The 58,687-nt window shown below is 40.7% G+C and overlaps 1 protein-coding gene across 1 annotated transcript; it reads left to right on the forward strand.

Annotated features, from left to right (window-relative positions):
• Window positions 1–8,639: 8,639 nt before the first annotated feature.
• On the forward strand, window positions 8,640–45,316 carry LOC108796246 (vomeronasal type-2 receptor 26-like). The gene is made up of 4 exons (XM_018567706.1): window positions 8,640–8,777; window positions 11,438–11,674; window positions 40,263–40,386; window positions 44,406–45,316. Exons 1-4 carry the CDS (start codon window positions 8,640–8,642, stop codon window positions 45,314–45,316), a joined length of 1,410 nt encoding a protein of 469 aa, XP_018423208.1.
• The last annotated feature ends 13,371 nt before the right edge of the window (window positions 45,317–58,687 follow it).

Consider the following 58,687-nt stretch of genomic DNA (forward strand, 5'->3'; position numbering starts at 1 on the left):
ACACAAAGTATGGCGATACAGATAGGATGTTGAACAAAACATATCTATGCAGAGAGACTGACGGAGAGTGAACGTGAATATGCATGTTACACCTGTTGGGAAATAAGGGTGTTAAGGCTCAAACCTCCTACTCATGAAAAAGGAACACAGACAAGGCAAGCAGTGCTTTCATAATTATGAGACGGTGAGGAGTGCACAGGGAAGATGATAACCTGGACATATCATAAGACCAAACAAACATTTTTGAACCCAAGTCACATCAGATGAAAACCAACATATGACAATGAATGAGCCACATTTCCTATATGAGAACTCCGTTTCTAGCAGAGTGTCCTGCACACATACATGTCAGTATGCATGAGAAGAAAAATAATTTGTAAGTGTTATGTAGAATGTTTGTATGCACAGAAGAATAGCAATAACATATGTATCATATGTATGATTTGCACATGTATGGCAGTAGTAGAAATATGATTCTAGAACTTGCAATTTTTTATTATAGTGGCGTGCAGCCGATGGCGCATATTACACGACACGCGCGTAAGTAAATACATAAAAACGCGCCATGCCTGCGTGAAACCGCGCGTTGTGATGTGCGTGTTCGCTTGGTAAATGCATTTTTGCGGGTTAAAACGCGCACGCAGCCTGCGCGTGTGCGTGTTGGGCTTCGTAAATCAGCCCCAAAGTGTGGAGATGTTTTCAGGAAGCTATGTACAGCACCCCTGCTCCATTGTCTGCCTGCATTGTACAGAGAAGCAAGGGTGCCCAGCGATGACATCTGTAAATCTATTATAAGGTATGTCATAAAAACACAAACATTTTATTAAAAAATTTAAAAATGAATTAGCGTGTTGATGAAGGGAGGAAGGAGAACCAGGGAAGGTAAAATACAAACCAATTAATCTTCATCTTCAGCTTATTTGAGGATTTCTTTTTCCCCCCTCCAGTTGTATAAATATATAAAAGAAATAAAAAATACATTTGAGAATGTAGATCGGAAGACCTTTTTTGATGAAAATGGTGAATTTCCCCTCCACTACAAAATAGTAAATTGGGTAAGGACTAGCAGCTCTAAAATGCGCAAAACTGATGTTGGTTTGTACACACCATGGGCTACAGAGGAAGACCAACTTCACATTAACTCTTCTATGATAACATGGAATGAAGATGATAATAAGGTGAGGAGAAGCACATATTAGCCATATATCAGCCTTATCAGCTCATCACATGTAAGTATAACACATAAATTAAAAATACAATATTTGTAGGGAATCTTTTCTTCCTCATACCCATGTAATAGAGACTATGGGGTCCTCCATGGAGAACTACTTCCGTCCCCAGGAAAAAAAAATGAAAGTGTACGTAAACCCTAAAAATGAAAAAAATCTGCTACTCATGTCACTAATTCAGAGCTGTCCTGTTTACTCTTCCTTCCTGTGTTGACTAAAGTAGTCTAATTATCCCTCCTAGTTCTTATATTGGACTACGGGTCAATTAGTCTTGGGGAGGATTTATCAAAACTGGAGCAGACAAAATCTGAAGCAATTGTCTATGGCAACCAATCAGCTTCTCTTTTCAGTTTGTTCAGTTAAGCTTTGAAAATGAAAGGTTGATGCTGATTGGTTGCCGTGCACTCACTGCTTGGTTGCTGTGCACAGCTGCTCCAGATTTTGCCTGCTCCAGTTTTGATAAATTCCCCTCTTTATGTTGTAGAGATCTAAAAAGGAAACACGACCTCCTTAAAGGGTGGTATGGCCCCTTAAGGAGTCTCTATAGAAACAAATGACCTCAACAATCACATGATATAAACATATCAAATAACACGTAATTTGTAATAGATCGTATAGAAAAACATATAGAACACTAATTACAAATCCCAACAACCCAAATAAAAACAACGAAATCCTCACCCCAAAGGGAATAAGACATCAAGTAGAGCCTATTGTGGCCAGTAATTATGTGAGATATAGTCCAGTTCTAGACATCAATGTGCAAAAATCAATAAGCATATCAATATTTAGGGAGTTAGCTGGTGGACCATAAGGCTAACGCATTTTGCTCTCAATTGGAGTTTCTTCACAGAAATATGGCATGTTGGCATGATGCCGCATTTCTTTGAAGAATCTTCCTTTGGGAGCAAAATGCTACGGGGCCATGTTATGTGTAGAGCCCGGGGTGTCAAGCATGGCAGATGCAACACATACAAGGTTCAAGATGAAAGATATAGGCTGTATTTGAGACATTGTTTCCGGATACAAGCCGGGCAGCAACAGAGAGCATATTATTTGCCTGGCATTCCCCTGCGACACTGAGAACTGTGAGTTATAGCAGGCATTACTGCTTTTTAATTAATGAGAATGTTTCCAGCGGTCTTGCTTCTGATGTGCTATAGAGACGATGTTTGGAGTGGCTTAATGGCGGGAACACTTGGTAAGAGCAAGTTTGTGGTTTATACATTCATCTATATCTACTTCAGAGGATATTTACAAATGCAGACTTATAGAACAGTGGAGGCAGTGGTACAACTAATCATAGAGGATCTATAATTAAGCCTAGGTGGTGAAACGCATGAGAGGGCGTTGGTGTGGGTGAGATGTCATGGTGATGTATTTGATATAACACATTTGATGTTGGATTTTATTTGGAATGTTACAACAATAAAGTTGGATTTTTATGGACATCGGTTTCTGTGCGGCTGATTGTACAACTATCACCACTAAGTTTTAAAAATTGTTGTGGTGGTAACAACATTAGCGATAAACTGTTTAAAATTAACTCCGTTACAAAAACTAGAGGCCATCACCTAAAATTGATGGAAAAAAAATTCCAGCACAAGGGGCGAAGGGGGTTCTTCACAGTAAGATCAGTTAGGGTCTGGAACTCACTGCCACAGGCGGTGATTTCAGCAAATAATGTGGAATTGTTCAAGAAACTTTTGGACGATTTCTTAAGGGACCGTAATATACAGGGGTACAGGTAATATACAGGGGTACAGGTAATATACAGGGGTACAGGTACTCCTAGAATGAGATCCTAATAGGTTGGACTTGATGGACTAATGTCTTTATTCAACCTCAAATACTATGTAACTATGTAACTATGTTGTATGTTGTCAGCCTTGTCAGCCCACAATAGGGATTAGGAGCTGAGTGCATTTCTGGTAGATCAACAGGTATTTTTGCTACCTGCTGGTTCTTTGAAGGGATAAAACATGGAAAAATTTGCATTTCATTGCCACAATGGACTGTATATAGCTATTTTTTTTGTAATGCCATACGTTAACGTTAGTGAACATCCAGACTTTTTCTCTCACAACGTTTGGCATAATGTCTAACTGTATTTAGGTTTCTTAAGCATTTAATTAATTTAAGAGGTCATTTGCAAAGTCTCTCTCTTGGACATCCTGCCAGTAACAGCATTTCCTGTTCAAGGCTGGCAATGTCAAGCCCATTGCACAAACGTAGGCGCATTGCCAGCCTTCCATGTGCACTGCTTAAGTCGGCAGTTGGGTTGTCTATCAGGTCTATCGGATAGAAGGACCAACCGTTATCTGAAGGATCTCAAACAGCAGGGTGACAATGTTGGTATTAATTGCACACAAAACAATAATTGTCTTAAAATTGCACACAATCATACACGACGGCAGTCATAGTGAAATGGATTCAGGGCTTCAAAACACTCCAACCACCTCTAAAATCACACCACCGGTAACATATTTGATCTGCTGTACTAAAGATGTCAAACAATACATCAGACATGGATAATAATTGTTCAGGGCTATTTAATTAGTCAGATACGGCAGAACATCAATAAATATTTTTATAAAATATTACTGTACCAAAAGAGTAGTGGATGTTTCAACAGACTTCAAGCAGATATAGCGATTTATTTAATAATAAGTAAATTTAGTACATGCTTTGGTTAAAAAGCATGACAAAAAATTAAAAGCGGCCAGAGTCGGTGAACCATTTGGTTGTTTCTCCATCAGATTTCCATCTTTATATCCAGATCCTTCGATACTTCCTGCCTTTCAATTGAGAAAGTCATGTCAGAAATTGTTTTTGACCAGTCCAGCTCACAGTTACTTTTCGGGCACTTGCTTTATTGCTCAAGCAGTTTTTCTTACCTAAGAGCAAGTTTTGGGACACTCACAGCAGTTAAATTCCTTTATGAAATGGGGAGCAGCGCTTTATGTCCCCAAAGCCAATGACCATTTTTCTATGTTTGTTCAATAATGTTTTTTCACTGCAAGGACCAGAATTAAATGTCATCCGTGCCACCTGAAAGCTAGAGGCACAGATGGTTTGACGTCTCCCAATGCAGTGGCTGTTGTGTTTTTCTTACTTTTTTTGTAAATGACTTGCAAACAAATTTTGCTGTAAAGCAAAGGTACAGGAGATGCAAAACCAGTTGGCCACACACTCTTACTGTACTTCCAATGCTATTTTACATGAGTAAAATAATTTTTTGATATGCCAATTCTTTTTTATTTGATGTATTTTTAGCTGCTGGAATCTCGGTGCTCAGAGGTTTGTTTGCCTGGAAAAAGAAAAAAGCCAGGATCTTCAATCCACTCTTACTGCTATCAATGTGTCTCATGTTCAGAAGGGGAGATATCCAATCAGACCGGTATACCGTAACCCTTTTATGTACAGTTATATTTGATAAACTTTTTATTCAACCAAAATTCACAGATGTGAGAAAGTTGCAACTTAAATAACAACACTTTAGAATTTTCATATAAAGCATATTCTAGTTGGGGTAGGGAATCACATGTGGTAAAGTTTCATAGTGATATTGGTAGACTGGAGTAAATAAACAAATAAACACTCTTGCATACAGAAATACAGTTCAAACTAACCACAGACAGTTCACTGGGCTCCTATCAGGGGAAGATCCTAGAACTGAACTTTTAGAAATATCCATTCACTACATGTAAGACATCATTTAAATGTAGTTTCGACCCCAAAGTGCTCCCAGAGCCCCAAAGATGTAGACTTTAGGTAGATCTGATGGTGTCACCTCCTCCTTCTTCAGTGGCAGTTGTGGGTGGTCACTTAAATCGAGAATCACTCACATCGTTCAGTCCCGGATTATTATGATCCTAGGCTGCCTTATGACATCCCCCGGGAAGGTTTCCATTATCCATAGTTTAGTGAACTAAGCAGAAGGTGAGGGAATAGGTAAAACCCTGAAGAGCTATAGAATTTGGTGGAGGATCTTCATTTTAAAGGAGGCTAATCATCCAGAGCAGGAGCGATCATATCTCACTAAGAAGGGAAGATAATTCAATTGAAATAAGTGGGCACTGAAACTAGAAAGCATAAAACCGAGATAGCTAATCCCTGACTTACTTCAAGTATAGGGTAAATTTGGATTGCAACATGTGTTGTAACTGTGGTTTAATCCCCGAATTGAGGATATGAGACTTAGAATCTTTCACTTTATAATAAGATACATCAACAAAGAGACAGCAAATACGTTGGACCTCCACCAGAGAATGAGCCAGTTCAGTTAGCATTAAATTAACATTGTCTGCAAAAAGATTTATTTTATGTTAGCTTTGATTGAACATGAAGCCTGATGTTGCAGAGTTCATTCTAATACTATAGATAAGGATTTCATAAGAGGATAGAAGATGAAAATGCCATGTTCCATTAGAAATTGTAAAGGGTTTAGGTGAAATGCCTGAAGTGAAGACCCGAGCCAAAGGGGCCAAATAAAGGGCAATTATAGCTGAGAAAATGGTGTCATGGAAGCTGATTTTTTGTAAAACCTGGGCTACATTGCCCCAATGCATTCTACTGAATGCCTTCTCTGCATCTAGGGTTAAGAGCAGAGAAGAAAATAAATGTTGCTAGTATTTTAGAGTATCTCTTGAGTTTAGTATTAAGTAGCAAAATAGGGTGAACATTTTGGGCAGACACTGGCTCCTGCCATAGCTTAGGGATGGTGATAACAAGAGCATTAAACACTTCAGGGGGGAAGGAGGCAGAGGCAGCAGCGGAGTTATAAACTGATTGTAAAAATGGGCTTAAAGCAGTTTTGAAAAGTTTATAATATTGTCCTGAAAATCCATCAGGCCCCGGAGATTTGTTAATAGAAGGTGGAAAATAGTTTTTTGGGATTTCAGCTACAGCAAAAGGGTGGTCAAGCTGTTGAAGTTGGGTTGCAGAAATACAAGGGACATCTAGAGTTGAGAGAAAATATTCAATAGCTTCACAGAAAGGTTGAGGAGTGTGGCCATCATCCTTTAGATTATAACGGGAGCTATAATAATTACTAATAGACACGTGAATTTAATTTCCTTCCGAATGGATATTAAGAAGAATTTCGTTAAAATCGAACAATCGGATGCTTATTTATTTCCGAATTGAAAAGTGTCCGATTGCGAACTAATCCAAACGGATCCGAATGTTTCTTTAATGAAAATTCAGATCCCATCCGAATTTAGTTCAAAAGGAAACTAAATTGTACTTGTTCTCTTGCCAATCAGATTTTTTTGGCTTTTGGGAGTTGCATTACAGGCACGGTCATGTGACTTCCTGCTGTGGATCATTTCAAAACTATAATTTGGACAGATATGAAATCCAAATAACGAACTGAATCAAATTCCTCATCCAAAATCCGAAAAAACCAAAGACATAAAAATAATGACTACATTTGTTTACTATATCTTGAGGGTTTAGTATCCTGCTCCCATCAGAAGAGCGAATAAGATATGATATTTTTTTTCTTGCCAGGAGAGCACCTGCCTTACCAGCACTGAAATAGTAGTTTAATTTCAACCTACGAGTATATTCATCAAGTTGGTCTAGAAGTAGAACTAAGTCATTAGACAACTCCGAGTTAGGGTGTTGCTTATTTTGGATTACTAAGGATTGGACGTCCACAAAAAAGGAATCTATGTGCTGCTTCCTCTGTCTCCTATCCTAACAATTTAGTTTTATATGGATTCCCCGCATACATGCTATGTGGGAATCCCATAGTACAAGAGGATCCAACACCGAGGAGGAGTCAACTGAAAAAAAGTCATCTAATTGCTTTTGAAGGGAAAAAAAGCATTCTGACATATTATTTATCCGAGTCGAGTTGTTCCTCCATAGATAAGCAGGTCTTGTTGGAAAGACATCAGAAATAGTGACGGAAGTAGGCGCATGGTCTGACCAGGTTAAATTGTGATTGGTAGAGTCTAAAACGGATTCTAGAAGTAATTTATGAACTAAAATAACAGCAATCCTGGAATAGGCATTATATACATGTGAGAAAAACAGTGTAGTCTTTTTCAGATGGATAATGGCAATGCCAGACATCGTATAGATCCTCATTATGTGTGAGATGCTGTAAGGTAGGTGAGAAATGAGAAGGGTCAGGAACCATGTTAAAGGCCACACATATATTTACATCTGGAGTACGCGGTCCAGTTTTGGTCGCCGGTACTGAGTAGGGATGTCCTTGAACTGGAGAGAGTCCAGCGGAGGGCAACAAAACTAATTAGGGGAATGGAGGACCAGAGCTATGAGACAAGGCTTCTGACCTTAAACGTGTTTACGCTGGAATTAAGGAGATTAAGGGGGGATATGATTTTCATGTACAAGATGTTCAATGGTGACAGCAACATTGGCAACAAACTGTTTGAGATTAACTCCATTACAAAGACTAGAGGCCACCACCTAAAGTTGGTGGAGAAAAAATTCCAGCACAATGGGCGAAGAGGGTTCTTTACAGTAAGAGCGGTTAAGGTCTGGAACTCACTGCCACTGGCAGTGATTTCAGCCAAGAGTGTAGATTTGTTCAAGAAACGTTTGGACAATTTCTTGAGGGACCGTAATATCCAGGGATACCAGTAACCCTAAGAATGAGATGATGCGTGGACCTATATGGGTTGGACTTGATGGACGTATGTCTTTATTCAATCCCAAATACTATGTATGTAACTATATAACAAGAGAGCCTTGCTTCACAGTAGAGACTTTTGAAAATAGTTTATGGAAAATCGAAGCTGATGGGTATTTGGAGCATATAGATTAACCAGAGGGTATAGCTTATTGTCTATAAGAGCTATCAGTATTAAGAAGCAACCTAATGGGTCAGAAGAAAGTTAATGAAAGGTAAAGGACACACTGTGTTTCACTGCAATCATGATTTTCCACTTCTTAACAGACTCACTGGTGAAAATGTACTTTGTGAGTAGCTAAAAGGCAGTAGCTAAAAGGTTGAAATGGATCTCCTGAATACAGCTTAAGTTGCATTTAGATAAGCAGGCTTCTTTATATAGTGAGGAGCATTTTGCAGGATGTTTTAAGCTTTGGCATTAATGGAAAGTATTTTAAGTCCCATTGCAATGATAAATTAAGGAGGATGAAAAAAGTAGGTAACTTACATATAGTTGGAGTGCTAAGGCCTTAAGAGCAGTGGAAGACCCAAGGACTAAAGTTGCAGAATACAGATCACATAACAGTACAAGATGACATGGTCTGTGCCTTTAACTAGAAAAATAGTAACAAGAACAAAAACAAGGTCGAACAAGAATAACATAAAACAGGAAGGGTAAAAGAGGACATTTGAATGCAGATCCATATGCAGAATAATGCTGTGCAGCAGTATGGGGAAGATAAAAAGGTGGTTAGCGTTCCACTATGGAGGAAGACGAGGCCTCCATTCAGGAGATATTTTGTTCGGTGCAGAATCTGGATGCTGTTATGATAGTTTCAGGAACAATGTTCCAGGAACGCAGAAGTTCCAGACCATCTTCAAAGGAAGATATGAAGTGCATGGTTCCATTCCTGGAAAGACTAATGTTTCTGGGGTAGCCCCACCTGCAGTCTTGATGATGCTGCCTAAGGGCTTTATGGGATAGGTAAAAGTTTTTCTTCCTGAGAGCACCCTGTATGTTGTGACAAATCAGCAAAGAACTGAACATTAGCACGTTTCAGGCAGTTGGTCTGGTTTCTGCACAACCTCTATAATCCTTTCCTTCACATGAAAGAAGTGAACACACAGTAACACACTTTGTGGAAGCTTATTTGGAAGAAAAACAGGGTTAGGGGGATCGTTAATGATTTTAGTTGTGGTCCTCTGAGGCAAGACAGAGCGTATGCTATTTTGCATACACTGCAAAAGGTCAGATTGTTGTATAGATTCTGGCACCTTCAAGTTACTTCTTCATCTGTCTTCCAAATCAGCCAATGTAGATGTAACCCATTATAGGTCATCTGTTACTGAATTGTGAGAGTCTATGAGGTCATTCACTGTAGATGCAAATTCTCCCATCTTTTTTTCAATATGATTAACCCTGTCTTCAATCCCCTGTCTCCAATCCCCTCTACCTCCACCCGAAATTGTAGCATTAAAGACATCATATCTGTATGAAAGGAGCTGCACAGAGAGCTCAGTATGTCTTTGACCGTAGTGTCCATGACTGGATGATTAAGAGTAGGGAATGTGTTAATAGATTCATGAAATTCCCTAGTATTGTCCTTAGAGAAACAATGCATGCTCACCTCTGTTTGGCCTAGTTGTTTCTCAGCCATCCGAGGTTTGCTGGGTTCCTGATGAGGTGTGGAGGATTCTAGAGTCAAGGGTGTAGAATCATAGTTCTGGGCTGACGGGGAGTCACACAGGAGGGTTTATCTCCACCATTGGCAATGCAGACATTTAGATTGGGGAGGAGGATCTGCCACCATCTTACCCATACTGTTGAACGGGCCATGAAAAGAATTCAGTCAGCTTTTGTGGTCGCAGACTCTTCTTTCTCTTACGAGTCATCCCAGTGGATACTAGGGTAGATGACCAACAGGAGCCTGATGATAGATAGTGTGTTTATCTGAGGCTATTATGATAGATCCGAGCCGAATGAGCGGTGCTCCTGGGTTAAACAATCATGCAGCTCATTTGCTAGCCATGCCTCTCAGAAAAACAGATTTTAGCTGGAGTTAGGGTTTTAAGCATATGTTAAGGCAAAACAACAACAAAAATGTAGCACATCTCTACAATACATCATTTAGGATTATTAATTTTACAATTAACAAAAACATTCCAAGACTAATCTCTGGAATTTGAAGGATATTGTAAATCAAACTTGAAATAAATGCAATTTTTGTAACACATTTAAGTGACCTCTCTTCACTCTACTACATCAGCATTAGTGAGAGTAAATCTGATAATTGTATACCCCAACAGGGTTATTCACAAAAGGGTGAAGAGTTTGAAGAAGGCAGGATAATTGAACAATTTAGGACAACATCGCTGAACTGGAAAGTGAGCTGAATTGGAGAATCTTTACAAATCAGCTATGTTGTCCGAGATTGTTCACTTCTACCTTCTCCAAACTCTTCACCCTTATGTGAATAGCCCTGTAAATATGTATAAGACATCTAAACTTCAGGCAAATGGCTAAATGCATATATGAGAGCTTACAGGTCTCCATCCAACCACCATCCTGTGACTGGACAGTGAAAGGAGAATCAGCATGCTCCTTGTATTGAGTGGATAGACAGAACTACTAATCCTTTGACAGGTAAAACAACTCTCATATATGTATTTTATCTGTGTATTTATTTATTTGTCTGGAGGTTAGATTTAAATAATGATAATTCTATAGGTCTCCAACTGTACCATATGCAGCGTTATGCCTAGAGAGTACTGAAGAAGACTAGTAAATACACGTCCAAATTACATTCCTACCAAAATAAGGGCAAAAACAAAGATTATAGGAAATTAAAGCATTTGCTCCTCTACAAATAAATGTCTAATTAATTAGAACAAAAATTGGTGCCTGTAGAAGTGTACATAGAACCTGACACATTGAGCAGTTTGGGAGCATTTTCTAATAAGTACAATAAGATGATCTAGACATCTAATACAATAAAAATGTATGTGTGTTGTATCTATTGCTCTTGGCAGACAAGGAGAGCTGTATGAAGTGCAGAGATGATGAATGGCCTAATGAGAAGAAGGATCGGTGTATTCCAAAAGTGCTGGAATTTCTCTCCTACACTGATGGCATTTCTAAAGTAGTCCTAACAGCTTCTGCTTCACTCTGTATTGTGACTGTTTTAGTAATGGGGATTTTTATATCTCATCTGAACACCCCCATTGTCAAAGCCAATAACAGAAACTTGAGTTTCGTTATCCTTGTCTCCATCTTGTTGAGCTTCCTCTGTGTGTTCTTGTTCCTTGGTCAGCCACTGGATATAACCTGTATACTCCGTGTCATGACATTTGGAATCATCTTCTCCATATCCGTCTCCTCTCTTCTCGCTAAGACAATCATGGTTTACATTGCTTTCAAAGCCACCAAACCTGGCAGCTACTGGAGGAAATGGCTTGGAAGTAAACTGTCCAATTCTATAGTATCATTGTGCTCGTCTGTTCAAGTCTTGTTTGGTTGCCCTCTTCTCGCCTTTTTATGGAAATGGACATTCATTCTTATCAGGACAAGATCGTCATTCAGTGTAATGAAGGGTCAGTCATCGGGTTCTACTCTGTGTTGGGTTATATGGGGTTTCTGGCAAATGTTAGTTTTGTTCTGGCCTTCATGGTGAGGACATTACCGGACAGTTTTAATGAGGCCAAGTACATCACCTTCAGTATTCTGGTGTTCTTCAGTGTCTGGATTGCCATGATCCCGGCCTATCAAAGCACCAAAGGGAAATTTATGGTAGCTGTGGAGGTATTTGCCATATTGGCCTCAAGTGCTGGACTTCTAAGCTGTATATTTTTCCCCAAATGCTTCATTATCCTATTCAAACCTGAAAAGAATTATGTTTGCTTGATAAGAAGAATAGATATGGGGAACCTCTCTTAGGGTTCAGTTTATTAATGTTTTCACCCAAGATTCTCACATTTTCCTAATTGAATTCAGTAAAGAAATGTGTGTAATGTTTAGATATATTCTTTTGGATAGAAAGCATAGCTAAAAATATGTTGATAATTGGTTAAAATGACAATAATTATTTTAAATATAGCTAAAATTATTGCTAAGTTTGGTTTAGTAAGAATCCAGTAGTTTGATAAATTACTATTCCAAATTATATATACACTTTATTAGGTTGAATATTCGTTCTGAACGCATAAGAATGCATATGTAATCCTATAAGAGGGGCCCATTAATAAACTAATATATAGGTGTTTAATTATTGGTTATTTTAGTCTTATTATTTATTATTTCTCTCAACTCTACTACTACTACTATTCATATTAACACATACATGTTATAGCTTCAAGCCAATATTTACATGTGTGGTGGTGCAACTATCAATTTAATTAATCTAAGCAATACAGGGTAAGGTGGGGATGAGTGAGCGAAAATTTGCAGAATAATAAGAAGCGTAAAGTGTCAGTATGCTTATGATCAGATTGAGCCGCACGTTCATCTCATGCTACATTAGCACAATCTTTGCACCAATCATTAGATACTAAGCCATATGGTTCCTAAGGACCTTGATTGGCGATCTGCGTAATCGTGCCTTAGGCTCCCTGACACTCCTTGAATGGTACCATACGAGTAGGTGGCTGACCAATCACTTCATGACAAGTCATGAGAAAATCTCCTCTGATTGTCCAAATTTTGATCCTAAACCGAGCACACTGCAAAACATGCTATGGTCCTGATGAAGGGAGCGTGCCCCTGAAACGCTTTAACCAGGTTCACAGCAGCCGGTGGATTGTGTGATGAAATTGGAGGCTGCTGTTGTATCCAGTCGGGATGGATGACTCCCTTCTAAATCATTATTGTGGCTTTGAGAAGCACATTGGAATTTCAAACATTGTGAGTACCTTCACCTATTTCTATTTAACTAAATAAAAGTTTTTACACATGGAGGCGGAGCTCTTTTTCCTATGTTTTCTATGTCTATGATGGGAGTCCCTGAGCCCTTGGATGAGCTGCCCCCCAGGTGTGAGAATAGTGTGGAAAGTTGAGACTGCGGGAGGACTATTGACTGCCATCGTTTAGCAGGAAGAGACACAACAACCTCATATTCTTTTGGATGAATGGGCAAAACTTTCCCATAGAGTGGAGTCTGTTATAGACAGGGGGAGGGGGGTCAAGCCCATATTAATGCCCCTGTCCTACAAGCTTATAGTGTGATGGTTAAGTGTGATGGTCAGTTGCCCAGCAAATTTTTGCCATTTATTTTATCAGGTTTTCATAACCTCAATAATTGAAAATTAAAACTGATGAAGATGCATAAACAGCGATGTGCTGTGCAAGATTTGTGAGAAAAAATAACTACATTGAAAGGTATATATAAGTTATTTCAATAATAGTTATAAATGTATAAAACACTTATAAACAAAAGAAAGTAGGTTCAAAATTGACTAGAGAAAGGACAGTTTTGCATCCCTAGGAACAGGCCCAAATGCAGAGGCACAAGGCATAGGCAGATGCTTTCCCACAAAAAATTAGAACATCAGCTCTCAGATATTTGTGTGTAAAAAAGACAGGAAAATTTTGTAGCAGCAAGAACAGGTCTAAATATAAAGACAGAAAGAACCGACAAGTGTATTACAACAAAAAGGAAGATCATGATCCCTCAGATACAGCTGTGTAAAAAATTGATGAGCAGCAGGGCAATTGTCTATCAGTGCTAACAGGCTCAAAGGCCAAAACAAAAGGAACAGGGAGGAGTTTTCCTTCAAAAATAAAGAGCATCAGTCTTCAGATGTTTCTGTGTAAAATTTGAGCACTTTGCCGGCAGTGAGAGCACCCCCAATTGTTGAGACGCAATGCAAAGTAAGGTATTTTCCTACAAAAGTTAAAACATCAGCCCTGAGATATTTGTATGTAAATTTTGAGCTGTGGCAAGATATTTTGGCAACAGCAAGGACAGGTTTACATGTTTAGATAGAAAGCACAGACAGGTGTCTTCCAAAAAAAGTGCCAGTCACTGTCCAAAAGAGTGTCAGCCATTAAATCCAGGTGTGTAAGAGGGAGAGAGAACAGCCCAAAATGTTGGCATAGAGGACATGGTGAGGTTACATAGTATTTGAGGTTGAATAAAGACATTAGTCCATCAAGTCCAACCTATTAGGATCTCATTCTAGGAGTACCCGTACCCCTGTATAGTACCTGTACCCCTGTATATTACCTGTACCCCTGTATATTACCTGTACCCCTGTATATTACGGTCCCTTAAGAAATCGTCCAAAAGTTTCTTGAACAATTCCACATTATTTGCTGAAATCACCGCCTGTGGCAGTGAGTTCCAGACCCTAACTGATCTTACTGTGAAGAACCCCCTTCGCCCCTTGTGCTGGAATTTTTTTTCCATCAATTTTAGGTGATGGCCTCTAGTTTTTGTAACGGAGTTAATTTTAAACAGTTTATCGCTAATGTTGCTACCACCATTAAACATTTTGTAGATGGAAATCATATCCCCCCTTAATCTCCTCACCTCTAATGTGAACATGTTTAAATTTAGTAGCCTTGTCTCGTAGCTCTGGTCCTCCATACCAGGTGTCTTCAACAAAGTTATAGCATTATGACCTGTGTGGTTGCAATTCCCAAACTCGGTGAATTAATATGAGAACTTGTCATAGTAACCATAATGCACTGTCCGGCCTTAAAACCTAGGAGGGCCAATAAGTGGGCTTTTCGATAAGCCAATCCCCTCACTATAAAAGTTCCCGACAGATGTATTGACCATGTTTTCTATCTGTGATAAGGAAAGCATAAATATTGCTGCTGATAAAGTGCATTGAGAGTTCAAAGTTCATAGTTCAGCAGTTCAAGGGTCTGGCAAGGGATTTTATGGGGGACCCCACCCTAAAGGGTCTGGTATGAATTGGAAAAGGAGTTTGCACGCCTTTTTTGTGTGTTTTTTTAACGTTTAACAACACAAGTTGATTAAGAATGACATTCCAGAAAAAATTCAGATGAATCCCAAATTTTGTTAGTGGAAAATGTGGATAAGTCAGATGTGTTATATCTTTCATTTGGAAATTTGGATGCATCCGAATGTCTGAATTTCTGAAAATGTGTACGGATTTCAATTTGGAATAAAATGAATCGCACTATGTCTAGTCCTAATATTGGACTTACCAAGTAGAAAAGTAGTGATCAGAATAAGCAAGTAAAAGCATGACAATGTTAGTCCACATGTAACAAACTATCATTACCTATCATTACCACAATGCATGAACTCTCCCCACTCTACCTTAAACCCTTCCCAAAGAAAGCTGACCACACCTGGGTAGTATTAAATTACATTACCAGCCTCTCATTTCAAAACACTTAGGGGGTTATGCATTACTCTGCCAAAGGCAGCCGAGTGAATAACCAAGCCAAAGTGAAATGAGCTGAATGCCGTTCGGCTATTCACTTCGGCCCTGTAAAGTTGATTTCAGCCGTACATTGTCTAAAAATCAGCTGTACATCGTTTGGCTTCGAATAACCCTCTAAAAAGCCTAATAAGGGTTATTCATGAAGGAGCCAAAGGATTAAGCCGAAGCAGCCGAAGGCAGCCAAGCGGCTCAGACGAGCTGAACTCATATGCTTCTGGTCGACTAAGCCGAAGTCACAGCCGAAGCGGGGCGAACCATCTGCCAGAGCAGATTGTTTTCTCTGCAAATGTAAACAACTGGGTGGAGCCAGCCATAATGACATGACTCCCTCCGCCCAGTTATTCTCATTAATTGACAGCCCAGCATCCTCAGGTTGTTTAAGGACACTGGGCTGTCATTAAATGACAACAACTGGCCATGACATCACGGCTGGCTCTGCTCAGTTGTTTTGATTTGGCTGGCACCTTTGGGAAGTGTCTGACAGGTGCTGGACAAATGTAAACAATTGGGTGGAGCTAGCAGTGAAGTTACCGCTAGCTCTGCCCAATTGTTTACATTTTGCCGGCATCTGTCAGAATGTAATTTTGCGGAAGGGAGGGGGGTGCTCACTCAGCCCCTCACTTTCATGCTCTGCCAAGCCTGTGCTTGGATTAAGGGTCTGGTAAGTGTCGCCGAGCGGCATTTGGCTCAGTAAGTCTGCTCGGTACCTCTGAGGTAGCGAGCAGAATATAAAATGACAAGTAAATATATATTTTTTAAAACGTTGTGGGGTCCCCCTTTGATCTATACCAAACCCTTTAGGTCTAGTAGGAATTTTAGTAGGGACCCCAAGGAAAATAAAGCATAGGTTTTCCCCCTCAAAGTCATACCAGGCCCTTTAGATCTGGTTAGAAATTTAAGGAGGAACCCCACCCCCAAAAATGGGGAAATAAAAATGTGGGGTCCCCCCTAAAATTCCCAACCAGACCCTTGATTCCAGCACAGACCAGGCAGGGCCGGAAAGGGGGGGGGGGGCAAGCGAGCAACCCCTCCTTGCCATACCAGGCCACATACCCTCAGCACCGGGAGGGTGCTTTCCCAGGACCCTCCATGGAAAAGTACCTTGTCCCTATGCCGATGGGAACAAGGGCCTCTTCCCCACAAGCCCTAGGGTGTTGGTTGTTGAGGTCTGCAGGCAGGGGTCTTATTTGCACTGGGGTGCCCCTTTATTAAAGGGGCACCCAGATGCTACCCCTGGTTGTGAATGAGTAAGGGGTACTTGTACCTCTACCCATTCACTAAACATTTAACTAAAGACAACAGACTTTTGTTAAAAAGCCTTTAATTTAAAAAAAAACAACTGAAATGTCTGACAATTCCTTTAGTCAAATAAAAATTCCCAAAAATTGACCCACCGAAGTAATCCAGAATCAGCCAATGAGGACTCGTCGAAATAAAAATTCCTGCCAACCGGACCGCACTCGACAAGCTCCCGCAAATTGAGATTCTGACAGGCAAAGACATCAGCGCTAGCTCCGACCAACTGTTTGCATTTGTCAGAAACCTGTCACTGTCTTCCTGCAGGTCTCAGAGAAATCAAAACAAATGGGTGAAGTTGGCCGACTCCTCCCAATTGTTGTCATTTAATGACAGCCCAGTGTCCTCAAATAACCTAAGGATGCTGGGCTGTCACTGAATGACAACAACTGGGAGGAGGTAGCTGGTACATAATGGCTAGCTCCGCCCAGTTGTTTACATTTGCTGGGAGAACAGTCTGCTTCAGCTTGGCTGCTGTTACTTGTGAATAGCCAGTACAGCAGCCCTTTGATTCAGCTGAACCCGGAAGACTCTGGTGGCTGAAGTGAGCCGAAGGATTAGCCAATGCTCCTTTGTAAATACCCCTCTTATAAACAAAGTATAAACAGTTACAAAACTATGCAATATTTAAGTGAATACGGACGCAGATCATTGAAGGCACTATGGAAAGAGAACACAAATTGACTGTAGACAACTACTGATCCATAACTACATGGTCACTACAATTTTGGCTTTACTGATTTGAAGAATTGAAGATGCCATACCATTTATTTTGTCCAAACCAATTGTATTGTTCTATTGTGTAGATACTGATATACTTGCATCTTCCTCTGTGTTCTTTCTTCGATTGTGTCACGGTTGCTTTACCTGAAAATGCTCTTTTGTTTCTGTGTTTAACTATATTCTACAAAAACAATATATTAAAAGATTGTAAAAGAAGATGCCATACCAAAGATGGGTCTGTGTCCATTCTACATTGCGATCAATTAGCCCACCTTAAAAGACCTCAAAGTGCTACAATAATGTAAACATAACCCCGAAACGTCACTGCTCTTTGAATCCCATTCTACAGCCCTATAAATCACACATCAGTTCCAAATGCACCAATACACACCATCACCCTAAGGTAATGCCTCGAGTTAACCTCCGATTCTCCATGCCTGATGACCAGGCCACCATTTTTAATAATACATTTATCAATCTTCTAATTCACTTTAATGCAAGGCATATTGATCTTCATAACGAAGAAATGGTCATACCTCTGGGGTGTTTCCTTGCTTGTGGAGCCACTGGTGGGTTCTTATTATGTACTGACCTTTGTTCTATCCACCAACATTGTATGGGGCTCTGACCCCTCCTACTGGTCAACTGCAGGAAATTACCTAACCTTCCACCTTTAAATACTATCCTTCCCTTCCTGTCTGTGCCCAAGTATAGGATTTGATGTATGCATCCTGGGTGTTCATGTCTTTGCTATAGTGGATTCCTGGTTTATGATCTTCTGCTTTGTCCCCGACCTACCTTCGGATTACCCTTTTCTACCGTGCTTCTGTTTTTTGCTGACAGGGCTGGGACTTTGACTCTGTTTCTTCTGGAATACCCTTTGGACTTGTTGCCTTCAGTTGGTTGCTGACCTGGTTTGGATTCTGATGCTGAGTTCCCCATTCTCTTTGGTACTGCGCAATTCTAGTTACTGCCTACTGACCCTGGCTGACACCATATTGTGATTAGTTCCTTCATTGTTATTGTATTGCTGGTCCTGCTCTGCCTACTTTTTGGTCATTGGGTCCCTGCATATCCTGGCTGCGAGATTCCTATCTGTCTCTCCACCTGACAGCGGGATAACTAGACTATTAGGTCAGGAAATTGGATTGATGGGTGGGGCTTCTTGGCAGGCCTAACAGTACCCCAAAAAAAATCAAATTTGATATTCCGATTTACCTTCCACTTAGTGTAGGCCCAAGTCATTCCCACCCACATGTAACAACAAACCGTCCGGTTACCTATGCAGACCTAAGACACCATCCAAATTCACAACATGCCAGTCAAATTTCACCAACAGCAATACAAACATGAACATACTGTCAGCAACATTCCCGTCCCATGGATGCGCCAAGTCCTGCTAGGAGGACGCTCACACGCATGCGCATAGCTCCAACTTCCTACAGAGATGGCGAAGCGGAAGTGACGTGCATAATGCGCGATTCTCAAGAGAAAGCTGTGCCAAACGGCGCACAGGAAGTGACGCAGCTGATTGGCTCACTTTCCTATTTAAACCCAGCCTGCACGGCTAGTAGTTGCTGGATTGTCCTTTCAGCCCCTAATTGTGCTTCGGAATCCCGTTTATGCCTAGTCCTGTCTACTGCTTGTTGTCTGGATTTGACCCGGTTCTGCTCAACGACCTTCTTTGCTAGCTGCCTGCCTTTGACCTCGGACTGATTGTTGGAACCCGTCTCTGCCTGATCCCTCAGTACTGCATCTGCTCTCCTGGTTTGACCTCGGCTTGCCTTGACCTTGATTTCTGGATCACCCTTGGCTAATCCCCTGACGCAACCTTCTGCTTGCACGGCTTCAACAACACTGGCACTCGTGCCACTCGTTGTCTGCCTGGCCTCTGTCTCCAACTTCAAAGGCCACAGGATACGAGGTGCAAGAGAAGCCTCCTCACAAATTCAGTCTCCCTACCAGGTATGTGATACATACACAAATGTATTGACAGGTACAAAGCCAATTTCAACACAAAAGAAAGGGTGAAGACAAATACAAAAGCTGCCACAATAAAACCACAAAGAACACAATTAATGAGGGTGTGGATACACTCTTTATCTTTTTAACTCCCTCATTCGTGTATGTTTTACTACCATTTCATCCAGGCCCCACCAGGCAGCCTCAGTGGTTGCACCAATTTGGAAGAAATGGGAGGAGTTTTCCTTGCTTTTGTAACCAGCCACATTTAGGCTTTCTTTAAAAAAGATACAAAGTTAAAGCCTGATGTCGCTGAGCCCACAAGGAAGGGGCCTACCAAGAAACTATTTTTAAAAATGAATATGCTGCTCACGTCAGGCATGCCCGCAAATCTTGTCCTTGGAACAACTCCACTAGTTTTCCTCTGCCATCATATTTGTCCATCTTGGATCACTGGTTCCGCAGCCCAACTAAAAATGAATTGCAAAACACCTTATCCACTGAATAACTCCCTTTATCTCAGGGGTTTACCACTTCGTTTATAAGCAAAGCTCCAAATAATTGCACCAGAAAAATGGCCCTGAATAAACTAACTTCAAAAAGGGATGAATTAAAAAATTATAACTGCTCAAGAATAATACATAGAAGAGTGAAATAACCACATATCTAGACAACTGTGACCCTTCCTGTAGCCCCTTAATGTATGATGCACTAGAAATCCAGAATGCTTCGATGAGCTTAAACATAAAGGCCAAACTGACCAACTTACAAATGACAGAAAAGTTGTGACCAACAAAATATAAAACCAAGGACTCTTTACCTACCACCCTTTAGATTGGTAAATGCAGACCACATTGCAACACTCAATGACCTTCAACTTAGGATGGATGGGTATTCCCATGTGGCTCTACTCCCAGTACCAGCAATTGGAATTATTCCCACTAAAACCAAGATAAGGCATTAGCCAATGAGTTATGGGACCCTGGCATGTGGATTGCACAGGTAAATCTGTTTAATTACAAACAGAGTTCATCCAAATGATGGAGTAGCCTAATTACCAGTAAAATAACAATTGTAGAATTGTTATTTATGAGCTAACATCACACCTATATTTTCACTGGAAGCCAGAGTGCACTTTGCTGGTGAGCCTAGGGGGTCCCTGCCGGGGATCCTTTTGCAGGGCCAAGCCTGGAGTTTGGATTGAAGGTTGAAGCACTTCAGGGACCTGGACCTTTGAGCTTGGGTAGTGACAAGACCATGCAGAGGGATATCATGTTGAACCCCATGAAGCAGAGACACACAACCACCAGGCAGTTATATTAGCTTTAGCAGCTGCCTAGAGCTTTTCTAGAAGTTGGCCCAACTCACTCAAGGTGTCTTCTCTATTTCTAGGGAGCTAGAAGAAAGATTTCCCTAAGCTCTCTTGTCATCTGCAGATTTTCAAATCCACTCGCCTTTTGAGGCCTTTGACCACCTTTTGAGGCCTTCCTAGCCAGCTGTATCCAACCAGTCGGGTAAGTGACCTCTCTGTAACCTACTTCTTTACTAGTTAACTTTTTGATTACAATATTCCTCTTCTAAGCTAGTCATGTAGGCCCTGAACTTGTTTGATCCTTTCCTTTTTGGTTCACTTTAAGATAATAAAACAGTCATATAGAATTGGTATGTGAACTGTTATTGTAAGTGAAAAAAATCAATTTGATATCATCTGGTACTACCTGTGTGTATTTTGAATCTCCACTTTATTTGGCATAGAACATATTTAGTCTTTATCCTTGTTGACTAGAGTTTCTTTTACAAGAAAGATTATCCTGGCTTAGAACTGTAAAAATAATATCAATAATGGAAGTCCATACTTATCCACTCACCAATAAACCACCTGCACACACAGCTAAAAGTAGATAGAAGATAATGTCACTATATTCAGAACAATGAGAGATGTATGACACGGAACTGTATAAAAGGAGGGGGAGAGGAGTCAGCTCATTGTACTGTCACTGGGATACACACACTGCAGAGGTCTGTGTCACAATGGAGGATTGAAGACTTTGCTAGAATTGAAGAATAATTCAATGATCAGAGATATGATGGTATCATATGCCTACATCATCCTGCCCTATGTAATCCTCCTATGTATGACACTTTTCAGATCAGGAATACAAGTTCCAGCCTGTACTCTAAACTTTACTGATGTATTTAATGAATTTCAATATTTTCAGGATGGAGATGTGATTATTGGAGGGGTGTTCACTGTAAAGTCATGCGAAAACGATGCAGCTACACCAGAAGAGAAGACTTACTCGTAGGTAGCTTACTTGTGAAGAAGTGAAAAAAGTGATTGGGTTGACAAATAATAACAAATATGACTATACAAAAAGACAGGCAAAAGTTATGTGATTTGTGAACATAAAGTGATGGAAATATTTTAGAAGAATGTACAGTATATAATATTTCCCCCAATTTTTCATGCAAACCAAGCTGTCAAGAAATAGTGACAGGAGTTGGGTGGCAGTGACAGGAGTTGTGACAAACTATAACACTGTCGGGGTGTTGGAGAAATTGCAGCAGAGGCTTTTTTTAAGGATGCTCTAAACCAGGTAAATGAAATATGACCATTGTAAGCAGAGAGATGTATGACACTGAACTGTATGAAGGGAGGGGGAGAGGAGTCAGCTTATTGTACTGTCACTGGGATACACACACTGCAGAGGTATGTGTCACATATGGAAGATTAAAGACTTCACTGTAAGAAGAATCCAGTGATCAGAGCTATGGCCCTATCATACGCCTGTTTTAAGGATGCTATAAACCAAGTAAATGTAATGTGACCATTGTAAGCACTCTATGGCTGTCTTATAGTTTTTTCCCATCCTCTGTCACTGTCAGTTTTCCTGAACAGCTTGATCTGCATGTAAACTAATTGTTATTGTAAACTATTGTTAGCAAATGCTTTATAGTAACTGCTGCTACTTATAACTGCTTTCCTACCAGAGTGCATTCTATAGTGGGGAATGTTATTTTTCCCCACTGCAGTTTAAATAAGGTCCCTTAAAATTTAAGGGATGCCATTCCGCCTCGTATCGCTGTGAGTCGTCATTGGATGGCTTGGTACACAGAGACAGTGTACCATGTGATCACAGAGATGGCCAATCACTGAATGCACAAGCTCATGTTTGATCCTTCCCTTTCCTCTTGTAACAGAAGACGGAGAGGGGTGATACAGGGTTATTCACAAAAGGGTCAAGAGTTTGGAGAAGGCCGGAGAAGTGAACAATCAAAGCCAACATAGCTGATTTGGAAAAAGTCTCCAAATCAGCTCACTTTCCAGTTCATCTCTGTTGTTCTAGATTGTTCACTTTTCCTTCCTTCTCCAAAGTCTTCACCATTTAGTGAATATCCCTGACACATTAATAAATGGGAAGCAGCAGCAGAAGATGATCCATTCATTCAGTTCCGCTGGCTGGGAGGCTTTTTCAGCACTTTCACTACACTTCTCTCTTACACCCTGAACTGGTTCTGTATTGTGATCTGTATATTAACCACTCACTTCCCTTATCCTGCACATCTGCCCATTAACCCCTTCATCTCCATCCTGCCACAGTATGTGACCTGTTCATGAATCTGTTCACTTCCTGCTCCCTCTGTTCATGACCTTTCCTATAATGTATCGTGGTGCAGCCTTACCAAGCTCCATGTTTTATCCCCCTCCCAAATACCAGCATGTTGCCTCATTCACAAAAAAGACTGTGGGAAAAAATGAGATCACTTTGGGTTGTCTACTTTCCAAAAAGTAGATCATTTTGGGTATGTTCACACTGTCCTGACACTTTTCTTTTAAAAAAGGAGAACATTTTTGTAATTTTTTATAAGTACAGTGGATTAAATATCACCAAAAGAAAGCTCCAGCTGTCTCAAATAAATTATAGAAAATCCATTTGGTTACAGTGTTGAATGACAATTGTCAAACTATCACAGCACTGATAACTGACAAATGGCCTTATAATAAAGAGGCATTACGAGCTGTTACACAAATGGTTAGAGATCCATCTTAATCATTTTATTTGTGAAAGAGGCCTAAGTGTTAAAAGTTTCCTTTTTCATCCATGTGTCTTTTATGAGGTTTTAATTGACTCATTGACAAACTTTCCCCTAAGCCCTATCCCTATAAAAACCAAATAGGGAAATACATTCAGTAATCGGCAGGAAAGAACATTGTTCATGGATCTTCACATCAGAATCTATTAGCAAGATTGATTTGTAAGTATTCCGATTACATGGATCTTTACCTGGTTTTCAAAATGATGATTATTTCATGGAGAATTTCTTGGGCTAGAGAGCCTGCGACAAGAAGGGGAGCAAGTCTGTCTTTAAATGGCTTATAATATTCCTTAGAAAAACCACCAATGCCAGGATTTTTTTTGGGATAGGGAGAGATTCAATAGTGTCACATGCTTCTTGGACAATTAATGGATGTGAAAGATATGTGCCTGAGTTGGATGTGGCCAACCAACCCCATTTGGCTATGCAAACCACCACTGTTTCTGAACCCAGTTCAAGCATTTTGAGGTCGTAAGCTCCTGAATTTTTACCTCACACCTGTCAGGATAACTGTGTACCTTCTGAAATGAAAGATCCCTTGCCTAATTTACCAGTATCAGAGGAAACCCCCATCCAACCAGGAGAAGAGAAAAATTAGATCTCTCAGATTACATCTCTCATGTTCCTGTTGAAGGTTCTTTGTGGCTCTAAAGGTGCCCATACACTGTACGATTATCGTACGAGAATCGCGGGAAATCCCGCGATCGTACGATAATCCCAAAGTGTATGGAAGGCAGACATGCGACCGTTTGTACTGTACGGTCACACGTCTTCCGTCGAACAAGCAGGCTGGAAAACCTCAGGGGGGTGGGCTTGCGATGATCACAAGTACGATCTGCCTGTCCAAGATGGGCAGATTGTACGAGCTTTTAATTAGCTACAACCATCGCAAGACAAAAGGTGGTTGTAAGGTGTATGGGCACCTTTAGAGACAAGATATAAAAGACTGGTGTGACCACCTCCCTTGACTCCGTATGATACCCTTGGTCACAATACTGAAGAGGCTGTTACTACGAAACATAGATCCCCTGAAGCGTCTGCTCTGGCTGCAGAATTAAAAACAAATTTAAGCCCAACAAGGCAATTAACACACCATGGTGGAGGTTCCCTCTACCAACCTCTTTTGCTCTTTTGTCAATCGATGTTGCAGATTGGATGTATCTGTACCTAGTTAAAAATGTTTAGGTGGGTGTTCCAAGGGTGATTTATGCTCACTAGCGTGGCTTCTGTATTTACCAATTTGATATTGCAAATTACCATTTGGAGGAACCCAAAGGTCTCAGTGGGGGAGAGTGTAGCCCCCTAGAGTGTAGCCCCCTACACGAGTTGCTACAGGATTGAATACATGTCTGCTTGTAAATAGTTAATCGCTACTGTATAGCCTGTGATGCAATTCCCAGAGAGAAGCAGGAGGAGTGAGCTGAGCCGGAATTTCCTATGCGCACTCAGTCCAGGGAGAGCCGCCAGACTGCATAGATCAGTGTGCTTCTGGCGTTTACACAGGGGAGCTACAGACCCTGTGTGGACCTACCCAGTACAGTGTGACCTGTTTAAAGCAGACCCGGAGAGAGGTTTACCCAGTCTGCTGTATCCAGTACTGTTTGAACTGCCATTTCCAGAGGGACACAGTGAGACCCATTACAGTGGGGAATTGCGGCCAACTGAAGAACAATCCCAGGATCTGGTGAGAGGCCTTTGGCCATTTGTATTCATCACAACATACTACTTCAGTGACACAGTATGGGCCCCAACGATGGCTAGCCTAAACCATTGCTACAGGCCAGTAGAATAGAGAACTAGGGAATTTTTGGGACTGAGTCATTAGCAACCCATAACTAAAGTGAGAGACAACTATTTAGATAGCTCAGTACTGCATATTGTAGTAACTAGATAGCCATGGCTGCAGGGTGCTAGAATACTTGAGGTCTATTATTGAATGCTGTTTCTCTTTGATATTGTATGTCATTCACTTTGTTGGTCAATTATAGAACATAATTTACTGTATCTAGTAAAGCTTCACAAGGTGTGCTGTGGATCCTGTTCCCAAGCGGTAGATCCTAGCTTGGGAACAAAAGAGCCTGTTTTATCCAGCAGCTCCTTTGGGGTTGAGCTCTACACAACAATAAGAATATTTCCATTTGTCAAACATGTCTCTCCAAGAAGAGTAAAACACTTTGGGTTGAGTTATGTTTGCACAGCATGAAACAGGAAATGAAGGGAAATCACAAAATATACATTTGTCATCAGAACAAGAGGTAAGAGGAAATCTTCCTGTGAGGAAATGTGTTTTGGTGAGGGGACCTACCTCACTTTGGGGAGATTTCCTCTCACTTTTTGTTACTTCTGCAGAACAGGACATAAAGGCAAATCTCTTCAACAGGACACAGACAGTAAAAAATAAAATGACAGATGTTTTGAACCTATCCGACTCTAAACAAGAAAAGTGGTGTCTGTGTATAGACAACCCACCTGCCCTGTGCAAAATGTACTGAAACAGTTCACAAGTAGGTGTCTTAGATCTACAAAGACTGTGGCCGACTGAAAGACTGAAAAAGACTCCTCTAAGTATCCAGTGGTGGGACATTTGCTTGCAGACCTGCTGTGTAAAACATACAAGGTTATTTACAAAAGGGTGAAGAGTTTGGAGAAGGCCGGAGAAGTGAACAATCTAGGCTAAAAAAGCTGATTTGGAAACATTCTCCAATGCAGCTCACTTTCCAGGTCAGTTATGTTGCACTAGATTGTTCCCTTCTCCTGTTTTCTCTAAACTCTTCACTATTAACTCATTCCTATTCCCAAGGGAAGCATTTCACAGAAGTCTTTCTAACTGTACTTTATGTTACGCTGATCGCATGTGCAAATATTTTAAAAATGTTTTATATAGAGAGAGAGAGAAATTGTTAACTTGCTTCACAATGAAAAACTATTTTTTTGTAGAACGTCCCATCGGACTTTCATAAGCCTCCTAGCTTTCCTTTGTGCAATTGATCATATTAATCAGGATCCAGACATCTTACCGAACATCACTCTAGGCTTCCATCTATATGATTCATGGCTGGAACCCCGGAAGGCTGTGGGGAGTGTTCTAACGATCTTATCTGAACAGAGGAAGACAATTCCTAATTATTCCTGTACAGGACATGGCAAGCTGGCTGGTGTTATTGGAGATCACTATTCATCCACAACAATCCCAATAGCCCAAATCCTCGGACTGTACAGATACACACAGGTCAGTGTATACAACAATCCCATTAGCCCAAATCCTCGGACTGTACAGATACACACAGGTCCGTTTATACAACAATCCCATTAGCTCAAATCCTCAGACTGTACAGATACATGCAGGTTAGTATATACAACAATCCCATTAGCCCAAATCCGCGGACTGTACAGATACACACAGGTCATTAAACACAACAATCCCCAAATCCTCAGACTGTACAAATGCACGCAGGTCATTAAACACAATAATCCCCCAAATCCTCAGACTGTACAGATACACACAGGCCAGTATATACAACAATCCCAATACCCCAAATCCTCGGACTGTACAGATACACACAGGTCATTAAACACAACAATCCCCCAAATCATCAGACTGTACAGATACACGCAGGTCATTAAACACAACAATCCCCCAAATTCTCAGACTGTACAGATACACACAGGTCAGTATATACAACAATCCCAATACCCCAAATCCTTGGACTGTACAGATAAACACAGGTCAGTAAACACAACAATCACATTAGCCCAAATCCTCGGACTGTACAGATACACACAGGTCAGTAAACACAACAATCCCAATACCCCAAATCCTCGAGCTGTACAGGTACACACAGGTCAGTATATACAACAATCCCAATAAACCAAAATCCTCGGGCTGTACAGGTACACACAGGTCAGTATATACAACAATCCCAATAAACCAAAATCCTCGGACTGTATAGATACACACAGGTCAGTAAACACAATAATCCCATTAGCCCAAATCCTCGGACTGATACACACAGGTCAGTATATACAACAATCCCAATAAACCAAAATCCTCGGACTGTATAGATACACACAGGCCAGTGAAAACCTTTATTTGTAATACTATTGTGAATTAACAGAGAGAGCAAGACACATTTGACAAACACACGGCACACAGTCTTTGAAAGTTAAAGCATGTGTAAATCCTAACAATTAACTTATCTTATTTGATCTTTTAGATAGTTTGATCTTTTAGTTAACAGTTATCTCTATGGACTACAGGAAGATAAGTAGAGGACAAGCAATGAATATTTTCTGAAAGCAGAGGCCCTATAGAATGACAAAATGCTAGTTGTAATTTTTTATGCCGCTTGGTATTTGCGCAAATGTTTGTCAAACCAGTATTTTTAGGAAAAAATACACTAAAATGAAATTTAGTGGACAAAACCAGAATGTAACACCAATTTTTTAGTAAAATATATAGGACGGGGTCACGTCAGGTAAATTGATACCAAACATGTCAAGCCTTACAATTGCGTTCGCCCGTTAAACTGAAGAAAAAAAAACAGTACCCAAAATTTCCCATAGGTGATGTTTTAAAAGCTTTTACTGCTCATTAGTTTAGTATTAACAGTGATTGATGGCCCGAGAATTATTGCTCTCACTCCGATGTTCATGGTGATATGTAACATGTGTGGCGCAAATTTCGTTTTTGTGCGTAGGTGCACTTGATGTGTGTTTGTGTGTTATCTAGTCTCTAGTCTATTCTTGGAGCATGAAAAGTATCTGTACTTGTACTTGTACCGAGTACAGTACTTGGTATCTGAACATCCCTAGTGGCAACCGTAACCAACGCTGGGGGGGAGAGAGGGAGACCGACCGTTGTTGGGGAGGGACCGTTTGCATACAATATGATCAGATGCATGACCAATATGGCAGAGACACTGTGGATCTTTACTTTTTACATTAAAGGGGGGACCGACACTGGGGGGGGCATTTACAGACAATGTCATGGCAGCGGTTCCTCCACAGTGTCACTAAAGTCCTTAGTTTTCCTGACAGGTTACACTCTCTGGTCTGCTGTGAGTTTGGGCGAGGGGGGATGCACTGTTATGCCAGATCTGTCAGTGTGACCTGTGCGTTGTCATCCTAGCAGTATCAGTGTTACCTGTGCATTGTCACCCCAGAGGTGTCAGTGTTACCTGGACGTTGTCACCCCAAGCTGAGTCAGTGTTACCTGTGCATTGTCACCCCAGCACCGTCAGTGTCACCCCAGCGGTGTCAGTGTTAACTATGCGGTGTCACCCCAGCGGTGTCAGCGTTACCTGTGCGGTGTCACCCCAGTAGTGTCAGTGTTACCCGTGCGGTGTCATTCCAGCGGTGTCAATGTCACCAGTGCTGTGTCAACCCAGCAAAGTCCGTGTCACCTGTGTGTTGTCACTCCAACAGAGTCAGTGTCACCTGTGCATTGTCACCCCATCAGAGTCAGTGTCACCTGTGCATTGTCACCCCAGCAAAGTCAGTGTCACCTGTGTGTTGTCACCGCAGCAGTGTCAGTGTTATCTGTGCATTGTCACCCCAGCGGTTTTGGTGTTACCTGTGCGCTGTCACCCCAGCTGAGTCAGTTTTACCTGTGCGGTGTCACTCCAGTATTGTCAATGTCACCTGTGCTGTGTCAACCCAGCAGAGCCAGTGCTACCTGTGCGATGTCACACAAGAAGGCTGGGTTAGGAAACCTCTTGATTTATATCTTGATAGTGAGGTTATATGTGGCTAATAAAGCAATCTCATATTTAGTTTATCTGGCAAACAACCAATGTTTTGTGAAAACTCAATAAAGGATTTCAGTGACAGCACGTAGGGCATGGAGTGTCAGGTCATGTCCCAGAAAAATGTCAGCAACTTTCTCCAAAAGGAGAGCCCAGGTTGCCACTGCTCTTGTACAGCCAAGAGGAATATTTTATGACTAAATTGAGGTAACATAGGCAACAAACCTTTGTTTGCTTCTGTACAAGTATTCTGGAGGCTTGGCCCTGTTGCCTCATGGAAAAAGAGATGGATTGGCTTCTGATAATTAAGCAGAGCCAAAGCAGATGAAATAGCCAGTTGTAGCTGCCACATCGCCTCTAAGCGTTTCACATCAAGTCGAAAAGGAATGAGTCCATGCTGTGAGCTCATCTTCCGTGGCCATTGGACCAGAAGAATTAGTAATGTGGCCATACTCGCGAAAGACAAAAAGATATGCATGTCCAAGATAATTTGGAATAAAACATTTGATTAATGGCCTAAAAGACGCCTGATGTCTCTATAAAGAGGACCTGTCACATGTACTATCACATAGTAAGCTTATATTTTGTATTTTTTCCCCTAAAAATATAACATTCCTTAAGCAATTGTGCAAATTTCAACTAGCATTTTTATTTTATTTTACAGGGACCTCTGCCTTTAGAAAATGTGTAATCTTTTGAGGGTTTTAAGCAGTTTTCAGAAAAAAGTTTAACATGTGTGTGCAAAAATGTAAAAATTATTCCAGTCCCCAAATGGTTAAAATATTTGCACAATGCTGCCTTTAATGATAATTTAAAAGGCAGCTGGATCTGAATGTAATCTGAAAATATAATAACATTATAGTTAATAGTTCTTCTTTTTCTTTCCAGATCAGCTATGGAAGCACCGATAACTTATTGAGTGACAGACGGCTTTACCCGCATGTTTTCAGGACCGTTCAGAGTGATCATGTCCATTATTTAGCAATCACCAAACTAGTGAAACATTTTGGATGGAACTGGGTTGGAATACTTTTTTCGGACAATGATACTGGAGAGAATGAGGCAGAAATTCTGAAGAAACTTTTGACTTCCCTGGAGATTTGTGTGGCTTTTGGAAAAAGAATGACTGGGAATTCTGCTGCAATTGATCAGTGGGCAGATACAATTAATAATGTACCTTGTAATGTTTTAATATTTTGTGGTTCCGTCACAGGAAATTCCATGAGTTACCTACTTGAATACTCAAAGTACAAAGATAACATTATGATTATCCTTCCCCCAGTCTGGCCTTCAAATGGTGTCTTTAAAACAATGTTTTTCTTTAGTTTTGTTACAATATTAATTTTAGAACTTGTTAATCCTCCGATTCCGAGAGATGAAAGTCTGTTTGATAACCAACTATTGTCAAGACATTCACAAACAAAGACACTGATAGATTCTGCGGTCATTACATTATACAATATAACATCAACTCAAAATGGGAAAAATGTTCAATTCCAAAATGTTACTATTATTGGTAAATATTTATCAGTAACAAACTTAGTTCCAGTAATGATGAAATATATGCTTCACAGAGAATCTCTACGAGCATATCTTGCAGTGGAAGCTATGGCTGAAGCGATACATTTTTTCAACAAGTTTAATCACAGCTTTAATAATAACAGATTCCAGCAGGTAAAACAATATAGTCCATCAGTTGGTCAAATTTGATTAGCTGAATTTCTGTATAGAAACATAAAGTTTAATCTTCTTATAAGTACTGGTGATCTGAGATTATGACCAGGCTATAAACATTTGAAGATTTATATATTTTTAACAAGCAGCAAATACACTTTAAATCAAGCTGGAAAGTTGAGAGGACAAAGTCCAAAGGTGTAGCGCTCACCCAGAGGACTGACAGGGAAAGGGGCAAGGAATGCTGAGTAAGTGAGCGGCTTCTGAAACATGCAGACCGAGGTGTCAGTCTTAAAAGTGTGAACAGAGAAGGGTGAGAGAAGCTCTACAACTAAGTTCAGGTGGAGTGGATGGGAGGAAAGTAGGGATGCACAGATACTTTTCGAGTACCAGTGCAGATACTCGGCATTTTCATGAGAACTACCAGGGTTGCAGTGGTTGCAGCTGGGACCTGGCTCTGGCGCTCCACCACTGTCCTGAAATCATTAGTCTGTATTGTTTTAGAAAAACTGTCACATGATAATAAACAAAAATGTATCAGTACTCGTACTTGTAAGTACTCGGCAAGTACCAGTACTCGTACTCGCAAAACTGGAATCTGTGCATCCCTTTATTTATATTTATAGAAACAAAATCGTACATTAACATAAAGATGTACAAATCCCAGGAGCTCCGTGTGCTCCTTACAAATGACAGCGACCTCCTAATTTTTGAATTTTTCTCTAGTGTAGTCTTGGAGCTCAAAAGTATCGGTACATGTACTCGTACTTGTATCCAGTACTGTACTTGGTATCTGTGCAACCCTAGAGGAAAGGATCAGTGCGTTAGGTTCGGAGTAAAGTGGAATCAACGACGAGAGGCAAGGTCCGACGGACATTCCACAGAGAAACTTCCCTCCTTCCTTCCTCGCCACAAGCATCGGGACAAGCGGACCTTGCCGCTCATCGTTGACTCCACTTCACTCCAAACCTAACGAACTGATCCTTTCCTCCCATCCACCCCACCTGAACTTAGCTGTAGCACTTCAAATCAAGCCTCCACTGTCCTCTGTAGTTACAGCCATTGGAGCAATTCATCATCAAAATTTACAAAAGAAGTAGTGAAGTCATTCAAGTCAGGTCTCGGCATGTTTCTCTATTCCCTCTTCTTTGGCACCTGACCTGTGTCTACATTATAGATTACAAGGCTGGAAAATTTGAATGTCTATAGCCAGGCCATGGTTCTATTTTAAAGCCATTTATGAAGACTGATGCAATGCTATGGTGCATTTATTTTTAAAAGAATATTTTAGGGGAAATCTGTTGCAAAAAAAAACAAAAAAAAAACAATGGCTGTGTAGTAGATGACTTTAGTCACCATCACTACTCTTGCCAATTGCCCATCTGCTGCAATTCAGTCCCTGCATATAATGCAACAGCAAAAAGTTTCTCAGCCAGCATGCAAAAGAAACCTGTCTCACCACTAAGGTTAAAAACAGAGCTTTAGATACACGTCTTCTGCAGAAAATGTGAAAGCCGCACAGCCGCGCCAAGGCACCTCTATATAGTGCGGTCCTAACTCTAAACTATGAGAGTCTGCATCTTGGAGCACATGTGGCAAAAGATCAAATCGGGTGAAGGTTTGTCAGGATGAAGCCCATCCTCCCTTAAAGGCACAGGGACGCACATCACAACGGCAGCTGAGGCCCCCCATGCATCACTGCACCAAATCAGTCAAGCAAAACAAATGGCAAACGCACTCATCAATTTGTTACCAGCTATACAGCAAGGTGCACATGGAAGGGCTTAATACAGTACAACAGCAAACAACAGTTTGCTGTTGTACTACTCCCTGTTTTTTGCTGTTGTACTGTATTAAGCCCTTCCATGTGCACCATGCTGTATAGCTGGTAACAAATTGATGAGTGCGTTTGCCATTTGTTTTGCCTGCGTATAATGGGTGGCTGCTCAAGCTCAAAACACTACATTGTTGGAGAACAGGGGACTCTCTGTGAATCCTCCAGTCCAGAAGAGTTAATGTCAGATGCATTGCATAGATGGGGACTTCACAATCCTCACTAGTCACAGCTCTCCCTTGCTTTCTCTGTGCAGCAAGCAGAATTTTCAGCTCCTATAAAGGCTGTTGGATGTCTTAACAGTACAGATACATCCTTTATTTATATTTTCTGGTTTCATCTTCCTTTGCAGCTTTAGGCATTGACTAGACATGTGCCATTCGTTTTGTTCCGAATTGAAATTCGCACCAATTTCTGTAAATTCGGACATTCGGATTCATCCAAATTTTTTAATGACAGAAAAAAATTATCTGAACTAATCTGAATGTTTGATAACGAAATTCAGATACACCTGAATTTCATTCAGAACGAAACACAACAAGTGGCAGAGCTGTCATTTACCGCTCCCTGGCTTCTCTGCACTTGTATCTCAAATGAAAACAAAGTAACAGAATATTGTTAAAAATGTAAAGAAAGAAAGAAGCTGAGAGATCTGTGTTATTCTGTAACAGCTTCTGCTTCTTTGAGGACACTTCCACCCCAATGTAAAGAATCTGACAGCTGTCACAGAATACACAAAAGTGTTTAACTGTTCACAGAAATAATAATAATTACAAATTTTAAAAAAAAAACAGTGTGGGGTCCCCCCCAATTCATACCAGACCCTTTAGTTCTGATAGTAATGATAGGTTGGGACCCCATATGTAAAAAAAACCCAGCCTGCGGTTACCATGACAATTGATACCAGACCCTTAAGGTCTGGCAGGAATTTTAAGGGGAACCCCAAAGCCAAAAAAAATAAAAGTGGTGTCCCCCTAAAATTCCATACCAGAATCATAATCCGGGAAGCAGCCTGGCCATTTGGGAAATGGGGGGGATGAGCGAGTTTTTTTTTTTCCATTTATCATTTGACGCTGGAAAGACTTCAAGGGACATTTAATTTTTTTTAAATAAAGGAATTATGAAAAACTCACATTGTGTGTTTTGTTCAATTAAAGGAATGTTTTCACATTTTCAATAACCCTTTAGCGAATGACTAGGGCTACAAGTACCCCTTACTCAATCACAAGGGGTTGCATCTGGGTGCCCTCTTTATGAAAGTGGGTACCCAGATGGGGAAAAGGCCCTTGCCTTCATCGGCATGGGTACAAGGTGCTTTTTCAGGGTCCCCCCTGGAAAAACATCTTCCCAAAGCTGAGGAAATGTGGCCTGGTATGGTGCAGGGAGGGGTGCTCACTTTCCCCCCTCTTTCCTGTCCTGCCAGTCTACTACCCTGATTAAGAAGGGATTTTAGAGGGGACCTCACATATTTGTAAAAAAAAATTGGCGTTGGGGGGGGGATCCTTAAAATTCATACAAGACCTAAAGTGTCTGATATGAATTGCCGGGGAACCACAGGCTTTTTTTTTTACATTGGGGTCCCTCTTAAAATTCCTACGAGACCTCAAGTAACTGGTATGAATTGTTGGGGGGCCCAACACTGTTTTTTTTCTTGTTTCTGTGGACTGTCAAAAGTTAAAAAGAAACAAAGTAAACATTTAATGTCACTTTTCTGCAATCATTTCTCGTTCATAATTAACATTTAACTCCTCTGTAATGAACGAAAATTTGGATTCATCCGAATCCAAATGCTGAAATGAATTGACTTTCAGACCCGAATCCCAAAAAATAAAATAAACAAAACATCTGAAACTAAATGAAACTAAATTAATTTGCTGGCTTACATGTCTAGCATTGACTACATCTTAGGGTTGCCAGAGGTTGTGATCACAGGTCTGAACTGGGAATAGGTAGCTGTATAATTTCCAGCATGTGTCACAGGAGGTCCCGCTCTAACCAATGCCTGAATAGTAAAGTATCTCCACTAAGAGACACCACCTAAACATATATTTTTGGTACTAACCCAAAATCCCTGCCCCTCAGCTCAGTCCTTCCCTGATTTAGGCCTCTTATAGCTTTCCTCTGATTTAGGCCTTCCCTGATTATAGGCCTCTGTTAAAAAATAACATTTTAACCTTCCTTGGTCGGTAATCCCGAGTGTGGCTTGAGGTTAATTTTCGGTACAAAAAGCGGTAACCCCGAGCCACACTCGGGATTACACTGTAGTGTCACTTACCTTGTCCATAGGAGCCCAGCTGTGTCCTCCGGCGAATGCCGGCATCCGTCTTCAGGGTTCTGTCCCTTGCCAGCGCCCCGCGTCGCAGGGGGTCGGAACCAGTGGGAAATTCAGAAGTAAAAAATAGAAGAAAAAAAATAACGAAAAAAAAATACTAAGATAATAAGACCGCCAGGGAGGTTAAAGGGAAGCTCCATGTCCTGAAAATATTGAATCTTACTGGTATGTATCTGCTGCCACTGTTTGCTACTGCACCCATGTTGGGCCTTATAAGGCAAAACACAGTGTCTGCTCACAGTGCAAGTTTTTAACAATTAAAGAGAAAAGAATAGAAACAAAAGGAAAAAAGATTAGAAGATAAAGTGGTGAGGAGATCCAAGATGGCAGCAATTTCTGGAATGTGATCTGGTCTAAAATTGTATTTATTTATTACAGGTATTTACATAGCGCTGACAATTTATGTAGCACTTTACAGTGCACATTCACATCAGTCCCTGCCCTCAAGGAGCTTAAAATCTAAGGGGAAAGCCTGAGCTCCAATTCTTGCTGCAACATAAGACTCCCCTCAAACATTAAGATTTTACACATTAACGCATACACCTAAGAATTTTAATGAGGAGCGCATCTTTGCACATTGCAAAGATATTATTTCTGTTACCTCATACCTCCTTATCAGCTTGATATACCTCTAGACTCCTAAATACCTATTTGTAGAACATGGAGATTATGAGTTTATTTTCATCTAAAGGTTATCCACGAAGGAGCCGAAGGATATAGCTGTAGCTTCGGCTAATACTTCGGTTCACTCCAGCCGCTGGAGCCCTTCAGTTCAGCCAAACCGAAGAGGTATATGATTCATAGAGGTCTATGATTATGACCTCTATGATTAAGCCTAGGTGGTGAGTTGTGTGAGAGGCGCTGGTGTGGGAAAGATACCATGGTGATGTGTTTGCTGTACTACGTTTGATTTTGGCTTTTTATCTGGAAATTATTACAATGAAGCCGTTTTTATGGATACCGGTCTTTGTGCAGCTGATTGTACAAATAATTGTTAAAGGAGTGGGAACACACTGTAGCCTGCACCCGGCACATTAACCGACAGTCAGAGGTGGAATTGGAACAGTGAGTTATATTATATTATAATTATTACAATATATATGCAGGGTCCTGCCGTATATATTGTTATAGGTGTGTGTAAAAGAGAAACGTTCTGAAACTCCATCTTGCTAGAGATTCTATAAAACATGGAAATCTAGACCAACATCTGTCCAGTACGATGCTTTATTATCTTTATACAATATTACCCAGTTTACCTTCTCAGCCACTGATATAAAAGCTATTTAGCAACATTTTACAAGAATAAGATACGTAATAAATAACTGTGATAATTATGCAAACAAGAAATCTGACCTTTGGCCTTCCCTTCGGTCTTGCACAGTTACATAGTTACATAATATTTGAGGTTGAATAAAGACATTAGTCCATCAAGTCCAACCTATTAGGATCTCATTCTAGGAGTACCTGTACCCCTGTATATTACGGTCCCTTAAGAAATCGTCCAAAAGTTTCTTGAACAATTCCACATTCTTAGCTGAAATCACTGTCTGTGGCAGTGAGTTCCAGACCCTAACTGATCTTACTGTGAAGAACCCCCTTCGCCCCTTGTGCTGGAATTTTTTTTCCACCAATTTTAGGTGGTGGCCTCTAGTTTTTGTAATGGAGTTAATTTTAAACAGTTTATCGCTAATGTTGCTACCACCATTGAACATTTTGTACATGGAGATCATATCCCCCCTTAATCTCCTCACCTCCAATGTGAACATGTTTAAATTTAGTAGCCTTGTCTCGTAGCTCTGGTCCTCCATACCCCTAATTAGTTTGGTTGCCCTCCGCTGGACTTTTTCCAACTCAAGGACATCTTTTCTTAGTACTGGTGACCAGAACTGGACCGCGTACTCCAGATGAGGTCGAACCAATGATCTATAAAGTGGCAAAATTATAGACTTGTCCCTGCAATACATCCCCTTTTTAATACAGGACAAGACCCTGCTAGCTTTGTTTACAGCAGCCTGGCACTGCAAACTACCTTTCAGTTTGTGGTCTACAATGACCCCCAAATCCTTCTCCATTTCTGACTTCCCTAGCGGCATACCCATAATTGTATAACCCATTTGTTTATTTTTAATTCCAAAGTGCATTACTTTGCATTTATCGACATTAAACCTCATCTGCCACATTAATGCCCCTCCCCCTATTTTATCCAGGTCCTCCTGTAATGTTATAATGTCTAAGTCCGTGTCTATTACCCTCCCAATTTTGGTGTCATCCGCAAACACAGTTGTATCGGCTCCTCTCCTGGACTTAAAATGCTTACTCTGATTTCACACTGTGAGCTTCGTATAATGTACATTACAACCTTCAGATAGAGCCCGCCCCTTTTCTGGACTGGGGGGATGTCCAGAATCATCCAGCGCTTTCCTTCCCAGCCTGACTGTCCCTGACCTCACCTGTCATTCACTGTATTTCCATTTTTTTCAACCATGGAGGCTTAGGATCACATGTTGATGCTACCCAGGGTAGCCTGCATGCAAACACTACCTACTCAGAAACTCACGATCCTCCAGACATCCACCCATCAAGGCATTGGGATATTTGCATAATTTCTCCCAAGTGTCAGCCCAATGCTTGCATCAAGATTGAGGGCTCTTAAGAACAGTACTGAGTCAGGGTGTTGTGATGCTTTCAGGAAGCTACATATAGCACCCTTGCACCTTCAATGATTGGCCTGCAGAGAAGCACAGCGGTGATGACATCAATAAGTCTATTATAAGGCAAGTAATAAAAATGCAAACATTTTATTAAAAAATAGATTACTGTGTTGATGAACTGAGGAAAGAAATATTAGGGAAGGTAAAAGATAAACCAATTAAACTTCATCTATAACTTGTTTTCTTTTTTTGTCCTCAGTTGAATAAATGTATTAAAGAAATAAAAAATCCATTTGAGAATGTAGATCGGAAGACCTTTTTTGATGAAAATGGAGAATTTCCCTTTCACTACAAAATAATAAATTGGGTAAAGACTAGCAGCTTTAAAATGAGCAAAACTGATGTTGGTTTGTACACACCATGGGCTACAGAGGAAGACCAACTTCACATTAACTCTACTAAAATAACATGGAATGAAGATGATAATAAGGTGAGGAAAACAACACTTGGCTTCCACTTTTAATGACACTGGCTATCCATTAAAAAACTTCCACTACAGATGTATAAAAGTTATAAGCAAGCAAAAACATTTCTTCAGGTCACCCATAAAGTATATATTTCTTCAAATATTATATTAGCCTCATCATCCCATCACACGTAAGTATATTTCTTCCTTTTACTCATGTAATGGAGACTATGGGGTACTTCTGCCCCCCAGGAAAAAAAAAAACATTTAAAGTGTATGTAAACCTTAACATGAAAAAAAACTGCTGCTCACGTCAAATTCACGTCCTTCCCTGTGTTTTGTCTACTCTTCCTGTGTTATCTCAAAGAGTCTTATTAGCACCTCCTATTTCTTACACTGACTACAGGTCAATTACTCTTTATGTTGTACAAATATGAGAGTTGGAGGGTTTGAATAGTTAACTTAGATTAAGCAAAAAATGAGCAAGACTGATACCACTAAGTTTTCCAAAATGTTCAAAATTGTTCTGTGCTGTCAGCCATGTCAGCGCACAGCAGGGATTAGGAGAGCATTTCTGGTAGATAAACAGTTATTTCTTTGGTATCCACAGGGTCTTTAAAGGAATAAAATAGGTGAAAATGAGCATTTCATTGCTGCAATGGAATGCATTTTTTGATGTAATGACATATACCATAAAGTTCATGTACACCAGGGCTTTTTCTTTCAGTATGTTTGGCGTAATGTCTAACTGTATTCAGTTTTCTTAGGCAATTAGTAGAACATCGATAAAAATCTTTTCTGAAGAACAAGAAAGTATTATTTAGTAGTGGGTGTTTGTACAGACTTCAAGCAGAGGCAGTGCGTCAATCAATAATATGTACAGTAAATGTAGTACATGCTTGGGTTAAACATAGGTCTATCTCCAGACAAAAATGGAAAAAAAGGCCAGACTTGGTGGACCACTTGGTCTTTTCTCCATCAGATTTCCATGTTTATATCCAGATCCTTAGATCTTTAAATAGTTTCTGCCTTTCACTTGAGAAAGCCATGTCAGAAATTGTTTTTGACCAATGCATCTCACAGTTACTATTTGACCCCATTAGGGGGTTATTCACAATGCTGCCGAATGAATAACCGAGCCGAAGTGAATTGAGCCGAAAGGCGTTTGGCTATTCACTTCAGCTCAGTACGGCTGATACATGCTCTGCATGTTCGGCTAAGCCGAAGTGCAGAAAAGGTTCGACTCAGCCGTTCCAAAAACTGGATCGGCTGAGCCAAAGCTCCGGCAGTTCACTCTCTGCCGTTTGCCCCTATTCTCATAAGCCCAGGTGGTTAAACGCATGAGAGGTGCTGGTGTGGGAGAGATACCATGGTGATGTGTTTGCTGTATTACGTTTACGTTTGCTGTATTACGTTACGTTTATATTTGGATTTGGAAATTATACAATAAAGCTGGACTTTTATGGATACCGGTCTTTATGTGGCTGACTGTACAGATGATAATTATAATGCTATGGTTTATTATATATGCTATGCATTATTATATATGCTGTGCATTATTATATATGCAGGGCCGTGCAGTATATTTGTTATATTTTTCAGATGGTTTTAGATGGTTTTAATTCTTTCCTAATTTTGATATTAGGAAGTGCAGAAGCAGTTCAACTCAGGCGATCCAACATCTGGATTGGTTGAGCCAAAGCTCTGGCAGTTCATTCTCTGCCATTCACCCCTAATCTCATAGGGGCTAAACGGCAGTGAGTGAATAGCTGAATGCCGCCGAGCTATTCTGCTCGCCACCTCACTATTGCTCAATAATGTTTTTTCACTGCAAAGACTAGAATTATATTTCAACTGTGCCACCTGATAGCTAGAGCATGCAGATGGAATGACTTTTCCTAATGTAGTGGCTGATGTGTGAGAGTCTGTTTAACTTCTCCCTATAAGTTCAGTTAGCTATGAGTCATCTACGTGTATGTGCCAACACTCCTATTATTTGGAGATTTTTGTTCGTATTATAATTGTTAAGATTTTTTTGTGTGAATGACCTGCACACAAATTGTGCTCTATAGCAAAGGTAGAGGAGATTCAGTAACAGTTGGCACACACTCTTACTGTACTCCCAATGCTATTTTACATGAGTAAAATTATAATTTTTAAATTGCCAATTTTTTTCTTTTTTACTTCTTTTTAGCAGCTGGAATCTCGGTGCTCAGAGGTTTGTTTGCCTGGAAGCAGAAAAAAGCCAGGATCTTCAATCCACTCTTGCTGCTATGACTGTGTACCATGTTCAGAAGGGGAGATATCCAATCAGACCGGTATACCATAACCCTTTTATTTACAGTTTTATTCAATAAACTTTGTATTCAACCAAAATTCACAGATGTGAGACAGTTGCAACTTAAATAACAACACTTTAGAAGTTTCGTATAAAGCATATTCCAGTGGGGTAGGAAATCACATGTGCTAAAGCTTTATAGTGATATTTGTAGGCTTCAGGTTTTTGGACTATAGAAAAAAACCCATCTTGCACACAGAGATGCAGTTCAAACTAACTCAGACAGTTCACTTGGCTCCTATCAGGTTAAGATCCTAGCAATGAGAATTAGAACTTGTAGAAATGTCCATTCACTGCATGTAAGACATCATGAAAATGTAGCTTCCCTCAAAAAAACAAAACAATGTCCTCCCACAGCATCAAATATGTTTTTAATACTCTGTCACTGTAGACTTCAGGTAGATGTGATGGTATCACCTCCTCCTCCTTCTTCATTGGCAGTTGTGGGCGGTCCTTTCACCTAAATCAAGAATCCCTCACATTACTCAGCCCAAGATTATTATGATCCCAGGCTGCCTTATGACATTCCCCCAGAGGGGGTTCCATGGCAGCCTAAGATCACAGGAATTGAGTTGAATGTTGGCCATTATTTACCTTGAAAGACTGGTTGCATGTAGTGGGGAAGTTGAAGTACTGCTACCGTGTTTCCCCGAAAATAAGACACTGTCTTATATTCTTTTAGCCCCCCAAAACCACACTAGGTCTTATTTTCAGGGATGTCTTATTTTTTTTTTTTTAAGTGCACCAAAATGTACAACAATCTAAAGTTATCTGGTATCACTCCGCCTGTCACAGTAACTGGCGCTATAGAGGAAGTATCGGCTAATGCGGCTCTGCTCCCTCCGCCGCTGCAGCCTTGCTATTTACAGCGCCGGCTTCCTTTGCCACCAGGGACAGTGGTAGCAGTGGGGACATCAGACAGTGGACAGCGCGGTAAAGTACGGTACCGTTTACCGGTACACATTACAGTACAGTACCATTACATTAAGCAGTGCCTTCAGGGGGACAGCAGTTGGTGAAGTATTGTACTGGAGTGCTCGCTGTCACTGCACTGGCCAGAGGGAGACCCCTGTCATCCTCTTAATACAGTATGTCCTTGCAGGCTGATACCATCTCTCCTGCTCTTCAAGTTCCCCCTCACATGCTACCACCAAACTAGGTCTTATTTTCGGGGTAGGTCTTATATTACAGGAATCTTGAAAAATAGTGCTAGGTCTTACTTTCAGGGGGAGGTCTTATTTTCGGGGAAACAGGGTAGGTACAGCTTTGGATTGATGGCAAGCATGGCAGCAAATGCAACTTTTTTATCTCTACAGTTTAAAGGTAGTTTCAACGCTGGCGTTTCACCTATACTGAACATGTATAAAAACAATTAGAACTCATAATCTAAATTGAAGGTTTGGATCAGCTGATGGCCTTTCTTTTTTGACATTCAATCAAATTCAGAAATTGTAGTTTGTGACAAGGTATACGGTCTGGGTTTTCCACATTATAATTGCTGTGGCTGTGCTGTGGCTGTGCTGTGGCTGTGCTGTGGCTGTGCAGGCTCCTTGCCATGCTGATACCACCACTATTGCAGTCTTTGAAGATTGAGAGGCCAAAAACAGGACTAAGTCTCACCCTAAAAGAAGATGTTCAGCAAATGATATCAGGCAACAAACTGTTCTACACATTCATGCCTTGTCCCACTGCTATTCTGATGCCACACATTGGAAGATTGAAGATTGAGAGGCCAAAAAAAGATGAGGTCTTATCTTAAAAATAACATGTCCAGCTTCCTATAACTGGCACCAAACATCTCAAAACCCCCATACCTTGTCCAAGCCACTTGCTATGCTTATACCACCCCTATCGCAGCCTATGACTCTTGAGAGGCCAAAAAAGGACTAAGCTACATCTTAAGAGAACAAGTTTGGTTTCTTTTAACAGGCACCAAATGTTTCTAACCCCCCTGCTATGCTAATATCAACACTGTGGCCATCTTTGAAGAGGCTAAAATGAGTATGAGTTAGCTTTGTAAATAAGAAACGCAGCAGAGAAAAACCTTTTTATGAATTAAAAAAAATCTTACAAATAAAAAATGAAACCCCTTAACTGGATTTAAGTAACTCCAGTAGCCTTTGCATACCTGGGAACTTGCTGAATCCTCATTATATTACTGGATACATACAGTATAATGGATGCACACTGCCCTCAGCAAAGCCACTGCGTTTGAAAAAGTCTATGTGATGAAACACGTTAAGGCAGGGCTTGCTGATGCCATTACGCATGCGGGACGGGAGATGACTTAAATATATGCCGGATTTTTAGAACTGAATGTGACTAGATTGTTTTTTAATAAGAGATACTTGTTTTAAACTTAATGTACTTATGAGTGGTTTGTTCTATTACATGATAATGATGAATCACTAACAGTAGGGATGCACCGATATATCAGCCACCAAAAAATATGGTCCGAAAATGGCACTTTTGGCATAATGCCGAAAAGTGCCATTTTCTAGCCAATACAGCGGTGCATTCTCTTCTCCCCGCTGGTCGCTGCTCTGTGTCCCAGCGGGGAGGAAAGAAACTGTCACAGGTGGCCGAGCGCTGCAGGAGGAGAGCGCTGTGAGCAGCCGGCGTCTCTCCTCCCTGCACCGCTCAGCCTCCTGTCACAGATCAGAGGAGAGCAGTGAGGGCAGAGATAACCAGCGCTGTCACAGGAGGCTGAGGCCTGCGCGCTCGGCCTCCTGTGACAGCGGTCAGGAAGGAGAGCGGTACAAACACCCAGCGATCAGTGATCACTGAGTGTTTGTAGATAATTGACGACAGAGTATGGTTACTATATCCTCAATTATGGATAAATGGGAAGTGATCTACTTCACCTCCTGTTCATTTATGATTGTAGTTATAGTAAACATACTCTGTCCTCATGTTATCAATGAACAGGAGCACTCAGTATAGAGGATTCCTGCTCATTTATAACTAGGGATACCGAAAAATAGATTGAGGACTCTGTGTCCTCAATCTCTTTTTCTATTTTAAAAGGGAAATATCAGGGGTCTGTTTGGACCACTAATATTTCCCAAAAGCCCATAGACTGTTCACTTCTCCCGCCTTCTCCAAACTCTTCACCCTTTTATGAATAACCCTGTAAATGATTGATTGGGGAGCGAGGATGAATATAGGTAGAGTGGAAGAGTACCGATAAAAGTGGATTATTTATGCTGGAGTGTACTGAGACAACGAAAAATAAGCATTTATGGACTCTCAGTTGTTAGAGTGTCATGGGAATCTGGTGAGTTTTCTATGAGAGGATCAGGTGTACACACAGCACTGGGTATCTTGTGGATGATTTTTGGAGTGATATTAATCACAAAAAGACTATCATCGTTTGATTGATAAGATGGACACTATTATATGTGTTTAAATCTGTATAACATGAAGGGTGTAGGAAAAATTATCATAATTTGATAAGAGATATCACATTATGTTGTGAAAATATTACATGTTTTTTTATTTCACGTATATCACTGGGCTAAGTGAAAAATCACATATTAAGTTTATTATTTTCACAAAGTTTGTTTAAATATTTGTTTTGGATCGATTCATGGTATAGTGTGGTGCACTACATGTTTACATATGTTTTTATTTTATTTTATGTACTGTAAAGGCACATTATTGACATGTTTTGGTTTGCTCAATGCATGTTTTTAAAAGTTGGTGAAATATATTGCACATTCACCATTGTGCACGCTGGGATTTTGTAAACTATAGATGTCAGATAAAGACAAGTCAGATGGACTGCATGTATATTTTTAAAAAGGAATCTACAATTCTACCCATTGTAAGCTGTACCATAAGCACTGTGACAGTGTGGTGCCTGTAGAAATCTACTTATAAATTGACACATTGAGCACTTTGGAGGCATTTTCTAATAGGTACAGTAGGCTGATCGAGACATATAAACAATACAATAAAAAAATAATGTGTGTTATATTATGTTATTGCTTTTGGCAGACAGTGAGAGCTGTATGAAGTGCAGAGATGATGAATGGTCCAATGAGAAGAAGGATCAGTGTGTTCCAAAAGTGTTGGAATTTCTCTCCTACACTGATGTCATTTCTAAAGTATTCATCACAGCTTCTGCTTTACTCTGTATTGTGACTGTTTTAGTAATGGGGATTTTTTTTTCCTATCTGAACACCCCCATTGTCAAAGCTAACAACAGAAACCTGAGTTTTGTTCTCCTTGTCTCCATCTTGTTGAGCTTCCTCTGTGTGTTCTTGTTCCTTGGTCAGCCATTGGATATAACCTGTATACTCCGTGTTACGACATTTGGAGTCATCTTCTCCATAGCCGTCTCCTCTCTTCTGGCTAAGACAATCATGGTTTACATTGCTTTCAAAGCCACCAAACCTGGCAGCCACTGGAGGAAATGGATTGGAAGCAAACTGTCCAACGCTATAGTATCATTGTGTTCATCTGTTCAAGTGATAATATGTCTTATTTGGTTGTTCTCTTCTCGCCCATTTAAAGAAATGGACACTCAGTCTTATCAGGACAAGGTCATCATTCAGTGTAATGAAGGGTCAGTTATCGGATTCTACTCTGTGTTGGGTTATATGGGGTTTCTGGCAGCAGTGAGTTTTGTTCTGGCATTCATGGTGAGGACATTACCGGACAGTTTTAATGAAGCCACATACATCACATTCAGCATGCTTGTGTTCTGTAGCGTTTGGATTGCCATGATCCCGGCCTATCTGAGCACCAAAGGCAAATATATGGTAGCTGTGGAGGTTTTTGCCATATTGGTCTCAAGTGCTGGACTTCTAAGCTGTATATTTTTCCCAAAATGTTTCATTATCCTATTTAAATCAACAATAAATACACAATCATATTTACTTGATAGGAAGAAAATATATGAGTAACCTCTCTTAGGCCCCTTGTTTATTTTTTTTAATTTTTACAGCTACTTATTTATTCTGATTCTTTTAGTGAAACCAAGTAAACTGACCCAATAGTAGTATTAACGTGCTTTATACAACAATGCTGTATATACAAACTACTTAATTACAGAAGAAAACAACACAAAACATTTAGACTGCTACAATTATGCATACATACACACACATGCATATGCTACCTCCTTTCCTAGCACATGCAATAGTATGTAAATATATAATAAGATATACTAAAAGTCACTTAGCTTCCATTATTGCTGGTCCACAATTGTCTTATTGAACAGGACGTCAAGCCTTGCGTGTTCTCAGCAAAATGGCAGCATGTATTGTGTAAAGAAGAAGCAAGAGCAAGTTGTGCAGTATCTGGTGGTTCCTCAGTCGCGTGCAAGGATGATGTTTGGTATAGCCCATTATCATGTATTATCTGGTCTTTAGGGGATAAAAAATAAAAGTGCAGATTGAGCAGTGTGGTTTTTTTTTTGACCTGGTATTTACAAAGCATTTCATAAGGATATAAAATTTTGCAGTCAAATAAAATACTCCAAACACATTTTCGAACTTTGCTTTTTGAGAGGGTTGCAATGCGTCTGGTTGTGCCACTGATCAAAGTTCACCTGGGGGCACTAGTACATATTGATATTCCTTGACTATGCCACCTGGCATCCAGAAGCAATCTCTCAGAAACACATCCTCTATGGTTAGCCTTTAGATGTTTTTGTGTAAAATTTGAGTAGCAGATCCTTTAAGGTTATAGCCAAAGAACTGCTCCACATGTTTTTCCAGACTGATATTTCAAAGGAAATTTTGAGAGATAAAGGACAACCTTTCATGTCAAAGACAACCAAAGTTGTTGAAAATTGTTAACCTACACACTTTAGTATACAACCCCAACATGATGGGCTGGTAGAACCGTACAACAGAACCCTGAAAGATGTGCTAAAGAGTGGTTGATAAAGATGTAAATGACTGGTACTTCTTGTTATCATGCTTCATGTTTTCAATAAGGAAAGTACCACAATCCTCCACAGTTTTGTACGGATGTTTCTCCTGCACTCCTTACAGCATCTGGACCAATAGTCAATGTGGTGCTGGCAGTGATAAACACGGATGGCGCTGTGTATCTTCAAGTTCGGAAAGAAGGAAAATCACCAGCACTCGGAAATTGTCGTTTTTAGATCTTGCTGATCATTTATTGATGTCACATGTATCAGAAAAGCCAACGTTTCGGGGCCACACAGGGTCCCTCATCAGCTCACTATGTCACCGTTACGAAGGGACCCTGCGAGGCCCCTAAACATTGGCTAACAAACGACAATTTCCGAGTGCTGGTGATTTTCCTTTTTTCCGAATAATCCTCCACAGGGTTTCCCTGTTTGGTCTTCTGTGCAGTAGATATCCATGGGGAGTCCTAGATATAGCCCAGGAAACATGGGGGCAAGAGGGCAAACCTCACAAAAGTGTAACTGAACACATTGCTTAGATGCAGGAAAGGATAATGGCAGTCATGTCCACTGATCATGAATATGTGCAGCAAGCCCAACAGGTGCAGGCAATAGCTTATTATAACCAATCTACTAGATCCCTGGACCCTAGAGGCAGAATGTCAAAATTAAGATTTGGGTTTTAAAACACTATGAAACAGTGCCGTGTCCTCTTCATATACTTCAGTGCAATTATTCTGTTTTAAAAATGTAAAATAAAAAATGAATTTCACTATGAGGCTCTCCTTCTCTTTTGAGAATAATATCTGGATTATATGACCTTGATTGTGGATACAGTCGACCGTGCTTTCCCTCTATTAACAGGAACATAAAGAGGAGCCATTAGATAGCATGTCCATTTAGAGAAAACCTTGCAGGAGAACCCTAGAAAGAAAGATGGTGTGCCTGCCTGTTAAGCCAGTGGTTCAATGGGGAGACAACAAATGAATTTCACTATGAGACTCTCCTTCTTCTCTTTTGAGAATAATATCTGGATTATATAACCTTGATTGTGGATACAGTCGACCGTGCTGATTTGGAAAAAATATTGCCTAAGAAGTTGATCTAAGAACTTATTAAATCACCAGAAATTCAAAAGAAGGGAGGTTCATATACATAGTTGGAGTAAATTAAATTTTTTCTTAATTAATTTCTTCATGGGCATTTGCTGTACCCCCAGCACCTAGTTAAACATCTATACACAAAACGTTCTACCACTCTACAAGCACATGTACCTGCACTGAAGAAGTCTGTGGTCTCTGCTTCCATCAATTCCCTTCCTGACATGCTCTAGGGAAACTTTAAAGTGTGAATTTGAGAGTCTGCTTTCCCTCTATTAACAGGAACATAAAGAGGAGCCATTAGATAGCATGTCCATTTAGAGAAAACCTTGCAGGAGAACCCTAGAAAGAAAGATGGTGTGCCTGCCTGTTAAGCCAGTGGTTCAATGGGGAGACAGCAACATAAATTCTGATTTCCATTTTACTGGCACAATCAGTTTCTTGCCTGCCAACAGTGATAGGTATTGCTTAACATCTCCCTGCAGCGGGCTATTGCATAGTTGTCTTCCCAAAGAGAACTGGATGCTTGGTGGTTTGAAAAGACTTCTCTGTTGCCTTTGAATCAGACAATGTAGAAGTTTAAAGGTGATTGGTTACTACATGCTACCATTTTATTAAACTAAAAACTAAGAAGGATCATTGGCATTCTTAAGTTTCAGTAGCAAAGTGTTATCATTTTACCTGTAATATATAAAATATACAAACTATTGTTTAGTTCTAAATGAGAACTGGATTTTCTTAGTCAGTTGGGGGTGCATTGCCTTAGCCTGTAACTCATTTATAAGTATGAACCACTCATCACACATAGATAATGTTGTGTCTTTCTCGTATATCTTTTAAATATACATTTGTACATATAAACTCCAGAATGATGGATAAAAATAAAATAAAAACAAAGATAGGCTTTGTTTCGCAAAGAGACACTGCCATCATTTTCTGGCTACAAAATGTGTGTCCTGTCCAACATGTTCTCTCTGCATATGGGACATTGAATTATACATATGAAATACAGTGCATATATGTGGGCCGTTTTGCCTGCCAGAGGATTTGTACTTCTGTCTATCCACTTCTGAGATTTACATAGCTCTGCCCCATAGTACCTTCCTGCTTGGTAGGGAAGGGGACCTGATCTTCCTCTGCTGCAGTTTCAGTTTCACTCACAGATTCCCTCCCAGCTCTCACCCTGTGACTAGACAAGGAAAGGAGAAGCAGCAGACTGCTGAGCTCTTACTCTGTTACTCTACTCTTCTCTTCTATTAGCATGGTTCTTGAACCGCAACACACCTGATTGGTTAATTTTGCTGCTTCTCCTTCCCTCTCTATGAGCTATGCTGCACTAGGACTAAAAGAGGCTGATATCAAGTCAATTTCATCTACTTACAACTCATGCATTAACAAACTACATTTAAGAACAATTTAAAGATTGCAGAACTGCAATAATTTGTGTCTTTTACACCTGCCTGGAGTATAGCTTTAAGATTGGAAAAGGTCATATAGAAATCTTATCAGCATTTTCTTTAGGAGGATGAATCATTCTGGCCTGGTTATTATGTTTCTGTATGCAAAGGTTAAACCTCTTTTCCTCCAGATGCAAAGAGTGCCCCCTTGTCCTTTGCAGTGACCTTAACGTGAATAATTTGGCACCAAGCTCTTTATATGGACCATTCATGTATTTATACATGGTGATCATGTCTCCCCTTAATCGCCTCTTCTCCAGAGAGAACAAATTCAGGTCAGCTAATCTTTCCTCATAGCTGAGCTCCTCCATGCCTCTTATGAGTTTAGTCGCCCTTCGCTGCACTTTCTCCAGTTCCACAACATCCTTTTTGTGAACTGGTGGCCAAAACTGAACTGTATATTCCAGATGAGTTCTTACTAATGCTTTGTCCAGGGGCAGGATGATGTCTCTATCTCTGGAGTCTAGAGACCCCAAATAATACAAGAAAGTATTGTGCTTGCTTTAGAATCTGCGGCCTGACATTGCATGCTATTATTGAGTCTATGATCTACCAGAACACCCAGATCTTTCTCCATCATTGACTCCCACAAACATACTCTCCCTAGAGTATAGGCCGCATGCAGGTTTTTAGTCCTCATGTGCAGAACTTTAGATTGATCAACATTAAACCTCATTTTCCAAATAGATGCCAATCACACAGAGCATTCAGATCTGCTTGTAAGATGGAGACATCCTGTAAGGACTGCATTCCACTATATAACTTGGTGTCGTCTGCAAACACAGAAATAGTACTTTTAATCCCCAATTCTATGTCATTCATAAATAGGTTAAACAGTAAGGGACCCAACACTGAACCTTGGGGGACACCACTAACAACACTGAACCTTGGGGGACACCACTAACAACAATGAACCTTGGGGGACACCACTAACAACACTGAACCTTGGTGGACACCACCAACAACACTGAACCTTGGGGGACACCACTAACAACACTGAACCTTGGGGGACACCACTAACAACACTGAACCCTGGGGGGACACCACTAACAACACTGAACCTTGGGGGACACCACTAACAACACTGAACCTTGGGGGACACCACTAACAACACTGAACCCTGGGGGGACACCACTAACAACACTGAACCTTGGGGACACCACTAACAACACTGAACCTTGGGGGACACCACTAACAACCTCAGACCATTCAGAGTATGAATAATTGATCACCACTCTCTGAATACGGTCTTTAAGCCAGTTTTCTACCCAATTACAGATGGAATGCTCTATACCTACTGACCTTAACTTATACATACGTTTTTTCATTGTGCAAGTGGTAAAAATATAGAATTCACTTCCACAGTTGTATCAGCAGAAAACATACACAACTTCAAAGCACTTGGATGGGTTCTTCAACTTACATAATATGCAGCGTTATGTGAAATGTGAGCAGGATACACACCTTATATAAGTTGAACCTGATGGACCTGTGTCTTTATTCATACTCACCTGCTATGTTACATTTAATTATGTATTAATGAATACAAGACTACGTTAATCTACGTTTTCTAAATGCCTAGAGTTCAGCTTTCAATCTTTCAATGTAATTGCCTTTGTATCCCTAGGATATTTCCTCAAAGTTACTTTTCTCTAATGTGTGTTGTTCTGCAAAAGGCCTATCAAATACAGGAGACATATGTTCAAAACACATCATCTATAAACACAGTAAAATGTAGTGAACCCACTACTACTACGGTACCAGCCATTTCCTGTAAAGTCAACAATAAAATCCTTTTTTTTCACCTATATAGCTAGGTGTGTATGTTTACATATTTGATATATTTTTTTTTATTTCTCTGTGTTCACTAAAGTGTGACACTTTGCAACTGCCCTAAGAAAATACACAGTTATAAGGAGTAATATGTTCTGAGCACATTAAAAAGCAAACAATTTAGTACAGAAAAGAAAAAAACAATAGAACTATTTATTTGTTGAATTCTTGTTTCACTGACTTGTGAGTATGGAAAAGTGGAAACGAGAACTAAGCTTTGCTATGTTGCCACTGGTGCTGAGATCTCCGTGTTTACTGCTGTTTCTTCAAACTAAAGTTTTTTTTTAATTATTTTAAGCCACTCCCCTTTATAAGCCAGAAGGAGAATTAACCACTTGAAGTCCGCGGTGTGAACCCCCCCTTCCTGGCCAGGCCATTTTTCATTTTTCAGCACTGCAGGACTTTGACTGACATTTATTCCGTCATGCAACGCTGTATTGAAATTAATTTTATACCATTTTTTGGGGACAGATAGTGCTTTCTTTTGTTGGTATTTAATCACCACTGGGGTTTTATTTTTTACTATATTAAGGAAAAATTACCGAAAAAATAAATAAAAAAAACTGTTTCCCCTATATTAAATGATAAAACATGTATTATTACCAAATTGTTTGCTAAAATATAAGAGACGGGGATCACATCGGGTAAAAAGACACCGAACATGTCAAGCCTTAAAATTGTGCGTGATAAGAAACCTAAAAAACTACAATACCCAAAATTGGCCATAGGCAATGATTTAAAAGCTTTTACCGCTCATTAGTTTAGTGTTATCAGTGATTAATGGCCCTACAATTATTGCTCTCACTCCGATGTTCGCGACGATATGTAACATGTGTAGTGCAACTGTCGTTGGCGCATTGAACGTGTATTTACGTTTATATGTGCGTAAATGTGGGGGTGGGGGACTTAACAATATGGGGTTTTTTTTTACTTTTTTATATGTGACTTATTTTTTTTTACTTTTTTAATGTTTTTTTACACTTCTTGTTATTGCTATTACATAGGGGGATAACAATCCCCCTATATACAGTAATAGCAAAGTCACACTGACAGGTTCATTAGGAGACATTAGGGGTCTCCAAGACCCCTAATGAGCACAAACTGGCCTAATTCTGACCTCGAAAAACACAACAATGGCCCATTATGTGACTTTTTATGATAAATATTCTTATCTACGCCAATTAAACCACGTGAACTACTGGCATGTGAAATTGCACACAGCACACTCTTCCCTCCAAAAACATGGCAATCGATGAGTGGCTGATTTCTAAAATCTGCATATTATTAATAATGATGACAAAGAAATTACTACATTTGGTAATTTTTTGTATCATCACATTTAATCACAACATCATGTACAATTTTGTACACAACATGTACAATTTTCATATATTACAACTTAATTTTTTTTATTCAATATTAAAGGAGAACTATGGGGTCAGGGCTTTTCCCCATAGTTCTCCTTAGGGTAATGGGAGGACACAAACTAGCGTCCTCCCGTCACCCTAGGCTCACTATACCGCGAGCTACAGCTCACGGTATACTGAGACGCCGCAGCCGGAGCGGATCCCGACATCGATGTCGAGATCCGCCCAGCTGCGTGAGTGAGAGCTGGCTCTGCCTATCTAGAGGCAGAGCCAGCTGTACCCGCCCCCTCCCCCGTCCGTCCCCAAGGTCAGCGCTGGCAGAGCGGGGAGGGGGGAATCCATCCCCTCCCCTGTCATGGCAGAGAGCCGTGACAGGATCGAGAAGTGAGCAAACACCGGCATGTGTTCGCTCACTTCCCGATCTACTGAGCCGACCTGTGACAGTCTCATTGTCACAGGTCGACAAGAACTATGAGGTGAGTGAAAAGCACTCACCTCATAGTTCTCCTTTAAACTTTTTACATTGTTTTCTTGTGTTAGGGTTACTGGACCCTAACACACATATATGTCATCTTATGTGTTAACATGTGTGAACTTGTTTATGTAAGTAATAAAAAGAAAACTGTTATATTGATTTTGTGGTGCGGGCTGTATTAACAATAGTACTTTTTGACAGTATATGGATGTATTAAACCCTGGGTGCTTTCCAATGTTAGCAAAAAGAAAAAAAACTGTTATTGAATTTGTGCATGCATGATGCGTGGTGATTTGGGGCCAAAATTTGTCTTTGTCGTCAGCTATGTATATTAGAGAAAAGGAAAAGAAGCAAATCACCAGCACTCGATAATAAAGATAAATATGTCCCTTTTATTAGACAAAAGCGTCACATACATCCAAATAAGCCGACGTTTCGGTGGCCGCGCAGGGTCCCTTCCTCAAGGCAGAAAGACGTGACTCCATTTACCTACAGCTATGTATATTAGACATGTGCATGCCCAAAAAAAAATAATTTTCCATTCGTTTCATTAAAGAGAACAAATGTTTCTGCTGTTTTGGATTCGGACGCAACCAGCCTCCGAATCCTAAACTGCACACTGAAAATGCAGGGTATCTTGGTATACACCAAGATGGCGGTGCCCGAACATACGGGCACCCCCATCTTGGTGTATACCAAGATACACTTAATGAAGGCATTGTGCCTGTGCAGAGCACGCCGGTGGCCGATATGGCCACCGCCCGTTCAGCGTTTGACGTGACACTGAAAATGCAGAACTCGACCGCCGCCGCATTCTGCGCTTGTGCACCACCATCTTTGAGTGTGTCTTGGTATACACCAAGATGGTGGAGCCCATATGTTCGGGCGCCGCTGTCTTTGTGTATACCAAGATATACTCAAAGATGGCGGTGCACCTAAGCAGAACGTGCCGGTTGCCAAAATGGCCTCCGCTCGCTCTGCAAACAAATTTATGTATGCCCGAATATAGTTTTGCAGTATATTCAGGCATATAATAAGTTCAATATTTCGGATTCGGACGAACTGCCAAATCAACTGATTTTCGTTGATTTGCAGGTTCGTCCGAATCCGAATGCACATGTCTAATGTGTGTATATAAGGTAGATAGGTAGTGTATGAGCTTTGGAAACAGTACTCTAAAGTAACTTAGCAATAATGTAACATTGTACTATATCATATCTTCCTCTTATGTTCTGATGTGACTTTTTTCCAATGTCTTTTCTCATACAGCAATGTTTTTGTTTATTATGTTTGGAGATTGCCATCTCATAATTTCATAATTGTTAAACCATTCCATATCTTTTCCATGTTCCTTTCTTATAACAAAGTGTTAGTTATTATTTTGCATATTTAGCATTGTGAATTATTGGTGTTGTTTTTGCAGCGGAGTTGTGGTCAGGATGTTGTTATAATTTGGGATTCAATGCCCGCTGATATTTTAACTTGTTTATTTCATCCAACAAGTTGGCCTCACCTGCTGTCGATTGGTGTTCCATTGTGAAACCCACAATCTGGTGCTGGTAAGCTACGGACATGTGTGCATGTCCATAAAATGTATGAATTTACATGAAACAGTTGCTGTGTTTATGATGCTTCCCTTCCTAATGTAAAAGTATTTTGTGAGTTGTTATTGGTTTCATTAGTAGTAGGTTTATTGCCTAAACTTTTTTTCTTAAATGCCATGTCTGTATAGTTATCTGTCTTGTTCTCTATATTGGGGGAATGTCCTCTCTTTTCTCCAGCTCTCCTCTATATCTACTGTGATTATTGAATCCCTTTTAAATTAGTTCTGCTTTGTATCTATGATCTCTTGATCTAGTTCAGTGGTTCTCAACCTGTGTAACCTCAGGGCCCACATTTGTCCTTGGTCATTAAGTCGCGAACCAAGTCTGCAAGGTCTGCACTGCAATGAAACACTTGACATTAGGGTACTGCGTGTTTCGGTGCGGGCGTATGAACTGTGGGTGGGAAGTGTGTTTGGGGTACTATTCAAATGAATGCAACACCCTGGGCAGTATATTTTGAATGGCTGCTTGGCACAAGAACTGACAGTGCTGCGCTAGGGAGAGGCTGAGGAGCCCCTCACTTAGAAAAGTGGAAGGCATGCAGCGGACCCACTGAACATGGGGTTGCGACCCACTTTTGGGTCACGACCCACCAGTTGAGAACCAAGGCTCTAGTTTGTTTATTCTATGTCTTATTATCTCAAAAAGTTTATATTCCTCTTTATCTCTATAAGGTTCCAATGTATTATTTAAGATAGTTATACTTTCACCAGTATCTATTATTTGTGCTTTCCTTGTATCTATTATAAACCGAATAACTTTTTTAAAAATTCCCATTTTTCCTGAAGTTCTTCACCTTCCAGATCAAAAGAGAGCGTCTTGTTTATTGTAAGTCCCTTAGGGATAACATTACACTACAAATCCCTTTCTACTGCGATTTCCCACAAGTTTTTGGTTTCCTGAATCAAACGTCACTATTATTTTCTTTAATTACTGGTAACCTCCTCCTGTTTTTGTTCAACATTCTGTGGAGCATTATTGTAAAACGATCTTTCAACTCTCAGAATGCACTTGGCTCTGTATTCCTGTAGATTGGTGATTTCTGAAATCTCTACTATACTCATGGCTGCTACACACCGCTTACCATGTGTTGGGAGTATGAGGCAACTTTTAGAAAATATTTCAGATAGTGTAGAGCCTAGATGCAGCTGCAAAATCAAATCTGTGTAGGTACAGTAGCTGTAGTATTCTCAGGATAGGTACCACCAATAATCTATTGAAACAAAGTACATCTAAAGAAAAAAAACTCCTAGTGCTCAACCAGACAAATGAACGTGAGAATGGTAACAAGCATAGACGCAAAAACACTGAAGATACAGTGTAGGTGTATCGCTCACCCCCGAAGGAGCCGCTGAATATTGAAATAGGTTCTCTTACCTGTTGGTTCCAGCTGCCAGTCCCCTTTGATCAGCAACAGCACACCGACACTCACGGACAGAACGGCTCGAGTCTTAGGGTCTTTTTAGGGTATTTATTTGCAACATCAATAGGAGAGAGAGGGTTTAGGATCTGTAGGATGCCATTGGAATCTTCTGAGGACAGCTTTCTCCCCTAGCAACCGCTAAGGCTGAAATCACTGCGATCTGGTCCCAGAGACCAATAGTAGTAGTAGTACTGTGAACAGATACCTGGAATAGGGTGTGGGATCTCCCTTGTGGGTCCCAGACGGACGCTCGCACCAGCTCCTCTGCGGTACCCCTCAACAAGCGGACTCCTCCCCGACCCAGCTTCCATCAGGTATTTTCCTCTTTAGGATCTGGAACTTCTGTGCCCTCAGCATCTGCAACTGCCAAGGAGCACTCCAGTTAAATGAGAGTATCTTCTTAGAACAAGGCACCCAACACCTGCCACGTGTATGGGCCCAGTGAGGTATTTTTCCGTAGCAACAGGATCTGGAATCTCTGTGCCCTCAGCATCTGCAACTGCCAAGGAGCACTCCAGTTTAGTAGTAGTATCTTCTTAGAACAAGGCACCCATCACCTGCCACGTGTATGGGCCCAGCAAAGTATCAGTGTATCCTAGGCCTCTAGGCCCCTCAGCACCTGCCATGTGCTGAGGCCCAGGCCAGTTTCCTGCATCACACACAGTCTTCCTAGGGCGAGGCCCCTAGGGGAAGAGAGAGCTCTCCAGACCTTTTATCACCTGCCCTCAACCATGCCTCTGAGTCATCCTACTCAGGGATTGGCTAGGGTCAGGTGCATAGTCATAACCTGAGGGTGGATCCTCCCTCACTGTATGCCAAGGCTCCCTTTTCCTCAGCAACAGGAGGAGCAATCAATCCAGCAGACTCAGGGACACCTATAGAATGCAGAGCTCTGTATAATCAGTATCTAGACTGGTTACAGTCCAGGTATCTCTAAATTGAATAGCGACATTTTAGAGGGCGCTACATAGGATTTTATACACTGGGTGGAAGTTTTATAAATAAACTAGAAAGTGTCTATTCAGAGCAAACTTTGTGCTGGTTGTATGATTCAATGTTAGTTCTTGAAGCTGTGACACCCTCTTGGATTCATTCTGAGCTTTGCACATTTGTTGTTTGCCAAATTGACAAATTGTTAGATTTGTTCACCTAGGCAGCACCACAAGTGAACCATTATTCCTTAATATATATATTAGCCGCACCAGGCACAGTGGATCTCAGGATCGACAGCGGCGGCGACGGAGACAGTGGCGGGGGGCGCACACCCGCACCTACTACAAGCGATCGGGCTCTAGAGACGCCCAATCACTTGAATGTGAACAGCCATCGCTGGCTGTTTACATTTCTGACACGTTCCCCACTCGTGTGCGCACTGAGCGCTGCGTACGAGCGGGGGGGGGAAGGGAAGGGAATATACACACATTACTTCCACAGCACAGAGGTTGCCATTTCTATGAGGATATGAAGAGGAAATCTAACACAAAATGTAAGTTTCTATATTCATATACAAAATGCCTGCTTTATGTAAACTTGGTGTACATTGTTGGCATATGTTTTTTGAAAATACCTCTGCAAAGGTAGAAATTGTTTTTTTTCTGACTCTTAATTCCATTTCACCAAGGTGGAATTGCTCCCTTTCTTGAGATCAGTAAGTGGCTAGAATTGCACTGATGTAGCCTAAAAAACTTTTTCCATTCCTATTGCACATTTTTTTGGGTTGATTGTTTACGAATGGAATCAGAAACTGGAATCAGGAACCCTGGTCAAGACTATGAATGACACGCTTATCTTGATATACCAAAGCATGTATTTTGAGGGACTTAAAAATGCATTCCATTATTCTTTTGAATGAGGCAAGAGCCCCATGTAAGCAAAAAGGGGGACTACATACTGGCACCAAAGCGGTCTTTTCCTTTGCCCCCTGGGAACATGATGGAACTCTTAGGTAAGATCAAGGGTGGAAATGTATCCAGCAGGACATCAGTTAAGCATCAGTTAAGCATCAGATTCCGATATTTCTTTTAGTTTCATGCACATGGTAGTAAAGTGTGCAAACTACTTGGAGGGTGCTACATTAGGGAAGCCAGACATAGAAAAAGACCTGGGGGTGCTCATAGATCACTATTTGGCAGTAGTAAGCAATGCCAAGCAGCAGCCAGTAAAGCTAACAAGATATTGGCGTGTATTAAGAGAGGAATTGTAGCAAGGGATCAAAGAGTAATACTTCCACTTATATATCATTGGTTAGGCCCCATCTTGAGTATGCGGTACAGTTCATGTCGCCAACTCTCAGGAGGGACGTCTTGGAACTGGAGAGAGTTAAGAGGAGGGCTACAAAATAAATTAAAGAATTGAAGTCCTGAGTTATGAGGACTGCATTGAAAATCTAAACGTATTTACCTTAGAAAAGAGACGATTAAGAGGGGACCTTATGGCAGTCTTCAAAATCATGAATGGGGATTTGGGGACCCCAAAATGAGGAACAAACTGTTTAATCCCAAAACTGTATTGAGACCACAGGGACACAACATGAGGTTAGAAGAGAGGGAGTTCAATCTTAGAATTCACAAGGGGTATTTCACTGTGAGAGTGGTGAAAGTTTGGAATTCCCTCCCACTGACGGTGATTAACATTGATAAATTCGATTTCGCAGAATCTACAGGGATATGGGAAGTGTTAGAGGAAGATAAATACACACTCGCACACTGTCAGGCCGAGAAGACGGGCCGGGAGTGGAACCCCTTGGCAGGGACGAAGTAAGTCCACTATTGCAGTACAAAAGGGTAATTCAAATAGACTGGTCAAGTCCAGTTCTGGGTCGTGGCAGGCAGCAAGAGTCGTAGGCGAAGGGTCAGGCGAAAGGGTTGGTAGCCGGGAAGTCAGATCAATAAACAGGTTCACAGGAGGGAGCTGGGTGTTCACTATGAGGTAGAATAACTCAGCAATGAGTCAAGGCTCTGACCAGCTTTATATACACAGAGAACCCAGGACCGCCACCGGGCTGCCAGGGCAACCAGGAAGCTTCCCCAGTCAGGAGCCAATCGCAAGGCCGAGGGCAGTTGGTGAAAGCTGGAGTCCTCCCCCAGCCTGAGCAGCACCTGGATTGCGGGATGGCGCAGGCGCACTACGCGCGTGCCT

The sequence above is a fragment of the Nanorana parkeri genome, unplaced genomic scaffold, assembly GCF_000935625.1.
Source record: "Nanorana parkeri isolate BGI_ZX_2015 unplaced genomic scaffold, ASM93562v1 scaffold1085, whole genome shotgun sequence".
Taxonomy (NCBI): domain Eukaryota; kingdom Metazoa; phylum Chordata; class Amphibia; order Anura; family Dicroglossidae; genus Nanorana; species Nanorana parkeri.

Coding starts and splice junctions, on each gene's coding strand:
- LOC108796246 (XM_018567706.1), top strand. CDS start 8,640: ATGGAGGAAGACGAGGCCTCCATTCAGGAGATATTTTGTTCGGTGCAG. Junction 8,778..11,437: donor AGGAAGATATGAAGTGCATG/GTTCCATTCCTG, acceptor CATTCTTATCAG/GACAAGATCGTCATTCAGTG. Junction 11,675..40,262: donor AATTTATGGTAGCTGTGGAG/GTATTTGCCATA, acceptor ACTTCTTTTTAG/CAGCTGGAATCTCGGTGCTC.